Source organism: Microplitis demolitor, chromosome 4 (assembly GCF_026212275.2).
Source record: "Microplitis demolitor isolate Queensland-Clemson2020A chromosome 4, iyMicDemo2.1a, whole genome shotgun sequence".
NCBI classification, from domain to species: domain Eukaryota; kingdom Metazoa; phylum Arthropoda; class Insecta; order Hymenoptera; family Braconidae; genus Microplitis; species Microplitis demolitor.
Genome location: NC_068548.1, coordinates 16,695,842 through 16,767,258, shown reverse-complemented (window position 1 = coordinate 16,767,258; position 71,417 = coordinate 16,695,842). Strand labels below are relative to the sequence as shown.

Below are 71,417 nucleotides of genomic sequence, written 5' to 3'. Positions count from 1 at the left end.
GAAATCTTTAACTCTACACTGAGAAAAAAAAGTACTATTTTCGAAACAATAATTTCTTGGTTCAAGAAATCCGTTCAAAATATTTATTTTATTATTATTAATTATCAATTTCTTGAGAAAAGAGCATCAAATTTATTTTTGTTATTATATGAATTTGATATTATATTATGAGTAAACAAAAGAATAGCTTTACTTAAATTAAATAAAAATTATTTCCTTCAATTCTACGAATTCTTAAGACAAAATTATATATTCTTGAAAATTATCAAGAATATATGTTCTTGTATCAAGTAAATGTTATTAACAAAAGTATTTTTTTTTCTCAGTGTATTAATACAAAACTTTTAGATAATTTATTGAATTAGCTGCATTTGTTGAAATAGAGTTTATTACTTATAGTTCTTCATGAATATTAAATATCACTTTACATTTTTAATACGAGCAATATCACGTCAAGTGGACCCCTCCATTTTCCACTTGATCATGGAATTCAAGTTTATATATTTTTTCAAGGAGAATTCACCATCAACAATTAAACTCCAAAACAGTTTTTTTAAATTTTTATTTTAACAATTGTTTTTACAATAAAAATTTTGCGGACTTTTAATTAAAAAATTAATTACATATAGCAATAATGATATTAAGGTTTGCCTCAATCCATTTTTCTATTTTCCATATTTTAAATACCACAGAAAAGAAAATTTTTTTTTTTTAGAATTTTGTTTTAACTTTGCAAATAAAAGACAATGTTCACGATGATAATAATCATAATGATAAGTATAAATTTTGGTTTCGAATCAACAACCAAACACCGTTTGTAACGTCAGGTTTAAACTACAAATCTTATCATCTAAGGTTCTTGTTGTTAAATAAAAAATTATTTATAAAAGTTTCTGTTGATTAAACTTTTTATTCTAGGAGATTCATTCAGGACCGCTTGCAAAAATTTTTAAGCGCACAAATTCATTCGCAGGTAATAAAAAAAATTTACTTTTATATAATTACTTATTTTTATTTAAATTTTAAAACAATCTTTAATTCTAAAATCTTAATTTTATCTGATTTGTTCAAAAACAAAGCTGGTGGTACGAAAACTGATGAAATCACAAATGTTCTTCTATATGATAGCAGCTGATCAAATGGCATTATCTACTGTAAAGCACGATGGTTTTAAAGGACTCATGAAAATTGTCGCTCCTCTTTATTTTTTACCGAGTCGAAAAACAATCACAAGATTGATGCACGCTAAATATAAAATGCTAAAAGAGAAAATTGTCGATGACTTGAACCGTGATTAAAGTTATTGTATCACTTGTGATGTATAGACAGATATAAACAATCAAAGTTATCATGGTATTACCATACATTATTTATCAGAAGATGGATGTTCAATGAAAGTAGATGCTTAAGTGTTCAACCATTGTATGAAAGATACAGGTGATAATCTTAGGATTTCTTTAGTTTCAAGATTACAAGTTTTTTGTTTAGACTTTGAGAAGATAACAGCGGTAATCAGTGACAGCGCAGCAAATGTTACAAAATGTATCGTAGATGAATTTGGGAAAGATCGACGTTCACTTTGTTTCGCTGAGTTATTGTGTCATTTAGTGCCAGCAGTCTTCGGAAAAATGAATTCAGTGTAACTAATTATTGAAAAAGTTAAAAAAAAAGTGACACAAGTGAGAAAAAGTGTAAAAGCTACCGATCAATTTAAAAAATTACAAATTCGAGACGGCAGAACTGAAGGAACAGTCCTGAAATTTATACAAAGTGTAGAAACTAGGTGGAATTCATCTTTACATATGTTTGAAAGATTCCTTTTATTAGAAGACTATGTTTACTCAACTATTTCCAAGTGTGCAAATCCAACAGATATGCTGACTTCTGAAGAAATGACAGTTTTAAAAGAACCAGTCCTAATTATGAAATCTATTGAATTCGCAATTACCGAAATAAGTGGTGATTCCTATCCAACATGCAGTGTGCTAATTCCTATTATACATTGCATGACTCAAGCTATTAATAATGTAACGGTTCAGACTGATATTTGTCAACAATTCCAGCAACATTTACTTGATGAAAATGATTCCAAATTTATGAAATTAGAAGATTATTCATTATTAACCACCTCGACAATATTTGATCGTAGATTTAAAAGAATTCATTTTAATAGTGCATTAGCAGCTTCAAAAGCTATTTCTGAAATGAATAAGATGATTAAAAAAATTTCAAAAAAAAAAGATCGTTTTCAAACTAAAGTAGAAAAAACATCAACTCCTAGTGATAGCTTCTGGAGCTTTCATGATTAATTAGCTGTCACAAAAATTGACTCAATTATAGTCACAACTGATGGCACTTGTTTTGAATTGAAAAAACACGGAGAAAAAAATATTGTTTTGAGAAGTATACTGTATAGTTATAGTAACAATACGCAATAGTTATCTACTAGATTGTTACTGCAACGATCTACTGTATCGTTCTGACAACAATACAGTAGATAGCTCTGAGACCTATACCGTATCGTTCTGAGCCCTATCTGACACACGTTTGGAAATCTTTATCATTAATAAATAAATGATTAATAGAAAATTTTGATTAAATAAAATAATTTATAAAAATGATTTATCATTTGCAGTCTAAATAAATTTAAAATATAAATATATCTTTTAATTTTTGAGGTTATATATATAAATATTTAAATATAATATAAATTTAATTAATTAAATTAATATAAATTGATTTTTACATAATTTTCACAATTGAAATATATAGCAGTGTTATTAGATTGATCATTAAATTAATAATCTGTAAGGTTATAGATAGTTAACAAATTAAAAAAAAAAATGAACTCGAACTGTTATATTTGAAAATAGGCACCAAAATGGATGTTTAATTAGGTTAGACGGTGGCGTGTGAGATGACGATTACAAAAAGTCGTATAGGGCTCACAGCTATCTATTGTAGTCCCAGTAAGAGAATAAACCTCGGAAATTGCCCCCACTACCAAACATTTATGAACTGCGCATGCGCACAGAAAAGTAGGAGAACATTTAGCATATAAAACATCTAGGGTGGGAGTAAAAACCGACGACACCCGAGGTGCATTCTCTCGGTGGGATGACAATAATAGATAGTTACAGGAACGATACATATTTTCACCATAAGTATACTTATCGTTGTGGTGACAATCAACGAGTTGCTATACTTTAGATCATTCGAGGAACAAAATTTTTTTTTTCCGTGACTATTTAAATCATGCGCTTTTGTCTCGAAAAGAAAACCCTCTCACACATTGGAAAACATTAAAAAATTCGTTTCCCAATTTGTATCCTATCGCCATCAAATATTTGAGTGTAATTGGAACTCTGGTTCCATCGGAAAGGTTATTTTCAGAAACTGGAGCCATAAAGACACGAGATAGAAATAGGTTAAGAGTACTATGGCCTTTTATATACTTTTATTTGCAAAAAATAATTAATATGCAACATTAAATCTTTAGTATCTTTTATTAATTTTATTTAATGAGCCGCTATTTTTATTAAATATTTTTTTTCTTGATTGGCTATGAATTTATAAAATATAATTGACTATTCTCTTTTCTGGACTATGAATATATCATATATTTTTTACAGAGTAATAAGATTATGACAATAAACTTATTATTCTGTTAAAAACTAAAAAACTTTCACATTTCCGCAACAAAAAAAAAATTTTTTTCACAAAATGGCGCCTGCTTAAAAAAAAAATTTTTTTTTTCCCGTTTTTTTGACGTTGTCGAATTTTTTAAAAATACTTGAAATTAAAATTTTTCAAAATCCAAGGTTGGTGCGATAGAGAGATATATAAAAAAGATTTTCACCAAATTTCAAAGGAATCGGTAAGGTAGAACTTGAGATATCATGTCAACCACTTCAAAAAAAGTAGTTTTGAGAAAAACGCGTTTGAAGTTTGAGAAACAGTTTTAGTAAAATAATTCAGATAATATTTAATACTCATTCGGGATTAATCGGCGATCCCAGATACATATATTGGGCCTTCTTCTTGAAAAGAACGAGTCTTCAAGTCATCCAACAACATCTGCCGTTCATTGTGTGATTTACTGCACTCGGCCGGCTTAGGTACTGCGTCACAAAATCCTATGTATCTCCGAAAATAATTCGAATTTTGAAAAATCCGTTTAAGGGCAAATTTTTGAGAGTCTAAACTTTAAAAATATACAAAAAAAAGAAAATCCATTTTTTCAAATTTCTAGACCAGAATACCCTCTTAAAAAAATCGGTCCATCGGTTGCGGGCCAGCCCCAAAACTTCCCGCTCATTTCAAGCTCCTTGAGGTCGAAAATATTCTCAGGAATACATTTTCGAGCTCAAAAATACTTTTACGTGCCGTTGTTTTCGAAAAAAAACGTTTTTTCCCTCACGATATTCCATTGATTTGATTTTTATGTTTGAAGTGGCCATCGACCCGTTTTGATAAAGTCTAAAGCTGATCAGATTTTGGAATTGTTTCACTTGTTTCAAATATATTCGCGAAAAACCGTTTTTTACCATTTCTATTTCCCGCGTTAACTCTCGAACGAATAAACCGATTGATGGTTAAGGCGGCAATCGACGCGTTTTATTGAATTCTTGTGCTGAATAGATTTTGAAATTGATCGATCGAGCCATTTCTGAAAAATTTGAAAAAAAACTAAAAAAAAAAACTTTTTTTTGTTTTTCTTCCATATCTTAGAGTCTATTTGATCGATCGATTTGAAATTTTCAGAAAAGTTGACGGCCAACAAACTCTTTTGATTGCCACCTGAAACATTTTAATCGATCAGTTCATTAAAAAGATATTAAGAGTTTACATCCATACACACTAGGGTGCTTCGTTTCCGGTGAAAGTATTTTTTTCGTTGCTCATCAAGCAAGATATTGTTTTTTATGCTAGAATAAAAATTCCTGCCAAGTTTGAGCTCTTAATTCTAATCCTAAGTACTTTCCATTTGATTTACAGGATTTCCCATTTAAAATACACGTAAATTAAATTACTTTTTTTTTTTTAACTTTCTAATACTTAGCTGCGTTTTATGATATTAACGCGGTTTTGGTCGCAAATTGTAGGACATTTGGTGTTCTTCAAAAGTGCCCATAGTAACTTAGCTGTAATTTCAGCTGTTTCGCTTGTGTCCACTGCGGATCATTTTTCCTATGAAATTGACCTTTATTGGCTTGCAGAACGTAAACCAATGAAAGTATACTGAAAATGTTAATAGAAATTTTGTAGGAAATTTTATGCCCTTCAAAAAAAGTCCTACGAGTCAAGTCGCTAAAGCTCATAGTTTCAAAGTTATAGGAATTTTAATAATTTGAAAAATATTAATATTAAAAAAAAAACAATAACAATTGATGTTTTATTTTTTAAATTATTAAAATCACTATAACTCGGGAACTATGGACTTTACCGACTTGACTTATAGGACTTTTTTTTAAGAGCATAAAATTTCCTACAAAATTTCTATTAACATTTTCAGTGTACTTTCATTAGTTTACGTTCTTCAAGCCAATAAAGGTCAATTTCATAGGAAAAATGACTTCTGCAGCGGACGCAAGTGAAACAGCAGAAATTACAACTAAGTTACTATGGGCACTTTTGAAGAACACCAAATGCCCTACAATTTGCGACCAAAACCGTGTCGATATCATAAAACGCAGCTAAGTATTAGAAAGTTAAAAAAAAAGTAATTTAATTTACGTGTATTTTAAATGGGAAATCCTGTAAATCAAATGGAAAGTACTTAGGATTGGAATTAATAGCTCAAACTTGGCAGGAATTTTTGTTTTAGCATAAAAAACAATATTTTGCTTGATGAGTAACAAAAAAAAATACTTTCACCGGAAACGAAGCACCCTAATACACACACACACAAATACACACTCGGACATCCTTCTGGAAATAGTCAGAATAGCTTTCTAGGACCTTAAAACGTTCACATCTGATGAAAACTCGATTTCTGAAAATCGGGGTGAAACCACCCTGGTGGAAATATTTCTCGTCAGAAAGTCAAAATAATTCTTGTAAAACTCTGAATAAAACTTTTAAAAGTCTTACTTTCTCTGAAAATTACTGAAAAATAATGAAAAACTCTGTTGAAGTTTTCATACGTAATTTAAAGAGAGAAAACTCCAAATTATTTGGACTCTTCCAGAAGAGTTTCTCAGATTTATTCAAAAATTTTTCAGAGATGTAATAAAATGACAAAAGAAATATTTTTCAGAATTATTCACAGATAATCAGTAATTCTGAAATTTCATTTAGTTTAATGAAAATTAATTATGCAGAGTTTTTCAGAAATAATAATCATAATTGAAAAGTTTGTTTGAGTCACTGAAAAATACTTATTCTTAGTTTTTCAGAGATTTTAGGAGTACTTTACGGGTACGTTGCTTTTCTTCTTGAAATCTTTTTCCGTCTTTTTCAGGAATAGTAAAATATCTAGGGAAAGTCCTACAATAGAAATAACAAAACATACTTGTATAGGGATTTATTTATTTTTTTTTTAATTATGAATGTAGATTAAATTTTATTACCTATTAATGCTGAAATATAAAATACAGCTTCATTCTTTAATGTCATGCAGATTCTTTGACACTGAAAAGTGATTTTTCCTTAAAATAAAGTGGAGCAGAAAATTAAATCACTTATCTTTTCAACATTATTATGTACTTAACTTAACAATTGTTTTTCGTTTTATTACTTAATATTAAATAAATATTATTAGTATAGGCAACACATACAAATACAATAATTAAAATCATTTGTTAAAAAATTAATATCGATGTGGCTTTTAAATAATTATCTTTATCTAAGTTTAACAAAAGAACATTTTCTTACAGAAAGCTAAATTTCGCAATAGATATATGTATATATCAGGGTGGTGTGTCAAAAAACATTTTTTTTTTTCTCGAAATTTACTGTAACTCGACTGCGATCTCCAATCACTTTTGAACAGACGGAATTATCAAAAAATGATAAGAGACTTCTTTTATAGCAGGTTAAATTTCCTACAAAAATATATCCTCGGCTTATTTGTACAATGACCCACGGTTGAGTTAAGAAATTCCAATTTAAAAAATTTTTATTCACATGATATTTAAATGGGAAATCAAAAACCGCGATGAGCTACCTCTAAAACTTAAATATAAATCTAATCTTTTTACAGAATTTTTATTTTGTGATATACTATTGATTTCTGGTAGTGCCCGAAAAAAAAAAAAAACAATGTTGTTTTCCGATGCACCCTAATATATATTTTAAACTTATCGTTCTTGGATTATTTCAATCACTCATTACATAATGTTTTCACGAGTAATTTACAAATTTATCTTTATATACTATCTATGCTATTTTCAGAACCTATTTCCAGTTATTGATACAATCGCAAGTATTTTTTTCTAGCATTGTTTTATATGTCTCTTAAAAATTATTATATGCATAAGTATACTATTACAAAATTGTGGTACTAATCGGAGCTCTTAATAATAATATTAAAGTTTGCATCAATCCTTTTTTTCTATTTTCCATTTAAATAACTCGGGAAAAATTTTTTTTTTTTACAATTTTCTAGCTTAAAAACCTATTAACGGATTTTTACGCACCCGGCTTAAACTCGGGTAATCATTGGGTCGGTCAAGACTAGGTTACCCAGTCCTGGGTCAAGCCTGGATCACCACTGAATGGCCAAAATAGGGGAACCCAGTCCTGGCCCAGACTCCGGTAATGATTGGAATGGCTAGGATTGAGTAACCTTTCTTGGCTTGGCCAAGGTTAGATTATCCAGTCTTGGCCCATGTTAGGGTAATCATTGGAATGCCCAAGACTAATTACCCAGTTATGACCCGGGCATGGGACAGTATAGGTTTGCCAAGATGGGCTTCCCAATAATGTCCCAGGCATGGTCCCGTCGTTCAACTCTGGGGCTTCCTGTATGGGCATGGCTCCATTATCATCTCTGGCTTGCACACTTGTAGATTAACGGTAGGTGTACATTCTTCAATATTATGAACTGTAATCTGCTTTGTTGAGTGATTGCAATGACTTCCCAAATTTTTGAAAATTAATAATTTTCGTAGCGGGAAGTTAAAAATGTTATTAACACTAAAAATGATACTAACACAAACATTGTGTTTATCAAATTTCATAACATACTGAAGGAGTAAAGTCAACAAATTTTGTTTTGTTTGTCAGAGGACGCTCACTTTTCTCGCGTGCTTTGTCTAGAAGTGCATCAAAACTTTGTTTGTTAATCGAATACTTTGAAATTATTTAATACGTAACTTCCGAAGAATTGAAGAAGATTCAAATGAATTGATAGTTTTCAATCTTTCTCAATACAAAAATAGTTCCATATTTCAGAGTAAGAGTGGGATTGAAAAAGATTCAAATGAATTGAAATTTTCAATCTTTCTAAATACTTCTCAATAACAAAATAATTTCACATTTCGGGTCACGTGTGGGATTAAAAAAGATTCAAATGAATTGACATTTTTGAATCCTTCTCAATACCAAAACAGTTCGATATTTCGGATCGAGTGCAGGATTGAAAAGAATTAAAATGAATTGACATTTTTGAATCCTTCTCAATACCAAAATAGTTCCATATTGGAAGGTATTGCAATGATGAAAGATTTAATTCCTTTCAATACTTTTGAATTCTATTTTAAGAATTATAAAGTATTCAAATGATCAAAATTTCAATTCCATTCAATACTTTCCAAAACCTCCGTATGGATTGAAAAGAATTGAAATAATTTCAATCCTTTTCAATGAGTATTTTTAATCAGGGTTAGTTTTTAAGATGTATAAATGTAAATACTTAGATTTAAGGCATAACCTATATTTATTTAGGTTTTTTAATAAAAAATTTTTTACCTAAGAAAATAAAACAAAATAACACAACATGTAAAAATTATATAATTTTGACAACAAACAATATCTGATACAATTAAGCAAAAATCGCGAGGGATTGTTAATAATTTTTTACTTCAGTAAAGTAAGAAATTTCGGGATGGTTCAAGAAAAAAATTTCGAAGAGATTTTATTTCTTGGTTCAAGATTTCCTTCTTTTCTGTGCAGTTGCTCGTTTGAGAGGGAGAGGTCCAAGCACTTAGCTCGTTTTTCCGTCATATCTCGTGAAATATTTAAGATACAACAAAACACTATGATACATTTTTTGTGTATTTTTTCATTTTGAACATTTTGTTTCCAATAAACTGCCCCAGCAATCCAGCGGTTCGGGAGTTATTTTGATTTAAATAATTAAATTGTTATTAACAATTGTTTGCACCACTTTTGAACACAATGGACTCGATTTTCGTGATCCTTGGCCTAAAGTTCGTAAAAAAAAGTTTGGTCCAGCTTTGGCCAACCAAATGTATACGGACTATCCTCTTCAGCCGAAGGACTAATTCAATACTCTTGAATTCTACATCAAAATTGAAAAGAATTCAAATGATAAAAACTTTAATAAAGATATTGAAATAATGAGAGATTGAATTCTTTTCAATACTTATCAATTCCACTTTGAATTGGAAGATATTAAAATGATGAAAGATTGAATTCTTTTCAATACTTTTGAATGCCATTATAAGAATAAAAAAATATTTAAATGATCGCAATTTTAATTCCATTTAATATTTTTCAAAATTTCCATATGGATTGAAAAGAATTGAAATAATTTTCAATACTTTTCAATGAGTATTTTTAATCAGGGCTTATGACATTTAGCGATAAAGCTGATAGTTTTGTCAGGAAAGTCAAACAATATTGAAATTTACGATTAATTTAACTTTAGTCTTGATTAACTTCTGAAAAAGTGGGTATTTCGAAAAATAACAAGACACCTATTTATATAAAGAGTTCAATTTTCAACAAAAATATCTATCGATCTTTTCATTTTATTAATCCATTATAACGGCTAAGACAATCCTAAAGCTGAAAAGTAAAATCATTCAAAACACGCCCGGGAAAAAATGTGTGTATCGAATTTTTTTATAATTATATAAAATTTAACAGCAAACTTTTATAGAATTTCATACAATTTTATAAAGTATGATAAAAGAAAACTTTTTTGTAATGTTAATTGTTAAAAAATTTTTTTATTGAAAAAACTTAAGTACATAATTTATATAAATAACTGCATATATATACATATATATATATATATATATATATATATATATATATATATATATATATATATATATAAATAAGATAATTCTACTTAGGCAAGATGCGAAAGGCACAGATACTGTTTACATACAAAGTTTTTAATAAAAAATCTAAATTTATATACAACTTTAATTGTATTTAAAAACTTTAATGCAATTTTATATAAAACATTAGGAAATATAAATTTATTACCGCACGTACATTTTTTTGTGCTATTCTTTAATTTGTCTGCAACAATTCGATAATTAATAAATATTTCCCATTATAACGATCGTTTTCAAATAAATATTTCTACCAAATCGTCTATAAATCTTCAAAATAAGTTAAAAAATAAATTCATCAAGTCCATACAGATATTTACATATTTTTCATCGATTTTTTCCATATTAAATACAGTACAAGCCAATATAATTATAAATAATAATTAATAATAATAGTTATAATAATAAAATGGCAATTATAAATCGATTGTCGTCTTGGCACAACCAAATTATCACTTAAAATTTTTTTACTTGTTTATATAAGAATCAAAGAGGTACTTTTTCTAACAAGGCACTTAATTACCTATTTCACTAGTGTCGTATTTTTACACTATTTTAATTTCTTATATAAATGTAATTTTTTTTCTCCAATCAATACAAAACTAATCTCAATACTGTTAACTAAAGCGACAGTAAATTACTTTCCTTACTATTATATACTTGTAGACGGCATTGTTATTATATTATTTTTTATAATATTTAAGCAGTTATATAAAGTTGCCATTATCATAAAAAATAAAAATAATACAAATTCTCTATATACAATTTGATCAACTTTTCACATTTATAATAAATTTAAATACATTAAAATTTATTTTAAGAAGCTACCGTTCTAAATTAACACATTATTTGTGATTAATTATTGATGACTTAATAAAACTTTTATGGAAAGTTTATAAAATACCACGTAATATTATGGACGATATAATATATATATATATATATATATATATATATATATATATATATATATATATACATATATATATTATACAAATATAAATATATGAAATCTAGTTGAATTCGAAAAAATATTTAATCCATCAATTATAGAATCTCTTGTGTGGTATCGGCTTTGGATCCGTTGAATCTGGCAGTACTGGCAAGGGAACCATCATTTCCATTGTTCGTGTTGTTGTTGTTGACCTGGCCATTTGTAAATGATGTCATTTCCATTGACGGTTGTTGTCCGTTCTATTCAGAAATATGTCTGTTGTTCGTTCGCTTCGTTTTTCAGATCTAGCAGAGGAGGCGTGTAGGCATAGTAATGTATCGTGTGTTGTGTTTATTTCATATGATTTTTATTTTTGAAAATGAAGTTAAATGAAGAGAGCAAGAATATCAAAAGAAAGAAAAGTTAACAAGAAAAAAACGTTTCAAAGAATGCTTAGATAAGCTTGTGCTACAAGCATTTAAATGTTTGGACGTCGAGTAAAGGATCTTGATTTGTACGTGCAACTTTGAAAAAAAAAATTTTTTTTTGTTTAGTTGAGTTTAAAATTAACATCGCAATTGTTGGTAATATAATCAGTGTAATTGTCGTGATCCTTGACTCCCGTCTTCGCAAGATCTCAGTATCACTGAGATTGAATTACGAACCTTAGGTTGAATTGTATTATCCGAGTTGTCAAGAACAGCAAGAGGATTCGATGTGATGTTAATCTTAGAATCTGTTACACTGCCATTCATAACTATACCATTCGCTATAGATTTACCTATGGAAAAAAAAAATCCATTTCATTAGATTAACAATTACAAATTATAAAATTAAAAATATTATTTTACCTTCATTTTGTGAAGACTCACGATTTTGTTTTATTCTGCTTTTCTTGTAAATAACTACAATTGCACTTAATGCGCCCAAAAGAGTAATACCTCCTAATGTGCCACCAATTATTGCATATAAAGTACCATTATGACTGTTTCTAGTACTTTGTGATCCTACACCCGGCAAAATTTGTTGAATCGGAGGTGGTTCTGTAATAGCTTTTAATGTTTTTTGACGAATAATTTTTGAAAATTCCGAAGCAGCATCCACAGAAAAACTTTGAATTTTAAATTCATACATTGTGTCTGATTGTAAATGAGAAATCGTAATATTAGTAGAATTTTTTCCTTCAACTGTTGTTTTAATGTAGTCTCCAGCTGATGTTGAAGCACGATGATAAACATAAAATCCATCGATATCAACCGTTTTGTCAGGATTTTGCCAAATAAGAAGTACACGATCTGGACCAAGTGCTTCAGTATTTGTTAATAATGGAATGGGCATTTTGTTTGTTTCAAAACCTGCCATACGAGTAAGATGAAATCGCTCGGAATTTTTACTAGGTTTATTATCATTATTAGAATAGACTGCAGCAATTCTAAATAGATATATATGATCTGGTTGTAAATCTGTAACCTCGAATGATCTAATATGATTTGGAATTTCCATATTTGCAGTATTCCATTTAGACTGTTTACCATTTTTTTTTGGTCCAAGTTCTCGATACTGAACTTTGAAAAACTGAATAGGAAGACCAGTTTTTTCGGGTACAGACCACCGAACCATTACAGAAACATCAGAAAGACGAGTAACTTCTGGTGGATTTGGCGGAACAAGTTCAATTCCTTTACGATTACTTTCTTTGTTTTTTCTTCTTCCGCCACCTTTAGTATGTTTATGAACATTTCCAGATATACCGTGTGATCCCTGATGGGAATTCATATTACCACCACGCATACGCTGTTTAGGATTTACTTTTGAAAGATTATATCCTGAATGAGATCCGTACTCATTGCTAGCAACGCATTGAACGATTCCCGCATGTTTTTTCTCCACTGGATCTATAGTTAGTTTTGAACCTCTAATTTCCACACTAGAACTTGGTTCAAGTGTTTCACCGTTTATTAACCACTCAATTGTTGGCTCAGGTACACCAGTCACATTGCAAAATAGTTCAAGATAACCATCTTCAGAAAATGTCGATGCTCTTGGTCCTTTAATAACTCTAGGTGGTTCAACAACTTTTAAAATTATAGAAGTTTTTATCTTATCATTGTCATTTGACCAAACACATTGATATTCTCCTCTGTCTGACGGTTGTACATTATTAATACTTAATCCTGAACTCTTATATTGTGAATATAGAGGTAAAGATCCTGCGAACCTTGACCATGATAGTTTAGGAATTGGATAACCCGCACCAAAACATTCTAAACTTATATTACTGTTTTTTAATGCTTTATATTCTGTTTGTGGTTGTTTAGTCCAAAAAGGAGAAATATTATTTTTCTCGATATAAACTTGTAATTTTGTTTGAAAATTGCTTCTATAAGTTTGAGTTACAATATAATTATCAGCAGTACAATGATAATTTCCAGAATCTGAAACTTGAGCATTTTCAATAATAATCGTTTTATCACCGGTAAGATTTACATTTTTTAGTAATATATCATTTTTATAAAATTGAACAATTGCTTCTGGTGATGAGTAAGGTACTGGACATGTTATTGGAACAGTATTTCCAACTGGGACACGTATTTCTACATCACTTTTGTCAGTAAATTTATCAATTTTCGCAAGACTTAGTCTGCCTGGTTCAGATGCAAGACCACTTGTACCTAAAATAAAATTATCAATAATCAATCTTTTATAAAAATTTTAAGTATTAGTTTTAAAATAATATTTAAAATATTTACCGTAAAATGCGATACATCTGTAATCACCTGCTTTAGATTCATCGTCAAAGGTAACAACGAATTTTGAAGTTTTGCCTCCGCTATTAGGAAGATTTATAAGAGGACCCCAGTGTTCGGAATTTAGCGGACGATGACGCCAAGCAAATTTATCAGCTTCTAAGTTTAAACTGCATTCAAAGTCTACCTCGTCACCGAGAGGAGCAGCTAAAGGCTGAGGATGCCGAGTAAATGACATTCCAAATTCTTGTCGATAAGCTGTATAATAAAATCATTAAATTTATTTCATTATTAATATTTTTTACAAAATAATAAAATATTACTATTTATTTACCTGATACATTGTAAATCAAGGACAGCCGAAATATTGTAATAATTCCGATAACTTTGAATGTTATCTGTCTCATCTTGATACATTCTAAAATAAAATAAAAATCAATTAAGTAATATATATATTTAAATATAAACAAATCGTTTCGTATTACGTGAATTTATGTCAATGTGCCATCAAGGGAATTTAACTTTAGAAACTACCCATTTTGTCTTTCCTCTCTTACTCTAAAGTCTTCTTTATTTACTTTTACTTTGAGTTCACGTGGATATAGAAATAGACACTTACGCTCCGAACATAGTCATGAGTAATCGAATGAGTCGTAATTTGGCAAATAAGATTTACAAAAAGAGAGAAGAAAATTTTTTTTATTTGATAACAGTTTAATATATATATATATATATATATATATATATATATATATATATATATTTTTTTTTTAATACTCCCAATTAGACTGATTTAAAAAAATAGTAATATACAATTAGAATCTTGTAACCTTATTTGGTAAAGAATAGAGTATAACATTTTCCACATGAACGGTTCTACACCCACATAGCTGCTTATGTTGACCACCACAATGGTACATAATCTCAATATCAAGAGAAAGCCAAACAAAAAAGAACGAGAATGATGATGAAAGAAAGAGACTGACTGCAAGAAAAATTTTTAATAATTGGACATTATCATTAAGTGTAGGTAGCTTCATTCTTAGACATTTATCATATATATTTTAGTTTCGTTCACTTATACTAAAATTTGTTTCTTTATTTTGTTATTGAATCTAACGGATTCATATTGAATAATTTGGTGAATTAAATAAAACAAAAAATAATATTAAATCTAAGGGCTTTGGAATATTAAAATTTTAGAAGTTATGCAACATGGTATAACTGAAGAAGTGGAAACTAAATCTTTTTTCTCTTTTTATGAACATAAAAAAAAAAAAAAATAAGCGTAATAAGTTTTGTAGCCATCGAAAAATCTGATTACGACTCATATCTCATCAAATTTTGAAATCGGATAAGTAGCTTACTAATGATTTTTTATTTTTTTTTTTAAACTGGGAAACTATTTTACCGATTGATCTCAAAACCAACCAGATTGAAATCTTGTTGAATGCTTCCAATTGTCGTAAAAGCCGTCGTAAGTGGTCAATTCGTTTAAGAGATAGTACGAAACAATTTAGTTTACACACACACTTTGACATTCGGAAATTATAAAAAACTATTTCTTAAACTTTGGAAGGTCGATATCTTTATTAATTAATTAATTAATTATTTTTCAATAAAATCAAACTTTTTATGATTCCAGTGTTTGATTTATCTCTTCCCCTCTCGCACAATAATTTTACAAACGACCCTGATTTATATAAATTTAACATCTCCGGTTCTGGAAGTCCAAGCCCATCTCCCAGTGGCACTCTTCTTTATTCAAGTAATAAAAAGGGGTGACCAGACTTGACAAGAGAAATCCTCTGTTATAAATTGAAGTGAAGTTAATAACTTTCTTTGTTGAAAAAAAAAAAAAAAGAAACGAAAGAAAAGTTAAAAATATTAAAAAGTAATTATGTCTTTTTGAGCAAATTTACAATATTTTAAATTGGATAATTATTGAAATATTTAAAAAAAATCACTTAAGTACAAAAAATGAAAAGTCTTTGGTGCGTAAATTTTCTTATTTCATTCATATAACTTATTTTTCAATCAATCGTTATTGAAGTTTTTTAAATCGTAACTCCCAAAGAAACAAAAAAAAATCAGCAGTAGAATAAATTTTTTTCAAATTTTGTTCAGGTGATTTCTTCAATAAACTTGCCAATTGTGATGATTTTTGTGGCACTCTAAAAATATTAAGATGAAAGAGTGATTTTGAGACTTATCGGCCCGGTCATGGGTTGTGGGTAATCAAAAAAAAATTTATTCTTTTTACTTTTTTCAAAATTTAATCTCTTGAATAATTAAAAATCTTCTTGATCGATTGATCTCAAAATATTTTATTTTATAATTCAATTACTTTAAAATTATATTTTTCATCAGATCATAAAAGTAAAAGATTGAAGTTTTAAAGACAATAATTTTTACTCTAGTTTAAAAAAACAAAAATACTGCGATGCGCTCCAGTATTTATATATTTATTATTAAAATATTTTTTTACCTTATTACTTTTTTTGATACTGAATTTTTGAGCAAAAAGATGTAAATAACAAACAATATTATATAATTTGAGAACAACCAATAATACACTTTGAACTTATTTCGTATTTATAGATGTGTCAAATGAGGGTAAAAAAAAAATTAATATTATAGTGTTAGCTATTAAATCAAAGGAAGTGCACTTGAGTTATGCCATGTGTGTTACTGGATACCCAGCGTAAAAAAGATGTTTTTTCTTTCTCTTTTTCCCATCATCGACTGTAACAATCGATGAGTTCCTGTTGTTCTTTTATCTACTTCTTGATTCCCACGAGGTTCAAGGAAGTTTTTTCATTAATATACTTTTCCGCAACTTAAAATCACACAGGTGTGACACTCAATAGAACTAGCAAGATTATTTTCATAAAAAATTTTTAATACCAATTAAATTTGAAATATGTAAATATTCCGCGGAATGTCCAAATAATAACTACGAACTATAATAATACACGCTTGTCAATAAATTAAATCTTTTTTTTAGTTCTTTTAGCAGCTGAGGACTAACGCCGTAAAACGATAAATTTGAAAAACGCGTTTTAAAATTTATTCTTTTAATATCAAATTTTTTTAAATACATTCATATTATGATGAAAAAAAAAATAAGAATAATAATAATAATAACAAACAAATAATGAATGAATTATTTACCCTTTTATGATAATCTTGTCAATGTTACCCTTGTTTATTTATCTATAAAGTTTTAATTTCCCACAAAAAGTCACAAATAATTTCCCAAATGTATTATAAACTTACTCCATTTTCTTGGTTCTACCTCTTTCTTAAACTTTTTTGATTCAACTTTTTTTTTATACTCGAATTCCGTGGCTTACGGTCAACGCGGCGTTGCCGAGCGACACACTACTCACTTGTATTTCGCGACGATGGTTCTTGGCGTCTTGGCGTCCAACACATCGTTGGAATGCAGACCGACAGGTTTTGAAGGCACGCCGCTTAAGACTGAGCTAAAAATTTAAGAGTTTCTGACTCTGAGTCTATCTGAGTGGTGTGCTGCCTCTATTTTCTCGCGGGTGTTTTACTGCTATAGTGTTCCCTTCATATTTTAAACGCAACGCCACCTGGGTTTTCGCTTACACCCACGTATAAGTATATAGTATAACAACATGGTGTGTTCTGGCGGGTCTGGCACATGGCCCAATTGGGACAATAGCCAATAAGCAGGGAAAAAAAAAATATGCTGTATTCTTTTTCTTTCAATTCTTTGTTGTACATGAACAATATGTGAGGGAATTTTTATTACAAATAAATCAAAATTTAAGATTTTAATTATGGTAAAAATATAAATTATATATCTTTTAAAATATGTCGGGTTAAATTGTAAAATAATCGAGCTTTGAAGTTATGACATGAGTAAAAAATTATTAAATCACAAAAACTTTAATTTACGAAAAATATTATAACAAAATTATTTATTTTTAAAATTATTCGTAGAAATAATCATATTTGAAAAATAGAATGATTTTATTATAATAACAATAAGAATAAATAATAAACTTGAATATTTCGTAAAGAATATTTAAATTGATTGAAATGAAACGAAAAGTAAAAAAAAACCTTAAAAAAAAAAAAAATTAACGAGCAACTTGAAGAAAATATATATTATTTATTTCGTAAAAACTGAATATTAGTTAACGTTCCTCGAAGATCCTCGACGTTCTTTTGAATACCAATCAATCGATAGTATGATAAATGGTATATTATTTTTAATAAATTGAGAACATTATAAATATTTATTACATTAAATATAATCAACTGTGTTTAGGTTATTATACATCGTAAAAATTCATTGGATTAAAATCGCAATTCTTTTATGTTTTAAAATAATATCTCAATGTATCAATATATATTTTGTATACGGGAATGTTATATGTGTAAATAAAAAAATGAATGAGTAACATTGATTATAGTTTATAGTTTAACGTTTTTTTAAAATTACAAGCTAAATTAATAAGCAACAAATATTTTACACTTGGTTTTCTTCAAATTAATAAGACAATAAAATATATACATATATACATGTATATATATATTAGGGTGTTTCAAAATAAACATTTTTTTTTTTTTTTTTTTTTCAAGTCTTATGGTCTTAAAAGTTAGTCTTAGGTATTCAAAAAATCCTCCTAAAAAAGCAACTCTAAAGCTCAATCCTGTTAGGAACAAATATTAATTTTCTCATTTGAATTACATGTAAGAAATTTTTTTTTGTTTTTTATATATAAAAGTATTTAAAAATCTTTTTTTTGAAAATCGAAGTGCATGGTCTAGTAGGAAATTAAATTCTCTACAAAAAAACCCCTAAGTGTTTTCTTCGTACGACTAACAGAAAAAAGTTATGAAGCTTGAAACAATAGTGAATTGACAAACTTATCGTAAAAATTATTTCCGGATTTTATTACGTGTACATGTGTATACGGTGAATCTATATACTATGTATAATCAACAAGGTCTTTTGAAAAGATCTCTGAAATCTTACTTATTTTCCGTATAAATTTCTAAAGAAAAATATTTTTTTTAAGAATTAAAATTTTTTTTATTTCTGTATTTTTAAATTAAAAAAAAATTCTGTTTTTAAAGTAAGGAAAATTTTTCCCATGTGTTAAAAAAAAAAATTAACAAATAACATTAGCTCAGATGAAAAAAACCTAAATTTCTATCAAAAAACTGTTTAATGCAATGAAAACATGAAGTTGTACTATTTATTATAGTTTAAAGCTTCATAACTTTTTTTCTGTTAGTTCTCCGGAGAAAACACTTAGGAGCTTTTTTGTAGAGAATTTAATTTCCGACATGACTATGTACTTCGATTTTCGAAAAAAAAATTTTTTTAATACTTTTATTTTTAAAAAATAAAAAAAAATTTTTTGCATGCAATTTGAATGGGAAAATGAATATTCGTTGAGCTCTAGTAGAATTGAGATTTCGAGTTGCTCTTTTGGGAGGATTTTTTTATACCTACGATTAACTTTTGAGACCATAAGAAAAACAATTTTTTTTTTTTTTGAAACACCCTAATATATATATATATATGTATACGTATATGAACCCTTTTTGGGTTTTCGAAATTTTTTTAATTCCGCACTCATCTCTTTACATTTATGAAAAAAATTATGTCAAAATTTAACCTTTTAACCTTATAGAAATATAAATTTGTACAAGTAAATTAAGTAAATACTTAATTAATAGTTAGTTAATAAAATTATTTTTGTAACAATCAAAAAAATCATTAGGATTTATAGCTTATTGGATTTAATGGTCAGGTAATTCACAAGTAATTATAAAACATTTCTTTTCTTTACAATAACGTTCAAACTGAAATTGTAAATGCAAATAAAGATTGATTTCATTTTGTGACACGAATTATTAGTTAGATTGTGATAAAATTTTGACAGTAATTTTTTTCAAAATTTAAATATATATATATATATATATATGGGAAGGTGTTTCGAAAAATAAATTTTTCTTCTTATGGTCTCAAAAGTTGGTTTTAAGTATAAAAAAAAATCCTCCCAAAAAATCAGATCAAAATCTCAATCCTACTAAGAGCTCAAAGAATATTCATTTTTCCTATTTATAATGCATATAAAAAAAATTATTTTTTTTGTTTTTTAAAAATAAAAATAAGTTGAGATAGTTTTTTTTCGAAAATCAAAGTACATAGTCTTGTGAGAAATTAAATTCTCTACAAAAAAGGAGCCGAGTATTTTCTTCTTATAACTAACAGAAAAAAAGTTATAAAGCTTTAAGCTATAATAAATCGTATAACTTCATATTTTTATTATATTAAACAGTTTTCTGACGAAGCCAAAGATTTGAGCTAATGCTGTTAGATCTCAGAAAACTTTTTAAAACGCCTGATTGATTATATATAATACATAGATTCACCGTTGAAACATGTACATCCAATAAAACCCGAAAATTAGATTGAAAGAGGAAATTCAAATGGAAAAATAAATATTCGTTGAGCTCTTAGTAGGAATGAGATTTCGTGTTTGATCTTTGGGGAAGATTTTTTTTTTAATAGCTGAGACAAACTTTCAGACCAATAAGACTTGTAAAAAAAAAATGTTTTTTTTTTAACCCTAATATATATACATGTATGATAACACGATATTATAAAGTACGAATTAATTATACAACAGATTGATTTAATTCTTTTTGCAAACATTAAAATTATTAAAAGATAAAGTAGATTAGTAGTTATTATTATGTACATTAATTTTTTTGTTTAATATTATAAATTTATAGCATGAAATTGACAATGTGAAGATTTTTTTTTTAATTTTGTATTTTTTTTTATAAAATAAAATTTCAAATTTTCAAAAGTCCAAATATATTATTAAAACTTTGTCGTTTGAGTTATTAATATAATTAAACAACTTTAACAGTTTTAAGAATAAACAATTTACTAAAAGTGGTAGATGATTTTTTTTTGTTTTTTGCATATCGCTTACTCATCTGTTTGGCACAATATAACGCAACTGAAACAAATGAAACACGATGTGGCATTTTGATTGTCCGTTGCTAGATGTATCACTTTTTTAAAAATATATATACTTTATGCTCTCATTTATAATCGACTTTTTAAAATATTTTTCATTATTAAGTGTTAATGTTCTTTGATAACAATCGTCATAGTTTGATTAATATAATAACTCAGCCGACTAGAGTATTTCATTCGATATCAGGTGTTACTGGTGTATTGCTTACTACTTTGTGATTTATTTAATTATTAAATATTCTTTTATGCCACAAATAATTATATTTTTTTTGTATATAAAACATTTGTCTTCAATTTAACTATTCGTTTTTAACTACTGTCTAGTTTAACTATAAATAGCTTATCATAAGTAATAACAATCATATGAATAAGCTTTCCTATTAAATTAGTTTAGAATAAACTACATGGAAGAACCGACTTTCACTCGTAGAAAATAAAAATTAGTGCATTTATAATGGTTGTCGTCATGATTTACCACATTAACTGATAATTAGATTTGATACAATTAATTTATTTAATTTTTTTAAATTTTTTTATTGATGATAGTCGCATAAAAAAAATAATATATAATTATAAACAACAACAACATTAACAACAATAAGATAAATATAAAAAATTTTAAGTTGAATTTAAATGATTTTAAGATTTATGGTCATTAATTTAATTTAGTTTGTTGAAAATCAATAATTTTGTTAATTGTTAAATATTTACATTCGTAAAATAAAATCATAAATCAAACATAAAAAAATGGATAATTTTGTAAAAATTATATTTAATTTTCGTTGTTAATAGCATATAACCGCGAAATTAATATCTTACTTATGTTACAAAGTTAATTAACTTTGAAATAGAAAAAAAAATAACAAAAAATATAATTTTTTTTTTTTTTTTTTTTTTTTTCAAGATATACCCGGGAAAAAACGTTCAGACATGAACATGCCTGACCATTTCTGATCCAGCCTGATACATGGGATTAAATTTAAAAAACTTAGTTATAATTCTTTATAATTATATATAGCTAATGTAGTTATAATTATATATAACTTATGTATAATTTTATATAACTATATATCAATAATTAATAAATTAGATATAAAATTTTGAGTGAAAATCTATCATGCATACGATTTTTAATACTTGAAGTTCATACAGAACTTTCTTTTCATGTCAATCTCTTAGGTCAACAGGTAGCGGATTAAACTTTCAGGTGTGAGATCTATGGTTTAAATCTTGCACACGCCCGAATTTTTATTATTGTTTTTATCTTTATAGAAATAATTATACATAAGTAATTATATATATCTATACATAATTATATATAATTATATAGGGCCATTTTTTATCTATAATTTTTTTATTCGGATGGGCATGAACAGGAATGAACATAGTTTGATCAGGCCTGAAGACGCTTGTCTGATCATTTTTTCCCGGGTATGGAAAAATAAAAACTTAACTGTTCGTTAGGCATATAATAAATCATAAAATAAACGTAGAAGCCAAATGATATACTCGAAAAATTTGTCTACAAATATTGTTATTGTAGCTATACACTATAACGAATAACTATTTTTTATAAACTTCTTTTTTTTGTAAACATCAAAATATTAAAATTGTAAAAAATAAAATTATCATTATATCTGTCAAATTGTTCAGATCTTATTAATAGTTAACTATAAAAAGATAAATTTTAAAAGTGCAATCGAATAGAGCTTTAAATATTTTTTAAATTAAAAATTTTGCATTAAAAATTAATAAAAATATTTTAATAAACGCTTCGAATCTGACACATGATTTATATATATATATATATATATATATATATATATATATATATATATATATATGATTATATAAATATATACATTTACATATGTATGTATTTAACACAATTTTTAATATTTATAAAATCTATGACACTTAAATAATAATTTTAATTCTATATTTTTTCTAATTTTCTCTTTATATTAATTAACTGTACATCAGTGAAGTAGTTAGGAAGAGCTTTTATCATATCACGCGAGTAAAGCCCTGTAAATATATATATGTATATATATATATATATATATATATATATATATATATATATATATATATATATATATATATATATATATATATATATTATTTTTTTAACTTTTCATTTCTTACTTTGTTCTTTTGTACAGTATATATAGTAGCTACAAGGAACGAATCGCGTCATAAGAATCGTTACTCTTCTTTTGTGCTAGTTTCTAATTTGTTTTATCGAGGCATGAAAAATTAATGACAAAAAAAAGGAAATTAATATGGTCATTCGGTTACCGTCAGATTTCTTAATAATATTTTTACGACAAAATTTAAGATATTAACATCTTTAAAATTATTAAACTTGATTTTGATTAGTTACGAAGTAAACAACAAAAGAAAAAAAAAACTAACAGTTTTCTTTGCTAAAATTATTAAAAAATCAAGTATGATTTCGAGATATATAGATGCGCTAAAAAATAATTAAAGCTGTAAAATTAAAATTTCTTCAAAAAACCATTTTTTCTCGAATTTTTTGTTTTTTTACTATGCCGTATGTTAACGGAAAATTTGAAAAAAAGATTTCTTAATAAAAGATACATAGTACATTCGGACTTTGAGATTATCAATTTAGTTAATCACAAGATAACATACTGAATATTACTCAACTTTTTTTCGTTTATTCTGATATTAATTGATACAAACTATTTTAATGTGTATATTGTTAGAGTACTTTTATTTATTAAAAATATGATTAAGAATCCTCTATTGCTGTTTCTACAAATGTGCCAAAATAATTAAGATACTAATAACAAAACAAGAGAAAGCGTTATGAAAATTAAAAACGATTTATTATGATGTATAGCGTAGTTTGAATTTTTTTTTTTGTGAAACCATATATATAGGGCAAATTGTAATTTTTTTTCTATTTTATTATTTTGGTTTTATTCGTGATGATAATTTTCACGTTTCTATTATTTCTTTTTTTTTTTCTGAATTTTAGATGATTCATTATTTTTTAACTAGAACGTTATCCGAGCATATATAAGTGGTATTTACAATAAAATACTATTTTATCTCACAATTTTTCCTTATATTATGTTACCACTAGTTTTTTATCATTATCCTCATGATTCAAATATATTAATTTCTCTAAACGGATACATATATATATATATATATATATATATATATATATATATATATATAAATATATATATATATATATGTAATAATCATTAATTAGATTCTTCTTTTATTTAATATATCCTCATCTCACAATATGTGTACTAGCAACTAGCTATTTTTGTCTTAAAACATTTTTAAAATTGGCAAAACATTTCTTTACAATATTTATAAAAAGTTTTTTGTCTAATTTTCATGTCATTACTTTTATTCGGTTGGATGTATTACTTAAAATTATAATTATCTTTGATTCGTGACTGATCCTACGTTTTTTCATATGAATATATTTATATATATATTTATATATTTATCTCTTACTAATAATTATCATTTAATCATTTCTATTATTGCTCGTATTTCAGTGCTTTTTTTTCAACATACCTTTATGTGTAATAGAGATTTATTTGCACCAATAATAATAAATATAATAAATCTCTATTAAATTATAATCGAAAAAAACACTTAAAATTTTAGTATTATTTTTTAAATTCCTTCACCATTTATTAACTACTTTTCTTAAAATCTTTATATTTTTTTTCTTGAAAATATAACTTTGGCCACTGTATAGAGTTGACGTACAGCTAATTATTTATTTCATCTCGTTTTAAAAAAAATCTTTCTTTTGTCCGAAAGAAAAAACTATGAACAAACACTTATCACTAACCCCGGATTTGTTTAGGGTACCTGTTACTTTCACCCCACTCTCGCCAGCGCTTACGCCGTTTGTCTGGTAGACTAGAGTAATCGCTCGAGATGATGCGTCGCTTTGATTTAGATGGGGATACCTGTACTGACGGCAATTTGATGGTATGATTTACTGCAATTGTACTGACGGTATTTGTAGTTAGTTCTTGAGAATTATGCGTACAGCAATTGTTGTTATTAACAAAAGCCACTCCAGCAAGATTGAGTAGAGCATCCGCGCCTTCGGCTATTTTACGTTGTTCATCAACGTCTGTTCCCGTATCGTTTAAGATTGAGCTATTCGACGCTTTACTGTAAACAAATTTTTATTTTTATTATCAGTACACTATATTTTTTTCTTTTAGGTAAAATTATCAATGAAAATTAAAATCTACACTACTGGAAAAAATTAAAGGATTAAAAAAAAAATTCAAAATTTTTGGGTGATTTTCAAAAAATAAAAAAATTTGACCACTGTTTGGAATGAAAATGTGGACGAAGCTCGGAAAAGTTTTTTTTTCATTTTATTAAAGATTGTGAGCTTTTCAGAGCAAAAAACGTGATACTTTCATTGTTTCAAAAATTCGATCGAGTGAAACAAAAAAACGGCTGATTGGATTAATCTGGCTCTGCGTAGGGTTTTTGTGCGCATATTGAACTGTAAAATGCACACTCAACATTATCGATTTCCACAATATTTTCGTTTCAGCGCTTGATTTTCCAAAAAACTCCCAAAAGCCCTTTTTTTGTTGCATTTTTAAATTCATGTGACGATAAGAAAAAATTTTTTTTTCAAATAAGCAATGACTCATCGTTGAAGGAAATTTATTCAAGTTTTTGAAACCCACCATTAACTTTCTGTGCGATCATTGGTTTCGGAGATATCGATAATCAAAGACAAAAGGGTTCTTTTCCATTTGAAGACCGATATCTCGGCGAGAAGTGGAGGTATCAAGGTCCTTAAAAAACGAAATTAAAGCTGAATAATGAAGGTATCCGATCCTTATAGTGGTTAAGCAAAAAATAATTTTCCCACGCCCGTAGACCAAAAAAAAAAAAGTAACAAAAATTTGAAAATTTTTTTGTCGCTGGTTTTTCTAAGATTACTCAACAACCGCTGACGCAAATTTTTTAAGTTCTAATCCAAAAAGAAGACACTCGGAGCTACAATTTCCTTTTTTTTCTTCCTCGTACGACCATTTCTCTCGAAGTTACGGCCTGTTGAAAATCACCCAAAAATTTTGAATTTTTTTTTTAATCCTTTAATTTTTTCCAGTAGTGTATGTTAAATTATAAAATATGTTTTTCTTCATTTGCTTCACCAAAAACAACTTTAGTTTATTTATTCCTGATTATCAATTTTAATAGATTACTTTTTAATTTTTAATGATTTTTAAGCAATAAGATAAAAAATTTAACTAGGTAAAAAAAAATAAATTCTGTCAAAATTTGATGAATGATTCTGATATTTATTTTAAAAGAAGAATTTACTTTTTCTTTCTTGTTTCATTCAATATATATCTTCATCTCACAATATGTATACTAGAAACCAACTATTTTTGTCTTATAGCATTTCCAAAATTGGCAAAAGAATAAAAACTAACTAAACGGTCTCTTGCAAATCAACAATTTATTTTGTCAATAATAACTAATAGTAATCAGATTTATGATAAAACCTTAAAATTTTTTATTTCTGATAATCCATTTACATATAATAACTTATTCCACCGTTTTTTAGTAGATATATTTTCGAGCTCTTCGAGCTCGAAAATGTTATCACATGCAATTGTTTTTTTATGATCTTTTCAGGCTGTAACAAGTTACGTTTTATGCTGAAGTTTGAAAATTTAAGAATCGAAAATCATTAGTGACAAAGCGGTTTTTAAAATTTAATTCCTGATTATGTTCAATAAAATAAGTGTATTGAGGCAGAAATCAATGTCAGAGATCAAAATCAAGATTCAAATAAGTTTTGACTCATGTAAGATACAATAAAATATAAAATATCCGATAAAAGTTACCTGTTATGCTGAAGTTTGAAAATTTAAGAATCGAAAATCATCAATGAAGCGGTTTTTAAAATTTAGTTCCTGATTTTGTTCAGTAAAATAAGTGTATTGAGGCAGAAATCAATGTCGGGGATCAAAATCAAGATTTAAATAAATTTTGACTCATGTAAGAAACAATAAAATATGAAATATCCGATAAAAATATTAAAAACTACGTTTTATCGATTTTTTTGTTGATAATATAATTTAAACTAAAAACCAAGTTCAATGACATTATATGATCGAAAGAAACCATAAAAAAGATGAGTTGGTATGATATCAGGCACATTTTAGTACGTTATATTCTGATTTATCCGGAAAAAATAACATAAAATGTTATTTTTTTAACTTTTCAACGCCGATATCTTTTGAACTAATCAATCGATTTTGATAGTTGACGTAGCAATCGGCGCGTTTTATTGAATTCTAGAGCTGATTAAAATTTGAAATCGATCGCGTCAGTCGTTTCGAAAATATTTAGAAAAAACCGTTTTTCGCCATTTCTTTCTCCCGCGATAACTCTCGAACGAATTATCCGATTTTGATGTTTGAGGTGTCAATCGACGCGTTTTATTGAGTACTAGAGCTGATTAGATTTTGAAGTCGATCGTATAAGTCGTTTTTGAGAAATCAATAAAAAACTAAAAAAAAAATTTTTTTTTTTTTCGTAATTTGCCAATATTTTCGAGTCTATTCGATCAAATAATCTGAAATTTTCAGGAAAGTTGAAGGACAACAAGCTCTTTCGATTGCCACCTCAACCATCCGAATCGATTCATTAGTTCAAAAGTTACAAAGAGTTTACATACACACACACACACACACACACACACACACACACACACTCGGACATACACACACTCGGACATCATTCTGAAAATAGTCAGAATAGCTTCCTAGGACCTCAAAACGTCGACATCTGATGAAAACTCGATTTTCGAAAATCGGGGTGAAAACAATAACTTCCCGAAATTTTTGAAAATCGTCGATTTCCTTAGCGGGAAGTTAAAAATTAAACAATTATTTACTACATTCAACTGAAAAAAAATTTTTTAAATTATAGAAGGCTTCGAAGTTTCGAAGAAGGCTTTTAGCTACATATTATTATGATTTTAGGGATAAAAACTATATTTTTTAAAATTTCGTTTTAATAAATTTTATAAAACAATAGAACATAATATATATGAATCTGTCTTCTTTTCTGGCATGATATAATTTTATTTTATTTTATAATTAATAATTTAAAAATTACTGAAAATACTAATAATAATGAGAATAATAATAATAATCTTTATCAAATTAAATTCCTGTTTAAAAGTACAAAAAATTTTATTTTAAATTTCTGATAATAATTTTAATGTTGAGGAATTGTATTGTTATGCAGACAATATTTGTGTTTAAAAAAATTTTTTTTATATGTATATATATATATAATTTATATTAGTAATACATTTTTATTGCCCGCAAAGCAAGCGGGATCTGCTAGTAATATATATATATATATTTCAAACTTGAACGAAAAAAAATTTGGCTGATATATCAACCATTAATCACTTTTACTACTTAAATCACATGGAATTTTTTTTTTCCTTTAATTTTTATTTCGTACGATTTGAAAAAATTTCTTTCGGTCAAGTTCGAAATCAGGCTATGTTATTTTATTTGTAAGACACAATTAATAATTATAATTTAAAACTTTAATTTTTGTAATTTTCATTCAAAATTGAGTTAACAATATTACGGAGAATTTAAATTCACAAAATACCTTTTCATAGAAAAAATTTCACAAGATTCTAAGTTTTTGACATTATAGGTAATCAAACACTATTTTATTAAAACAGAAATCTTTTGCAATTAGAAAACCAGTAGAGATTGTACTTCTTGTAACATAAAAATTGATTGATTATAAGTTTCAAGAAAAGAAACTATGTTTCGGTTTTCATCATTTTTTACTTTTTCAATGTATAGAATTAATTTAATTACTTTTTCATTTTAGACAAGTTAGATTTATAAAACCAGAAAAAATGATTTAGACCAAGCAAATCAAAGATTAATAAGCATATTATTATTTATTTATATTATCAAATATCTAAATGAATTAATTTATTTATTATAAAATTGTTGAATGTATGAAAATTTCTCAGTAAAAAAAGAAATTTTATATACAATAAAGCAAAAAATTAAAGGAACAGAAAAATTTCAGAAATTTTTTAGTGATTTTTGAACGGCTGTTTCTTCGTGAAAAATAATCGTATCGGGATTTAAAAAAAAAGCATATTCAAGCTTGAAATTTACAGTTCTAATATCTTTTGATCGACATCTTTTTAGAGTTACGGCTGTTGCGCAATCATGAAAAATATCGTGAGGAAAAAATTAAAAAATTTTTTTTTTATGTCACAGGGTCCACGGGCCGAGGGAAATTTTTTTTAGCTAAGCCAATACATAACTCACTTAGAAAATTTATTCAGCTTTAATTTATTATTTTTTTTTTGCCTCTTTCGACAATTTGTCCCAAAGATACCAGCCTTCGAATGAAAAAGGATTCTTTTGGTTTTGAAAAGAATAAAATTTCCGAAAAATGTTAAAAAAAAAAAATTTTTTTTATTAGAATTCAAAAATTCATATTTTTGCAAAAACAAAAAACACAGTTCTAAAAATTTCAGGATCTTTTAAAATACGGACAAGGTGTTATACAAAAAAAATTGAGCCAAAAATTTGATGTCGATGGTCATTTTTAACGAATTTCAAGAATTCAAAGCCTTTTTTCATAGCCTTATGTATCCCTTTCAAAACAAGCCTTGGATCATTATTGTAACTATCATATTTTTCGAGATATTTAACCCTTCGTCGATCACGTAATGAGCGTGACACCGCCTTTTTTATATTTTATTTTTAACTTCCCGCTAAGAAAATTGCAAACTTTCAAAAATTCGGGAAGTTATTGGTTTCAGTTCGATTTTCAAAAATCGAATTTCTAAGAGATCTTGACGTTTTGAGGTTCTAGGAAGCTATCCTGACTAATTTCACGATGATGTCCGAGTGTATGTATGTACGTACGTACGTACGTATGTAAATATCTGTAACTTTTGAACGGATGAACCGATTTTGATCATCAAAGTGTCATTCGACGCGGCTTGCGAATATCTTGAAGCTGAAAAAAAACTAAACTTGATCGGTACGGCTCGTTCAGAGATATTCCAAAAATGTTTTTTTTTTGGATAACTTTTTATGTTCTCGATGGATTGATTCCAAAATGGACTGGGCTCTGAAGTTTCATAAGTCGCGTCGAATGCCACCTCAAACATCAAAATCGGTTAATTCTTTCAAGAGAAACCGACAGACTGATTTTTTTTCTCAAAATTGCTTGAGTTAAGTAGTTTTGAAAAAAATTAAATTCCTTCTTCAAACTATTTTGAAAATTTTAACGCTATCTACAAGCATAAAAATATTTCTAAATTTTATTATTCGAGACCGAGTATGAGAAAGCGGCGCTTCGCCGCCCGGTGGAATAAATGTCAGAGTCCTTTTGAAACTGCGCTGTTGCCAAGTTTCTTTACCGCCACTATTTTAGCCTGTTTTACTACATGTGGAATAAGTATAACTATTGCAGTGAAGTGAATTTTCAAGTTAGTTTTTGGCTTCATTATTTAATTTACAATTTAATTGTTATTTAATATTAATAATTATATTCAATTAAAGTAAATGTTAACAATTTTCTAAGTAAGTAAAGAAAAATGTAATTCCAAGTAAGCGTATAAAATTCGCAATTTGAGATTTGGCAACAGCGCGTTCAATTTAATACGGCGGCGCAACGCTCATTATGCGACCGACGAAGGGTTAAAAAACAAAGTTGAAAAACTGGTAACATTGCGAAACTTTGTATTTTGCATAACTTTTGAAGAAAAGTTTTCAAATTTTTTTCCTTTGGCAGAATTGCGTTATATGGTAATAGAAAACTTCTGACCAAAATTCGTCTAAATCCAAAGGGATCGATTTGACGTGGAATGACCCATATGTATTTTTTTTTTTATAATGTTAATTTATTTGAATTTAGATAATTATTTAAAAAATTTTGAATTACAGGTGGCATTGCCAAGCTTATGAGCGGTGACAAAAAATGGAAAAATATTTTCAACTTACTATCAGTTTGTCTTTTAACGTTTTCTATAATCAAAAATTGTATTGAAAAAAAAAAATCAAGTAAGGATTTACTATTTCAAATTATTATAGTGACAATAAGATCTATTCCTCAATTTTCGTTAAATTAAATAATAACGTCTGCAATTTTTAAAATATATGATAAAAAAATTTTGTGCTACGTTATTTTCTTTTTAATTAACGCTTTAATTTTTTATTTGTAAATAAAATTTAAGTATGGTTGATATGTCAGTCATTAGATTTTTGAAAACACTGTTTGACATTGTCTATAAAAAAATGTATTAATTTAAGTAATATAAAAAATTTTACCTGTCAGATTTTAAGGAAGTTATACAGCTATATGTATGATCTTCACTAGAACTTCGCGTAATTACAGGTATCAATTTTTCGGGTTGAATATTAGATTTTCGTTTTCGCTCTGTAAATAAATGGTACGGTGATGTTGGAATTATTACAATCATTAAAAAAATTAATAACTAAATTATATTAATACTATAATACCTTTATTATGATTAAGAATAATAGGCCCATGTTTAAAAGAAAGCATAGCAACGGCAGCAGCATCAACGTCACTGTCAAATTCAAGTTCTGGACTATCAGTAATATTACTGGATGCAAGCCTCTTCGATAAATAAGGGAACAACACAGGATCAGGAAGTCGGGTACTAGTATTTTTTTTCATAGTTTTGTCTGGTGAAGAAATATTTTGTCCAGTTGGTGGAGGGAAGGGGGCTCGCGATAACGCTTGAATTAAATTTGGACGATACTGATCATCTACCATCCATAATGAACCCTTTCCTAAATTCTAAAAATATTAATATTTAAATAAATATTTTAATTTAAATTAAATTATTAATTATGATAAGATTAAAAAAATTTATATTGTTTACATACTGGTGCTTTTTCTACTTTACGAAAACACTTGTTTAAACTTAGATTATGCCTAACAGAATTCTTCCATCCAGTTGGTGCATTTCTAAAGTAAGGAAAATGATCAAGTATCCAAGCATACACTTCTTTAACTGGTAATGCCTTCATTGGACTATCTTCAATTGCCATGAAGATAAGGCAAGAAAATGAATACGGCGGTTTACTATTTTTATGCAAATGAGGATCGTAAGGTATGTGAGTTGGATGTTTATTGCGATTTGAAACTGGCAAATTATTGTTGTTCAATGATATCTTGACTTGATTACTTTGTTGAGTTCCAATGTAAGAATTTTTCCCAGTGTCCTGAAAGAATGGCTCGGATTTTTCATTATTCTGATCAGAGTTTTGATTACTTTGGCATAATTTTCCTGCGACAGATGAACTTATTTTACTGTTATTTTCTAAAACTTTAAATTAATTAAATAGAAATATGAAATAATTTTTTACCTGAAAAATAATTATCATCAATACTTGAAGTAGAGTTTGTATTCTCTGAAAGTTCTGTACTATCCTCACATACATTATTGTTATTGTTGTTATTATTATTATTATTATTATTGTTATTATTAATGTTATTGTTGTTATTATTAATATTTTCATCTTTGATACTTTTGGTAGGACTTGAAATTTCTAGCCCTTTAAGAAGATTTTGCTGATGAAGCCACGTTAACGACGTAAGATCGTCGTCGGATTGATTTTGTTTAACTATTAATGCATTACCAAATTCATTTAGATTTTTAACAATCGGAGGATTATTGATAATATCTGATGAAGCTACGTCAACTATATTAACATTATTCTTGTCAGCCAATGCGCTAGCACTATCTGCTTCTTTCAGTGTTACTACTGCATCGCCAATATTAAAAACTCGTGAAACGGTTAAATTACATGTTGTCTCCAGTCCCGATTGATCAGGTCTGTCTGGTGCCATTTTTTTTTTTTTTTTATTTTTCAAATTAATTATTTTTCTTTAGTCCTGACAGACACTAAATAAATTTGCCGATTACTGGAATAAAGATTAATAATTTATAATTAATGAATAATAACAACATCAATTGATAAATGATAATTTATTATTCAAATAAACAGTATGATATGATTATATTATATCCATGCAAAAAGCAATAAATTTATTAAGATATTTGGACAGGATTGAAAAGAAGGAAGTTGCCACCTCGAATTTCATCGGCTGGCGTTTATCTCTTCGTTCTTGATACAAGCATCTAATTTCAGTTACGTTCCTATCTAAATATAAAACACGATGTACCCATGATAAAAAAACCGTTGACGACGTCGTAGACGTGTCGTCAGAAATAGCCACAATAAGACGCGTTGTGGCGCTGCAAGGACTACTAATATTTTCTTCTATCTGATTCATCTCTTTTTTTTTCTCTTGGTTTCTCTCTAGGAAGAGTATGTCTAAGTTAGTATCTTTATATACGTGGTACTATATATACGTTGCTATAGAAACGTTTATCGATATGATTTACTATTATTGAGTCGCGTGTCATCAAAGATCTCACCTAAAATTTAATCCGTTCGTTATAAAAATTTAGTTTACCACAATTAACGATGTAATTTTTTAAAACATTTTTTAATAAATTTTCCTTTATTATAAATAATAAAATATTACTTTTTATCGTTCAACTTTTTTCAATACCCGTTGTAACAGTTATTTACTTTTTTTAAATTACACTCGCATAAATAAATAAAATATGTATATGATGAAGTCAACAATTAAAAAAAGGCGACATAGACATCAATAGCGTTTGGTTTGGCGGCCATAAGTTAATAAGATTTTGTTGCCAAGCAACGACTAGTTGGTTCGACAGTGCTTAAACACATCCCCAACTATACTAACTTTCTTAACATTACAAAACTGATTGTTTTATCAATTTTGTGGTAACTGATAGTAACAAATTTGTTTTTTTTTTTTTAGTATCTATCCTCCATTACGAACTACAATAACGTAAAATGAAGATTTATGAAAAATTGGTAAATTAGTATATGATTATTTTTTTTTTTTTGTTGACGTTGCAAGTTCATTCGAATAATAATCTCAACCCCGGCGGACCAATTGCGCCATTTGTTTATCCTTTTAATGAGGCGACAAAATGGTGGACAACGATTTGGAGTATTCACAACTGCAAGGGAATACTAATTAATTTAGAAACAACAAATTATAATTAATGAAAAAACATAATTATGAGTTGGATTTCATAATAATAATAATAATAATAATTAAGTAATTTGAACTATTATTTCATTTGCAACAGCAATGAACTGAAAATGGCGCTGAAATTTTATTGTATTATTATAAAGTATAAATGCATTTATACTTTAATTTATTTATTGTCAAAAATATTTATTTTATTTAATATCATATTTCATAGAGTTTATTATTTACATTATTATTATTTTGTTATGCTTAGAAAACTATGAAATAGAAAGAAAGTATAAAAAATATTAAATAGATTTTAAAAATTAAATTTTGTTGATTTATAAAAATCATATAGATTATTGAAAAAATAAAATAAATAATTTAATTACTCAATTAATTAAATACTCTATTGTAACATTATTTACTATAATTAACAAAATATTGTAAAATGCACGAGACTGTTACTTGTTGAATTCAAATATGGAGTTGATAATGATTACGAAACTCGAGTAAGCATGAAAATGGCTACACTTGCACACAATTCCGAAAACTTTAAATAAATTTAAAAACTCGAAATCATTATGTTTTGATAAAATAATATATTAATATTAAATAACATATCATAAACTTTTAAATAAAATTAAAAATTATAGTCTCTTTTTATTTTTTACTTGACCGTATTTTTTCGTATGGTTATCGTTCTATTTAACGCGTCATAATTATTTTTTAATTTACAAATAATTATTCACTAAATAAACTTGAGTATAAATAAATAATATATTTTTTATGGTATAAAAAAAATATATTCTAAAAAATTAATTAAAATTTAAGTGGGCCATTTAGTATATTAAATATTGTTTTATGATCGTACGTTATAGTTTATTTTATATTAATTGTTAAAAACAACAATAACAATATTAAATAATAACACAAACACACATCACATCACATATTATTATTTTATATTTATTCCCTGTAACAAAGCACTTACGTGTACACGGCGATAGACGATGGCCTTAGAAAATTTAACGAAGACGAGCATTGCAAGCATACACTCATGCATCTACACAACACTGCACAACACCCAGCTGATCAGAGAAACCATGTTGAAACGTCACAAATCACAAAAATATTCAGTACAATAGTTACGTTTACAAATCTACAGTAGAATACTTTACGCATGCGTAATCTTAGGTACAAGAATAAAAAAAAATGTTTTTTAAATAATACCGCTCAATTTAAAATTTAAAAAATTTTTATCGATCATTAATGATTAATCAATTACAAGGAATAATTAACTAAAGTTTAATTATCACATTAATAAAAATTTTGTTTAAATATATTGATGGACTTAATTTTTTGTTGCGGATGTCCTTCTAAATTTAACTCGTATGAACAATTTGAGGTTTATTTTTTAATGACTATTGAACAGTACAGTAAAAAAATAGTGTTCAAAATGATAAAAAAGATGAAGAAAAAGACAGTGGAGACAATCAATACATTATTTTTATTTAAATTTAGAAATAAAACTACAAAGATGTAAATACATAAACAATGGAATGTACTTAACGTGCTTCGTATTTCTGACAGTTGATAAAAATGCGCTTTCGATAGTCAATTCACAGCCGAGTATAGATTGCATTGCAATAAAAAATACTATTATAAAATATTTTTATTACATCAGTAATAGTATCAGATAAATATAAATTATTTATAATTTATAATATATTTATCAATCACGCATTTTATAATAAATTAATTTTTTATTAAAAACACATGAACAAATTGATAGTTAAATTGGTTATGTTTAATTTAAAAATAAATTCCACTTATGGCACTTCTCTCTTTGTATTTGTTTTTTTTTTTTTTTTTTTAATCTCAAGAACATGAAAAGAAAGAAAAATAGAATCAAAAATTATTTTCTTATTTTTAAATATTATTCATAAATATTTCTTCAATTCAATAACGAAAATAAATAATACTCTTAACAATTTCGTACTTAAACATTATGAATATTTTTTAATATTTACCATTACTGATTAATTTTTTTTATGGTCAATCTTTTTTAACACAAGAATCGCATACACGAACTGGTTTATCCCAACCACGACGTGGCACAGGTTTACGATGTTGTGAACAATCTTGACATACACCACGACCACAATCTCTACAGTGATGAAATGGTAAAATATCCGAAAATGGTTTATCACATATACAACAATTAATTAATTCAGAATCAGGTACCCAATATGTTGGTCGAACGGTGTCTTTAATTAGCGCTAAATAAAATATGGATTATTACTATTTATTGTATGATAATATATAAGAAATGAAATTAAAGTACAAATATTTACACTTTGAATAAGTCAATACAGTTCCAAATGCGTTTAAAGTTGAAACAACATGCTCACTGACTTTTCTAACACTAACATCTTCTCTTTCAATAATTTCAGCACTAGTTTCATTAGAATTATTATCTTTTGAGAAGCAATCATCACAAACACGTACAGATGTAAACCAATTTCTTGCTGGCACAGGTTTTGTTTTAGATGAACAATTATCACAAAAACCTTCACCGCATGAGCGACAATGATGTTTTGTATCAAAAGGACTAAATAATGCTTTACATTGATGACAATTTTGTATTTCATTATTAGGTCGCCAATAAGTAGGCGCAACTTGATCAGCTACCCAAGATGTTAATGCTCTTGTTGGTTGAATAGATGCATTTGTAACAGCTTCAGTAAGATAAGCTACACTGTCAATTATTTTTTGAGCCGCATTTTGATTTGATAGTCCTGTATTAGGCTAATAAAAAAATGACTTTGTTGATATTTAAATAACTAACAATAATTAATGTTGAATACTTACTATATTCCAAACATGAGTAATTTCAGTTCGGACTGCAGCATCTTCAGGATTTTTATTTCCATACCAATATTGACGGCTACGATATATTTCACCACAACGTGGGCATTCAATAACATAACCAGACCATGCGTACTTCGCTAATCCATACCAACTATTGTCATTTTGAGGCAATGTACGACTTGTTACTATAACTTCATTACCATTTGCATGACATTTTTTGCAAATATATACCAAATTTTCATACTGATGTTGATAACGGCATCTATGAAAAAGTTTAGAACAAAATTGAAAGATTTTTAAAATTTTAATAATCATAATTATATTAACCTAGTTTCACTACAATGAGGAATACCCTCACGAAGGTGTCCCATACTATTTCGACATCTGCAATCACAACTGCGACATCTAATTTGACAAGTAAAATACTGATCAGAGAATAGATGATTTAAATTATTTTCAAGTTCTCCAGAAAATTTATCATTTAATATTCTTAGAGTATTGTACACATGTTGGGGTTTTCTTGCGGATCTTACAGTCGTATTGTATAATTCATTTTTAATGGCAATACGAAGAGGATTGTAATTTGTTGGTGGATTCAACGTTTGTACACCAATGTATTTTATTGAACTGAAAGCATCGATTTCTAATCTCATTTGAGTAAAACGATTTCGTAAAATATCTTCGGGACTTTCTGATGCATCTGAAATAAAAATATATTACTATTATTATTATTGTTATATTTAAAATATATAATTTTTTTTTAAATTTAAAAAATATAATTGAAAAATTGTAATACTGTTTGTTAAGATACGAGTGTGACGGGTCTCATGAAATAAAATAACACTTGGACCAAGTGTACGAGAAGCATTCAGTGTTCCTTCTCTTCTACTTAAAGCTTGTAGGGCGCTTTGAAAATGTAAACTATAAGCTCTTGATGCAGCACCAAGAAATGTGAATAAATCCATGTGTAATCTTTCAGATCTTGTACGATAAATAACAATATCAGAAACAGCAAGTACTTTAAGTAATAATCGTGTTCGTTCATTTTCATGAACAGTTACACCCAAAAGTCCCTCTGTATCTAAACAAATAACTCCAAGTCGTGGATCAAATGCTGCCCAAACTCCCATAGTACAAGAATTTTGTTCACTTGAAGTTTTAAATACTTCTTTGCCATTAAAAAATGTTTGATTTAATGTGTGTGATTTACCGTCTCCAGTATTTCCGAAAATAGATACAACTTTTATTTTTAAATTTTTTTCAGTAAAACCAAGTTTTTCAATAAATTCTTCAAGATTCGTCACTTTTAGATATTCTTTTTCGTCAATTAATAAAAAACTATTTGAAATTTCGGAAAAATTTGAATAATTTTTATCAATAGTTTCATTTAAAGGTGACATTCCATTAATTGATAAATCTCCATAATTTGATGGACAACTATAAGGTAAGTTATACATGTCTTTATTACTAGTTGACAAACTATCCAAGCTTTGCATGATAGCAGGACTATTTGAATCTGTTTTACATTCTTTCCATGGAGGTTGATCTCTATTGTAGTGTTCCAAAGCGCTCATTATTTCGTCAAAATATTTTTACTCTCTAAAATTAAGATTGTATATATATATATATATATATATATATATATATATATACTGTTGTTTATTAGATAACTGAAAAATTAAAAATTTATAAAACAAAAATATTCATCAATCCATTGTTATACAATAATTGTTACAGTTAATTGCTTGAAAATTATGTTTACAATATGACGTTTATCGTGAATTATAAATTAAATATATATATATATATATATATATATATATATATATATATATATATATATATGTTTGTATGTATACACACATACATACTACATAAATATATACGAATTTAGATACAAAAATGGATATTTAATAAAAAATCTAATTGTTATACAAATAAACTTTTAATTGCGTCTATTTTATTATTACCAGGTACAACGACACTTGATTTGATGTTATAAAAAAAACTTGGAAAATATATAATTATTATAATTACACACAACAGTACTTGACTGCTGCGCAAAACTTGGAAGTTTAATTCACTTTCAGGCAATGATAAATCAGGTGGCGCTAGAGTTACAAAATTGATTTAAAAATTTATATGTCAACATAAAATATTTTTAAATGGTATGTTTAAAACAATTTTACATGCTTTAAGTGTAAGTTATACACTGAGAAAAAAAAGTACTATTTTCGAAACAATAATTTCTTGGTTCAAGAAATCCGTTCAAAATATTTATTTTATTATTATTAATTATCAATTTCTTCAGAAAAGAGCATCAAATTTATTTTTGTTATTATATGAATTTGATATTATATTATGAGTAAACAAAAGAATAGCTTTACTTAAATTAAATAAAAATTATTTCCTTCAATTCTACGAATTCTTAAGACAAAATTATATATTCTTGAAAATTATCAAGAATATATGTTCTTGTATCAAGTAAATGTTCTTAACAAAAGTATTTTTTTTTCTCAGTGTATGAAAAAAAAGAGTTTATTGAAAAAAAAAAAGTTTAGAAAAATTTTTTATCTGCTACTTATTTTGACATTAAAAAATCCAAAGTGACCATTATACCCAACCTTGGAGATACAATAATTGTTTTAGTATCCATATATCTAGATCGAGATTGAATGCAAGGTAATATGATTTATCAATAATGTGGCTATCAGTTATTGAAAAATAAAATTTTAGAAAAAAACAAACTAAATTTATTTCAACAATTTGACCAGTTATTTCTAAAATACAAGACGAAAACAAAATTTTAATTAAAAAATTTGTGATTGATACCGCGAATGAATAATGAAAAAAAAAAAAAGTTTTTTTTAAAGTAATTCTGATTTTTAAACATCATTTTATAACTCAAAAAACTCATAGACAGCAATAGTGAAACTCGTAAAATTTTCGTTGATGAATGATATTAAAAAATTTCCTTATGCATTATTTGTATTTTTATTCTTATAAGCAAACGCATTAAATAAATAAATACATCCGATGCTTAAATTTTTTATTATTTGTTTATTCCTCAAAGTCTTTTTCGCTCAAAATACAATGACATTTATTTATGTTGCATTATTTTTGTGAAACAGAGTTTATTAATGAGCCTAACGAAAAATAATTATTCATATGAGATAAAGTTAGATATAATTACAATGTTATCGTACACTTAAATAAATGACAATAATGCGATTGTGCGAGCGTATGCGTAGTATGGGTGATTTTTCGATACATATTTAAAAAAAAACAATTCCAGATTTCATGTATGGTATAATCTTTTCGTAAATTCAGCGTTGTCCTATTTTCCTATAAATTAAATAAAAGCGAACAAGATAATACGTAATAAAATTAAAAATAATATATATATAATTATTATATATCATTAAAGATTTTTTAAATAATAAGAAGAAAGCGTGAAGCCTAAAGAAGCCAAACAAAATATAAATAATTTATTACTCTCATTTGTATCAATTGTAATATATGATACACATAATGGATGATTAATATCATGATAAATTCGTTGGTTTTATTTTTAAAATATTTAATTGAAAACTTTTTTTTTATTTTTTCACTTGTTTAAAAATCATTTATTGTACAAAGATAATAATTTTTTAAAATTTGATTTTGATATTGATATATACGTTGAGACGTCGCATCTAAGATATTTATAAAAATAAATAGTTTGAGAAAAAATTATTTTTTCTCCATTACGTTTCGTTATCATTATATTGATACGACAAATAAATAAATAAATAAATTTGTTTCTCTCTCTCTCTCTCTCTCTCTTTTTTTTTTCTTTACTTCTTTTGTAACCGCATCAAGTGCGTCTAATTATCTTAATATATAAGGTTAATAAAATACATTTTATTAGTGGCTAGTTATTACTTTTATCTTTGAATCAAATTCATTCGCTTACTTCGTTGGGCTGTGCATTTTTTTTTTTGTCAAATAGTTATCGTATTTTGATCGCGAGCAAAAGCTCTGTATTCTTGATAATCGATATGTGAAATTGATTATATTTTATAATAGTTTGATATTAGTCTTTATATATATATTTAGTATGCATGATTATCTTAATGTTTATTATCGATTATCCATTTTATCAAGTCTATAAGCACTTTTCTTATTAGACTTCAAAAAATTAAAAAAAAAAAAAAAAAAGAATAAAATAAATAAAATAAAGAGAAATTTTAAAAATAAAAACTATAAAAAAAAAAAAATAAAATAATAATAATAATAACAATCAGGTTTTTTTTTACGAAAAAATTCATCAATGTAAAGTTTTAAAAGCCAATCGATTATTAATTGGCTAAAAATATATGGCAAACAAATTTAATGCCTTAAAAAGTAGCGCTCGTTATTTATTGACTAAAAATATATATTAATTATAGTTTTTTTTATCACACCATTATTTCGGGGCGTACGTTGGAAGCTTTGTATTCATTGAATGTACATGTAAGCGGTAAAAACTGTAATGATTTTACATTTATAATAAATTTTTTGTTGTCAGTCACGGATGATTAGTTGTAAAATGTTTTGTTGTTTTTCTGACATTCAAAGATCATAAAACGATCTTATAATTATATTATTATTAAAATTTTAAAGATCTGATTCCCCATATAGAGCCGTTGAGAAGGAGCGATAATCAAGGGCACCAGGCTGAGCATTAGGTCCTTTGAAAGGTGGCATTCGCTGAATACAGTATTCAGCTTGATCAGGTGGTAATTCTCTCCTTAATTCATCAGCCAAAATGTATGGCTAAAAAAAAAAAAATCATGTGAATGTAAAATATATTAAAAATATAAATAATACAATTGACCACAATAATAATTACCTTGTCACCAGCAAGTATACGGAAGCTGTCTATAACTTGTTCCGCAGTGTCAGTATCTGTTGATTCGCGCGTCATAAAATCAAGAAAGGCATCAAATTGAACATATCCTGAACTGTTAGGATCAACGATTGCAAGAATACGTTGGAAATCAATGTCACCTTGACGATCTTTACCAATTGAGTAACCAAGGGATACAAGGCACGATTTAAATTCTTCAGGAGCCAATCGACCAGTTCGATTCTTATCGAAATGATTGAAACTACTGCGAAATTCATTCAATTGTTCTTGTGTAATACCCTTGGAATCACGGGTAAGAATTTGGTTTTCAACTTCATTGATATTACGGTTAATAGACGTCAATAACTGTTCCCACCCAACACGTAATGTTTCCATTGTGTATTGCGTGTACCGATTCTCGAAAATCATTCCTTCTTGAACTGCTTGATGAATCTTTTCAAGTTCTTCAAGATGTGCTTTGTATTGATAAACTGCTTGTTCATATTCTTTGAGACGATGTAATTGATCTTCAAGTGTACCTTGAAGTCCGAGACCTATAGCAGTGACTGCATCAAGCTGTCGTTCAATCCATGGACCAACGGCATTAGCTTTTTCAGCAAATTGCCTTCGGAGAAGTTCATTATTTTGCTGTTTACGTAATTCTGCTTGAAGTGTACCATCACGTTGTGGCACCAGCTGCCTTACATCACTCCATTTTTTCGTAAGATCTAAAGCTGTAAGTGTCGTGTATGGATTTTCAAGTCCACCAGGAATCTGGAATTGTTTGACAATAGATTCAACTTCACGAACTAGACCCACAATCGAGTTGTACTCTTTATCGGCTTCACCAAGAGTAGCCTTGAATGCCGCATGAGCGTCCATTAAACCTTGAATTTCTTCCATTGTATGAACAATAAACATATCAACTAAATCTTCTCTTGTTCCATCCAACCAATTATTAAATGGCTATAAAATAATAATTATTAATACAATAATTTATCACAAATATATACGTATAAATATTGAACATACCGCAGCACGTTTTGCGAATTCTAAATGGAGTACGTCAATTTTTTCAAGAATTCGTTCAGCTTCATCAAGAGCTTGTCGTCTACGTTGCGTTAAAGTTCCTAAACGATCCCATTGATCACAGATACGTTGGCACCTACTGTTTACGGAAGCGCTGTCATGGTACTCTAATGTACTACAAGAAAAAAAAACATATTTAATTTATATAAATTGAAAAAGTTGATCAATATTTACTTGAGTTCCTGAGCAATAGCCGCAATTTGTTCAACACGATCTTGATGGGCAGCTAGATCAGATTCAAAAGCTTCATGCTTCTTCTTTAACGCTTTAAGTTCGTTAAGCTTGCACTGACGGAAGTGCTGAGATGTCAACATCTCTTCTTTACCTGTTGTCCAATCTTCATGTGCATCAGCTTTATGTTTAAACTTTTGTGCTAAATGCTCCAAACGTTCTAAACGCATCATTTCAGACAGAAGCCATTCTTCAAAAGCTTTTTCGGCTAACTCAAGACCTTTCCAAGCTTTATTAATATCCGAAACCATTTTGCCTTCGGTAGGCATGTATGCTGGTCGATTGCTTAGCCGAAGTTTTGTTTGAAGTGTATTGAAATTTGTTTCAAGTTTAGCTTTTTGTTCAACACGTGGAGGCTTGTGTTTACGACGATAAGTTCTATATTCTTCGAGTTTTTTTTGACAACCTGCTAGAGAATTGTCAGTTTGTCGACTAGCCAACCAAGGCATAGTTCTTCGAATCCATTCTAAAAGATCAGAAGCTAATCTTTCGTATTCTTCCATCAAACGTTCATTTTCTTGATTAACTTTCAACACTTTGCAAATTCTATTTGCTGCAGTTTCGGCCTAAAAATTATTTTATGTTTTATTTTTTCATAATTTATCTAATTATATTCATTATTAATTAATTTTTCATGCTTCATGCAGTTTTGCTAGTTATTAATTAATTAATTGATTAATTTAATAAGCATTTCAAGTTATGTAAATATCACTCACACAACACACACCTTTTGTGCTCCACTGAAACAATGGTAGTATGAGGAAACGTAGGTCATCACAGCTCTTTCGTCCGGCATTGCCGTACTTCGCATGTCTATAAAAAAAAATCACAGTCGAAAAAAAAATCAAACACCATGCTTTGTTAAAATATATATGTATCGATTAATTATATAATGTTAATGACAAATGTTAATAAATGATGTTAAAAAAAAAACTTTTTTTAAACAATCGTATGATTAAATTAGTAATCAGAAAAATAAATCATAGGGTAAGTGGGCATGACACACGACTCTCCGCTGACCTGCTGAGCACCTTGAAAAGCGTGGTAGTAGCAGGATACGTAAGTCATGATGGCTCTTTCATCCGGTTTAGGAGTGTTGATTAAATCTATTGACCGTAATACATTAAAATCGATACTCGAATATTTATAATATGAATAATAATGTAAATAATTATGATTAAATATATTTAAAAAAATATATATATATGTCTATGTATTACCATCTGGATCTAACATGCGTGGGATATCAAGATACTTTTCAGCAACATCAAATGCTGTATTAAGATTCTCCAATGGATTATCTTTACTTAATCGATTATAATCGATAAGATCTGGGCGATGACGATGAATAAGAGCACAAAAAGCAAGACCATCTTTGAATGATAAATGGAAGTTTTGAACATTGACATTCTTGTAAGGAGCTGTTTTTCGTTGACACCATAATAATAAACCTTCCTTTGCAGTCATTTCTTCTACAGAAATATCCTGAATTGCAAAACGAAGAATTATCGTCCAAATCATACCCAAAGTCATCTTTAAATTGCCATCAACGATTTCTGTAATATAACGAATACCAATTAAAATATTTATCGATAATGACTATTTTATTTTTTAAATTTACCTTCTGCTCCAATGGATACTAATTTTACACCTTTACTAGCAATATAATCTAAAGCTTTGTTGACATTGGCAATTTTATGGAAACGCATTTTTCCACGATCGGGTCTTGGTAATGTCTCACCCGAAATTACTTCTAATAACAACATAAGTTTTAAGCCATTTCTGAAATCGTCTTCGATTGAATCTATCGATGTACCAGCTTTTCGAAGATGCGAATTGCACCATGCTGTGAATGTCTGTCAATTAAAAAAATTATATATAGTTAAACAATTCGTCATTTGATGATTCAAAATATTAAATTACTTCAATTAAAAAAAAATTTTCTTATCTGTCTAATAGTAATAAATTTTTTATCTTAATTTTATACAGTAGAGTATAATTTTCTATGAAAATAAAAAATAACATTAATTCTCAAACACTTAATAAAATTACAAAATAATTTTCGCTGAATTACAAATATCTATTATAATAATTACTTTTATTTAATATCAATAAAATTTTATTGGTAATTTAGATTATTCAAACTGGTTACTGGTTTATATATTTATTAATAATAGTTGTTCATCTTCTTTACAGTGACTTTTCATTTCGTTCTAATTTAAAAAAAAAGTTCTAAATTAATTGATATGTTTTAGCATTTTCTAAATACTTCCACCAAGAAGGTCATAGAAGTTTTTAAAAAATTAAAAATCTCGAAAATTTCATTGAATGAAATTTTTGGTAACACATTTTAAATATTATCTATACAGTAGGATTACTACAATAAAAATAACAGCCTTAAGACAAAATACATTTAAGATAAGCATGATAATGTAAGTCTTTTGATTCTAAATGCCACTCTTGAACGTATATTTTAGTAACGACCCCGATATCTCTCTTACTTTACATATATATAGCGTTCTGATTTAAAAACAAAAAAAGACACAAGTAAAACAATTTTGAAATTAATTTATTTTTTTAATTAAAAAATTACAATACACATTACAATTTTTAATTGAATCGATCAAATATAATAATATATTATATGGCATTTAAAAATTATTTTTTATTCGAAAAAATATAAATAACATTCTGTATTTTTTATCTTGGTTAAAGCGATCTATAATAACTAAATTATGTTTATTTAGTCATTCAATTTTAATAATGCCATACAAAAAAAAATATATATATATATATATATATATATATATATATATATATATATATATATTATTTGAAAAGTTCTATAAAAAAATTTAAATCACTCATCATTTAACATTGATGATTATAATTAACGCGACAAGTGAATTTTGCTTGAAATTTAATACTGAGTAATTTAAACTTGCCCCGCGCGGACCAAATTTGGACATGAGCCCACCCTTACCTCAGCCCGCAGGCTCTAAGTTCTATTTGTAAAACATCAGAATCTAAGTCCCATCCTCCCGCGCGCATCGCTCTACTCACAATATATGCTGTATTCTGTAACTTTCTGTTTTAATATTTCAATATTTATTTGCTTAGTGTTCTATATTTATAATCGGACATATATTAGTATAAACAGTATATTAAATCATATTTAAAATCCATCAGATTAGTTATCAATTAAAATACTAACAGTTTGATAAGTTTATACTTAAATGTTATTTTTTCTTATAAGGTTTTCATCTCATTTGTATTTTCTCTTACTTATTTAATTTGATGTTTTCAGACTTTTTTTTCATATAAATTACAAATTATATTGTTCAAAATAAATTTTTAAAAATTTAAATATTTTTCAAAATTAAAAAAAAAACACACACACACACATATTAAAACATACATTGAGTTAACACAATTAAAAAAATCTAAATTACTTTCATACAAAGTTAGAAAAATTTTTTTATTTTCAAATTAATGTAATTTCTACAGCAAAGTTTTAATCTGAGCCGGTTTATCGTTAATACCAACTTTCTCAATATGTATTTTTTTTTTCTCAATATTGTGCAATTTTTTCTATCGTCATTTCCTGCTTTTTCAGTATCCTCTTTTTATCATCGTACTTTCCATAACTTTATGAAGAGTACTGAGCTATAAAAGTTTGAGTCAATAAACAGTAAAAGACAACGGATGTGAATAACGTTTGCTTTCTAAATATAATCTATTACTCATTTTATAGCTTTTTTTTTTGTTCGTATGAATATTTTATTAAAATAATTTTTTAATGCCAAATAATTAATGACATAATTATTACGAATAAAAATATCTAATAAGCAAAACATGTAATTCTTGGACGTTTAATGCACTTGTTTACGCAAGTCTTGATCCCCAGATTGAGTGAGTAAGTGAGAGAGATCGGGGGATATATTTTTGTAAGACATCAGGCATTACTTTTAGACGAGCCGTTGATGACGCAATTGCTACTTTATAACTACCGCAATGGCTGGTTAGTAGTGATATCTAATAAATTTAAAGTTTTGAATTATGAAAATAATCTATAGTATAAATTAAAAAATTTTCAATTTAAAATAAAAAATGATTTAATAAATTTAAATGGTCATCGATTGGATGAGTCAATTGAAATAATAATTAATTGATTAATTAGAATGGCATTTATAAGAGATAAACATTTCTCTTCGTCATCTTTATCTCTACTCAATCGTCACTACATCATTGTAGATCACTAGAGAGTGGGTCACCCGATTCCAATCCGAGTTGGCGCGTGGCCTAAACACGTTCCCACCAGAGGTTAACGATCCTCACGTCATGGTAAGTCACTGGATAAGACTCTTCGAATAATTAAAGTCCTTCATCAAGTTAAAATAATATTAAATATTTTTTATTGCTTAAACTGGCCTTGAAATAAAATTCTTAAGAGTTTTTAGTTTATATTATAATCTTATAACTTAAGCAGCCAATTCTCGGTAAACAAGCTAATGGGTCCTCGACCTCGCGAGTATTTATAGGCTGATACGTTCGACTCATATACTAAATTTATTTATAACTATTTTTCTTCATTTTTATTACTCGTGTCTAAAGAAAATACCGTAAATTTTATAAATCTAAAAAAAAAATGTTTTTAATAGAATCATTCGTTATAATTTTAATTAGTTGATAAATTCTTTATATTATTGTGAAATATTAATTTTAATATTCATAAAAATAATTTAATTTTTAATTAAGTCATTTAAATAACTTTTTATAATTTATTATAAAACTGTAAGAAGACCGATTAGATTTAGAAATAAAATCTCAATGTTAAAGTCCGCAACCTCGACAATTCTGACTCAGCGTACAATTATTTTTGTCGTAAAGTCTAAAAATACGTTTTATGAAGGGCTAACTCGGTTTTTTTTTTAAATTATTAAATGTCGAAATTATTTTATTTAATTTTCGTAGCCAAAAAAAGAATAACATTCTTTTGTTACTTTAATTTATAAATATATTAAACTCAAAGTTTTATATTTAAATACTCTCTATTATTTGAGATTCTCTTATTAAATTTTCGTCTAGTCGGTTGTTCTTGACCTGGAATGCAGTCTCAACAATTTTACATATGCTTGAAAATAATATACTTGAGACTGCGAAATGTCTACGTGGCAATTATCGTTGTGCCAAACTCACTATCTTATCTTTAATTACCAAATAACTTAGCCAATAAATTATAATCTTATGATAGAAAAGCGACACCTTGTTTTTTATAACTATAATAATAAGTAAAACAATAAGTACACCCAAATTCACGGTCACTAAAAATATAAAATTGTTTACATTCTTGAAATAATTTAATCTCATAATTAATATTATTTTTAACTGTAAAATTATTATCTAATTTAAATAATAATAACGTAAAATTTTCACTCACTTTTTTTTGTTGTTTTTCCCAAGCTGGATCAAGTAATCCTTCTCGTTCCCACTCTTCCTCGGGCTCCATGTATCCATCACCATAGGCTTCCATGTCGTTCATTCTTTCGCGTGTACTTCAGTCTTCTTCCTTTGACAAAACCAAAACTTTATAACACTTTTATATTTTAATTGATTTGTATATGAAAAAAAGAAAAAAACAACTTTTAGTCAAAAACTTAAAAAAATTCAAGTATACATGTATCTATAAGCTTTTTAAAATATTAAAATTTAGTAATTATAATTAAAGTAATTCGCTTTTTTTTTCCTGAAAGTTTTAATGCTAACTCAGTGATGTCGGCTTCTGATATCGCACTTATAAATTAGACAATAGAGTACTAGAGCGCGAGGGTGACTGGTGTAAGGGGGAGAAAAAGAAAAAAGTTTGACGTAAGGAGCCTTATTAAAGGGGACAAACATACACCCACGCACGTATATAAATAATATTTATTTTTGTATTAAATGATAGAGTGAAAAGTGACAAGAGTAAAAAGTGTACCAAAAGCCTAAGACGTATCGGCTAACTCTAGATAAACGGTTTTAGTCCGTGTCGTTCTTTCTCTTGCACTAGCCCCTCTGTACGAGAACTCTTTACACGGTTTGCTCGTCGACGTATAAATCCCCACTCTATTTTATTCTTGCAGTTGAGCCACTATCGCTCAATCCCCTTCTCTTTACTTTTATAAATTACTGTTTATTTTTATTTTAAAACTTAAAAATTATATATCATTAAAGTTTATTTATATTACAGATATTTTAAATAATTTACAAATTGAAATAATTATTGTTTATTATTTTTAATGAGTAGGTTTCTTAAAGCATATTATACAAAAAAGCTGTAAACTAACCTCCACTTGGTTTTCTTATAAAATCCACGAGGATTATGGACGATGGAAAACAAAAAAGACGTTTGAAAATAGTAAGTGTAACGTATAAGTCACGAAACCCTATTCACCCACGCGCGACAAAAATAATGTACATGAACTTATGCAGATCGTATCGTATAATTTTTCGGAGGGACGGAAGAGTTGGTGACAGATCCATTCCCAAACGACCAACCCGGGTGCGTCAACACTGTAAACATTTGATATGCAAAATTCGTCATCGGGAAAACGATTATTATACCACCATACGGAACCATTTTGAAAGTTAAAGTTTTCTTCGCCGCAATGAAGTTTAAATAGATGGCACCGTTGAATAATGTTGAAGTAAAGTTATGTTTACTTGTTTCATTTCATTTCTTTTTGTTTTTTAACCCTTCGTGGGTTACCCCTGATTAAGAAAAATGATATGCTCCATGTTAAGTGTATATTTATATATTAGTCTTAGTCGATTCAAATTGTTGTAAATCATTTCAAATTGTTTTGAATTATTCCAAATCATTTTTTTAAATCAGGGACGTTTATTCACCTAAAAAATATCACCAATTGAAATCCAAAATATATATTATCTTTCGATTTAATCCGATCGAAAAATTTCAATAATAATGATTTTGTACTATACTACTTACATCTGTGCAATTGTTTTTTTTATGGTTAAAGTCGGTCTTTTTTTTTAACTTCCTGCTATAAAAATTGAAAATTAAAAAAAAAAAAAGAAGTTTCGGTTTCGGTCCGATTTTTGAATGTCGAGTTTTCTTCAGATTTCGACATTTTGAGATCCTAGGATGTTATTCTGGCTATTTTCAAAATGATGTCTGAGTGCTTGTATTCGCTCCGTGCGAAGTCTTGGTAGGGGAAACCAAATCGATGCCAGCGTGAGCTACGGGTAATTCCGGTACTATGGGAGGATACTTCGATGTTATCATGAAATAGAAATAAGGTTGCGACAACAAATATTAACCCTTTTGTTGGTCGCGTTATGAGCGAATCGCCGACTAAAAACTACTCAAACTATAGAGACTCGCTACAGTGCGAACGAGAAACTAAAAAAGACGCGACCAACGAAGGGTTAAACTAAAATAATAAAAAATTCTTCTATTTACGTACATTCATGCATGTCAATAAAATAGGGTTAAGTTTATTTTATTTTAATTGTGGTATTGTGCCTACAGCAATACCGAGTTTTGCTACAGTCAGAATACGTATTGCTCTGTGAAATAAACTTTGGTATTCTTACCACAATATTACCAGTATTGCTATCAGAACAAAACATTTACCGGGAAGGAAAAAACTTTTTTTTCAGTACATGCAGGAGCTGCCAGAGTTGAATAAAGGGGCCATCCTTGGCTCAGCACTGGGGAACCTAGCTTTGGCACGTCTATGTTGGCCTATGCTTGGGTCAAGAATGGTTACTCAATCCTGGCCATTCCAATCATTACCCGAGTCTGGGCCAGGACTGGGTTCCCCTACCTTGGCCATTCAATGGCAACCCAAACTTGGTCTAGATCTGGCTAATCTAGCCTTGGCCGAACCAATGATTACCTGAGTTTAAGCCAAGAATAGGTTCCCCTGCCTTGATCATTCGATGGCAACCCAGATTTGGGCCAAGGTAGGATTATCCGAGTTCGGCTATACCTATAGTTACCCATCCTTGGGTCCGAATTGGCTAACCCAGGGTTTTTTTATTAACTATTCAATAAACATTATTATGGTTTTTTAAATACATAATTATTTATTTTTGAATTAAAATAAATTTTAATTAATAAAAATTTCAACATTCCGATCAGAATTATTTACAACTGAAAAATTTTTTAGTTCGTTATTATTTGCAATCAACAACCGTAATTTCATAATTTTACTTATAAAAATTAATTTAAGTAAGAAATAACTCATATATTTTTATAATAAATGCTATTTTTAATAATAGTGGTAGAGCAAGATAATTCAACTGGGTTTTTGATAAATAATCAATTAAATTTAAAAAATTTTATTTTTTACAATTATGTAATTATAATATAAATAATACGAAATTATTTTTTTTTTCTTAATCGAAAATATTAATTAAATTGCTCTTTATATTTCATGAAATCGAGTGGTTGTAGTAAAATAAATAAGTAGAATAAATAAAAATTTCAGTTCAACATTAGTAGGTTCGTCCAGTAGCTACCGTCCAAACCTAGCGGTCAGAAGGATGACAGTTTGCGCTCAAAGCCCAGTCGAATTTTCACCGAGTTTATTTCATGTCATTTACCTCACTTAAATAGTTTAAACGTTAATGATCACAAACTCTATTCGAATAATAATAATAAAATTTTTTTTTAATTAAATTTATTTGTTTTGTCGATACATGGGCCAAGTCTGGCAACCAAGCATGGATCAGGGCTGGCAACCAAGCCTGGCCCGATGTTATCATTCCAGACTTCTACCAAAGCTGAAACAAGTTTGGTCCAGAGATCTACATAGTTGAATGGAGACATCAAATTTCATAACAAATTTCCTTGATAAATCAATCATGAGGACAAATACAATAGCTAGATTTTAGAAAAATCCACTTAAAAACGAGATTTTTAATTTTCATAGTGGGAAATTAAAAAATACTGCAGTATGAAAAAATCTAATTCTTTTCATTTTCGTTAATGAATAAAGAATTTTATTAATAGACAACAAATTAATAAAATAATGTACAATATATAAAATAAAAAGATATTAGTACCGAAATGATAGGAAACTTAGATAAAATTCAAGTACGAGTTTTAGTGCATTTCAGGAGTATTGAATTTCACGGGGCGTTAAGCATAAATTCTATAAAGGCAGTATAACACAAGTAAATCAGTCACTAGTTCATGTTATTAAAATCATGTTAAAAATAATTATTTCTCTAATTTTAATTATCATTGAAAAATCAAATGAAAGCGATTATGAACCCACTTGTAATGATATTGAAAGTAAATCAGCTGACTTACAATTAAGAAGGCATTTATTTTGTGATTATGACCCAACTTTACGTCCCAGTTTAAGTGCTCACAGTACTTTAAATGTTGATGTTCGTTTTATTCCTAAATTCATTGATTTTGTAAGTTGAAAATGTTACTTTTACTAAAATCGAGTTTTCAAATAGGTTTATACTATTTATGCATACATATAATAAAACATAAAAATTACAGAGTGATATTTCTAATAGCATTGATTTTCATACATGGCTTATACTAGTAAGTATTTTGAATTAATTTTAACTGATTTACTAATTAGAATCATATTTTTATAATATATTTTGTTTATTCGTAGACTTGGGACGACGTACATCTTCATTGGAATCCAGATGAATTCGCAGGTATTACTCTTCATCATGTAAAAAGTAATGAAATTTGGGTTCCTGACTTCACTGTTTTTAATTCGTTAGTTTTTTTCTGTTTTTAATTTAGACTATATGTATATTATACTTAACATAATATATAAAAAATGATTATTAATAATATGTCGTTATATTAATAGAGGAGATTTAAGTTTAGATCAAAGTAATATGCCGTTGACTGATTGTATTTTATCAAAAAATGGCACGGTTCAATGTGCCATCTCAAGAGTCTTTACAGCTCATTGTCCTGCTGATTTTTCTGATTGGCCATACGATAATCACAATTGCACTTTACATTTTGGATCTTGGCTGTATTTTGGCGATGAAATTAATTATCGTTTCGAGGAAGATGCGGTAATAATTATTGATCAATATGTAATGTATACATTTATTAATGTTATTTATATTTATACGATAAATCTAATCTATTGTATAGATTTTGATGGAGGAATTTGTTCAGAGTAATGAGTGGAATGTAAAAATAGGTAACCTGGCAAAATCGTCTGAAATATATGAGACTTCATTAGATTCAATGTTATTTATGAATGTTGAAATTCAAAGACGTTCAACTAGAGGAATTTTAATTTACATAACACCAGCAATTGTTCTTAGTATTCTTACTGTATTAGCCCTATGCCTTGATTTTAGTTCTCCAGAACGAACAACATTAATAAGTACTAATTTTATATGTCATATTTATTGTATTTTCGATTTACATTGGTATCTACCATCAAATAATGCGGTTGGATCACCAAAAATACGTAAGTGTTAATTAAAGTTTTAAATTTTCTTATTAAATTAAATAGTTAGATATTTTGTCTAATCGTAAATTTTTTTTTATTTATACAGTTATTTTCTACGAAACATCTCTGATAATTACTGCATTTACATTGATTTTTACGGCTTTCATGCGCAAAATTTACGCGCTTACAGTTCCAACACCTCAATGGATTGTTTTTACAGTTGATTTTATTTATAATTGTCCGATTGGTCAATATTTAAAAATTAAAAGTCTCTGTAAAAAAGAGGCAAATATTTCAAACGACACTGATAATCAAACTGAGCAATTACAAAATAATGACACTCTGTGGATGGAATGTGTAAATCTATTGGAATTGCTGGCTTTTGTTTCTATAATAATTACATATATCATTTTACTTGGACTTCTTACGCCAGCTACTCCACGTAACATAATGGAACTATATGTTTTTTAGAAACTTTGTCCCCCTGATTAGAAAAAAGTTTGGAAAATCGAAAAGTTCACGGTTCATAACGCTTATTAAAAAATACAAAATAATTTATTATTTAAATATTCTACCGAAGGAATTAGAATTGGATAAATAAATAAATAAAAAAGATAAATTTTATTGGTCCTTTTTTTTTTTTTTATTATTATTACTTTAAGTCACTTGAATTTTAGGGTTCAATCTTTCACGGTATAGGCGTCCGATGAGAAACATATAGCGCATGCCTATACATATTTATTGGACTGTCTAACAGCGCTGTAACCTCGGCTTCGCCTCGGCCAACAATTACATGTGATCTGAGACATTTCTTACTTTACTTCCCTTGGTGTGTAATATACTATTTTTTCAGTGTAACTAAATTATATATTTTTTATGTACTTGAAATATATTTTTCAAATATTTTCATACATGCCCTGACGGTTTTAAATCAGCCTGGAAACACCCTGGGAGTGGAAACACGGTGGAATCACGGTGGATCCAGGGTGGTTACAGGGTGGGTTTGTGCCATTTTATCACCGAGTATACACGGTGGTTACATGGTGTTTCCACGATGGTAACACGGTGTACCAACCCTGATTCCACGGTGTATTCACCGAGATTCCACAGTGTATCCACGGTGATTACGCGGTGTACATGGAATCACGGTGTGTACACCGTGGAATCACCGTGATTCCATCGTGTTTCCGGGGTGTTTCCAGGGTGAATCAAAACCGCGAGGGTGTATTTTATATATATTTTAAAATATAGGGAAGGGGCCGCAAAACGAGGTACCCCCAAAATTTTATAAAGAAAAATTTAATTTTTTAAATGTTTTTTGAATATTCCAAAATATAATTTTTGTAAATATAATTGAGCATTATTTGAAATTTTTTTTGTTAAACTTTTTCGGGATTCACTCTGAATTTATACTCTTAAATTACTCTAAATATACTCTGGGAATACCCCATACAAAGTCCATAATGGAAAAATTGCCGTAGGTTGGCCGATGTCTGACTGCCGTCGATCGGCCAAGCATTGGCAATTAGTAATGGTCCAAACCTGGTTAATTACCAACAGCCATTTTATTTTTTATCAAAATAGCGTAGTCCGAAGTGAGTTTCCATTCAAATTTTTGAATGTATATGTTATGGCATTATGGTTTCATATCAGAATATGACTTCCCGTATAAAGGAATCGCCGGTCATACAATGCTGCCGATAGCTCGCTAATGAACGGCTACTTATGATTGGCCGATTATCGATTTGTAACTTTGGGCCACTGTAAGTGAATTCCTCCGTGCAGTGGTCAATGATTGATTTTTGTTAAATAACAAAATCGATTACTCAATTATTAAATATTCAAATAACTTATTATTATAGTTTTCTTTAATTATAATTTAATCGATAATATTAATTAAATTGCTCTTTACATTTCATAAAACCGAGTGGTTGTAATAAAATGAATAAGTAGATCATTTAAAAGTATCCGTTTAACACTAGTAGGTTCGTCCAGTAGCCAGCGTTCAGACCCAGCATTTAGGAGGACGGCAGTTCGCACCCAGAGTCCAGCAGAATTTACACCGAGTTTTTTTCACATCATTTACCCCACTTAAATAGTTTAAACGTTATAATAATTATGAATTCTATTAGGATAATGAAAATGAATTTTTTTTTTTAATTTCATTTATTTGCTTGCTTGGCTGATTGCTGGCCATACCATGAATCAGCCGATAGTCGAGTGCCGTTAATGGGCCGAGGTTATCATCCCGGCTATAAGCCGTTTATCGGTCAATAAAAATTGCCATTGCTGAGCGATTAATCGACATTCTTGGCCCAGTAACGGCCTGATATAGGGCTGATTTCCAAACTTTGTATGGGACTTTGGATATGCTCTGGTTTCAGTCTGATTTCAGTCTAGTATCACTCTCAAAAAAGGGCACAAAACCGCTCTGGAATCACGCTGGACTTAGTACGGTTCGATTCTAACTCTGGTTCCAGAGTAGTTCCAGAATATATTTGAGACCGCAAGGGTAAATATATTTAAATTAAAAATTTCGAATTTTTCAACTGACTATAAATTTCCATGACATGAAATGTAACATAAAATGTTTATTTTGTTTTGTTAAATAAAGAAAATAATTGATAGAATCTTTAAGTATGTATTCAAATTTGGTGATGAATTTGATGAGACTATTAATAGTTTTCAAAAATTAGATAAATAAATGAGTGTTTTGCGGATGTATAGAAATATCTTTAAACTATTCTGTATCTTGTTTTTTAGTTCATATAATGATGTATTTTCGTATTTTACAAATATTATTGTCACTTGGCTAGTGCCTTGACATAAATAAAATTATCAATTAAATACTCTCTTTTTCTCTTTCTCTTTAACATACACATAAATATCAAAAGTTTCAAATTTCATGGGGCGTTTGATAAAATTTTACTGATTTTACATGAATATTTACAAATTCTATACTTAACTTAGCAGTCACATCATGTCATTAGTTAAGTATATTTTCATTTATACACTTTTAAACTATTATGTTATAAATATAATTTATGGTAAAGAAGATGTTTGTAATTTAATTGAAGAAAAATCACCTCATATGCGTCTTAAGAGACATCTTTTTTGTAATTATGATTCAAACGTTCGTCCCACGAATGATTTATCAAAAAATAAAACGTCTATCAAAATAATAGTGATTCCAAAACTAATTGATTTCGTGAGTATCTGTAGTTATTAATTTTATTTTTGATAAAATACATTATTTTTAACTTTAATTTATAATTTAAATATTAGGATGACTCTTCAAATGTTATGAAATTACATTGCTGGATATATATGGTGAGTATATAACATAACATAATAATAATCAATTGCACGACTCATTATAGAGTGTGCTTTACAATCAAAAAATTCTGTTTGCCTCTTTTTCACTATTGTGTTTATACTGTTCCACTCTTATTAGACCACAGAGCTTAACCAAATTATACGTCATCGAATAAAGATCTAATAAGGATTGCTTCTATTACTTATAAAGTTCAATTTATGTATTAAATGAAATTAAACTAAAAAAAACATCAAAATGTGTCAAAAATTTTCCCGTCAAGCAGTAGAAAATGTGTCCGTAACCCGTGAACACAAAAACTCGAGAAAAAAGCCATTGTCGAACACTTTTTTTTTAAAGATTATTATAGGGCCAAAGAAGAACTGTGTCATAAATGGTCATCAAATTCGGCTCCGTTTAATTATAATTAATAAAAAGAACTTAATTAATTTTGTATACCCTGACAGCATACAAGTCGAAATGACTGCTTTACGGCGTCTTTTTGAAAGAGTCCTCAAGAAGTCTTATGTTGACTTCTTAAAGGTGTCATTTTCAAGAACTCTTAATTAAGAGTTTTTGAAGACTCCATAAATAAGACGTCAGTTTTTTCATATCTTGAGAACTCCTTAAAGACTTCTTTAAGATGTTGATGAGACGTCCAAATCATAAATAGGAACTCATTCAGAACTCATCAAGACGTCATTTTGCTATCTGGGTATCTATATATGTTTTTTACACAACTTTCGTTACACCAGTCGCGCTTGCGCGAAAAAATACACCTGACTATTTCTCGGAACGAAATTTAAATATCTAGTGTAATAAAAATGAAAAAAAAAAAGTTGTCCTTAAAACTTTTATCGTACATTTTGTTTTTTTTTTGCACGACTCTTTAATGCGAAACATTAGAGTGTGCTTTACGATCGAAAATTTTTTTTTTTTATAAACTTTCCACGATCAAATGAGTATCCAGAGTCGTGCACTTTTGGATTTACCAAACTTTTTAAAATTTTTATTCTGAAAATTACTCTCTAAATCCGAAACAGTTTATATATACTACTTTTCGGTGGTTTTCACTGTTTCAGATTTAGAGAGTAAGAAAATTGTAAAACAAAATAATAATTTTTTCAATCAGATTACTATTATATATTTATAAAACTATAATTAAATTTAAGCAAATGGTTATTTTAGCATAATTTATATGCCAATTTAAATTCTAATAGGCGTGGAAAGATATTAATTTACAATGGAAACCAGAAGAATTTGATGGAATTGATGACTTGTATCTTCCAAGTTATGAACTGTGGACACCCGATATCACTATTGTTAATTCGTGAGAATTTTTTATTTTAACTTATTCATTTAAAAAAATTATTATTTGAAATTACATAAATCATTTTGTTATTATAAACTATTTACTTTTTTAATTTTATATTGTAACGTTTTCGCAATTATTGATAATACACAGAAAAAAATAATTTGCAATTACAATAAAATATATTATAGATATGTAATAGTGGCAGTTAAATATATATTTTATTTAATCAAGCAATCTTATCTGATTTATAAGATTCAGTCGAATTAAATATACATATATAAATATATATATTAGGGTAGGCCAAAAAAAGTGACAATTTTTTTATTCTTTAGTTACCGTGAAAATATTGTTTGAAATGACGACAAAAAAATTCTGTTAAAATTTGAGCTCTTAATATTAATATTAAGAAGTGCCTACTTGCAATTTTTTATTTCCTATTCAAATAACATAGCAAAAAACTTTTTTTGTTTAAAATTTTATTACTCAGCATCTAGTCAATGGATCGCAAAGATTGATACTTAATCTTGTAAGGAATTGGACGATCTACAAAAAAAGTCTTTTATGATTTTTCGCTTATTCCACTCGGTTCCAAGTTATTTAATGTTAAAGTTTAACCTTAAATAGTTTATTGGCAATTTCACAACAATTTGAATTTTCACTTTATAAATATGGTTCGAAAATAAAAAAATTGGTCTGTCAGTTGACCCTGCGGGCCAGTCCCAAAACTTCCCCCTGTTCTCGAGCTCCTTGAGCTCAAAAAAATCGTTGTCAATACATTTTTGAGCTCGAAAATACTTTTAGTCGACTTTTTTTTTCGAAAAAAACGTTTTTTACCATTTTTTTTCCGACGATATCTTTCAAACGAATTAATCGATTGAGATCTCCCAAATCAAACGCAACATACTTCAAATTAAAATTATATAAGAGCTGAAACTTTCAGGGAATTTTTCTTTCAATGTCTACAGCAATATTTTGAAGTGGGGGTGAAAAAAAAAAATAGTCGTTCCAAACGGACCACCCTAATGTATATGGATGGGTCATTTCACCAAATGAAATTTGTTTTGAAGTGTGACTCTCGCGGATTTTTATCAAATTTTGTGGAGTGATTCTCCACATCAAAATCAAAATTTCCTCGAAAGTTGAGCTCTTAATATTAAGTACTTCCGTAGTAATGACTTTTTGAATTTTTACGATTTTTTTTTTTCTCAACTTTGTTGTTAATTTTTTTTTACAGTAAAAAAATTTTCTATCAAAATACAAGCGATATATTTTTTTTTTTGTAAAAAATTCTCAGCTTTTGAATAAAAATATTCATTTTTCTTTACAAGTAATGAAAGCCCCCCCCCCCCCCAAATTGTATTAAAATGAAAAAAGCAATTTTTCTGGCCTTGCGACAATTATTCCTTTAAACTCGATATTTTTTTCTGAAAGCTGAGAATTTTCTACACAAAATATGTCATTTTCGCGATGGGGTTATTTTCTCTTTGATAGTAAAAGTTTAATTAAATAAAGTAATCGTATAAACGTACCGTTGAACACCCGGTCTTTAAAAAGTATAACTTACAGTAAAACAGCAGCACTATCTAGATGTACAGTAGAATATATAGAGCAAATTTTTTGGCAATGAATTTGAATGTCAAAGCTTGAAAAACTTCCATGAAAATATTTTACCGTTCAAAAAAAAAATTAATACAAATTATTTTATGATTTGTTTATGTTCAAACAAAAAATATCCCCATTACGAAAATGACATATTTTGTGTAAAAAATTCTCAGTTTTCAGAAAAAAATATCAAATTTGAAGTAAAAATTGTCGCAAGGTCTGACATTTCGCTTTTTTTACTTATATCCAATTTTTGAGGGTTTTCCATTACTTATAATGAAAAATATATATTTTTATGTAAAAGCTGAGAATTTTTTACCCAACAAGTGCTTTGTTTGCATTTTTATAGGAAACGTTATTATCATAGAAAAAGTTTAAAGAAAAGAAATCATCAAAATTCAAAAAATCATTATTGCGAAAGTACTTAATACTAAGAGCTCAACTCTTAAGGAAATCTTTATTTTTATGCGGAGAATCACAATTTGACTAAAATTCGCTGGAGTCACACTCTAAAAAAAATTTTATTTGGTGGAATGGACCTATATAAATAAATTTGAATCAACAAATGTTTATTTAATTCAATCAATTTATGTCTCTCGAGTAAATACATTTAGTTGCGTATATGAATCATTTTTCTCAGTGTAATTAATGTTGTTAAATTAGAGGCATCGGAGATCAAGAAGTTGGAATTGCCTATACAAATTGTGTTCTTTCTTCTTCTGGAAAAGTAGTGTGTGTTCCAGCAGTTTGCTACTCAACTAGGTGCAAAATATATCCAAAACATTGGCCATTTGATAAAAAATATTGTAGTTTCCAGTATTCATCTTGGTCACATAATAAAGATGAAGTAGAAATAAGTGCAGAGAGTTTTGAACTTGAAATGATGCATTTTATACCAAATGCAGAATGGAAACTTGATCATTATGACATTGTACAAGTCCAAAAAAAGTCTAAATACATATCACAATTAGAGTTTTCAGCTGTTAGCATTGATTTTTTCGTAGGACGTAAAAACAGTATCCTTTGGCGAATTTTCGTCTCACCATTAATAGGTAAATTTCCTTTTTTTTTTAATAATTAAACCAATTACTAATTTTTTCAACTTTTCCATATGACAATTTGAAATTATCTAAGGAAGGAAAGTTATTGATTTGTTAAAATAGAGTTCTTAATTGATGTCGACTTTTTGAAGTTCTAAAAAATTATTTTGGTTATTTTCAGGATAATGGCTGATAGTATGGGTGTGTGCGAATATTTATTTTATATCTCTAGAACAAATTGACCGGTTGAGATTGGACTTGTTACATTTGGAAGGGCTCATCAAAATCGATGTTGCGTGAAAATTTAAGATTTACTAAATTTTGTAGATTTATAGTTCTTATAAAAATATAAAGTAAAAAAAAAGTTTCTTTAAAACTACTTGACTCATTAATTATAAACTTTCATCAGCTTCAAAGCTTAAAAAACTCCGTTGAATATTTCAAGATCTACCTAAATCGGTTAACTTGTCTAAATGGTTTTTGACCTAATAACTACTTTTGATTTCTGCAAGAATCATTTTTATCAACTTATAAGTTTGAGACATTATCAATAAAAAATTTTAACAATAACTATTCTTTTACGTTTTTTTTTAAATTAATAACTAAGTTCGGTTAAACAAACTAAACCGGTTCATTTGTTTGAAGATAATCTAGAACAAAAATTTGAAAAATTGATTACTTGATTTTTTTAGATCTTTTCAAAAAACAGTTTTCGAGATTGAAGTTTATAAATGTATATTGTATAATAGAATTGAGCTTATTGAGCTCCAAAATAATAAGAAATTTTAGGGTTGGCCCACAGAGACAACCGTTTTTCAGATTTTTTTTTACTTTCAGTTGTAGTAACGATGACATTGACAACTACATGGCTTGATCCAGCATCAAATGAACGTCTTATAATTGCTTTTGTTAATTTTATAGTACATTTTATATGTTTGAGTCATCTCCATTGGCAACTACCATCTGCAATAGTTCCTAACATATGTAAATATGTTTTCAATAATTTTATATTTTCAAAAATATCTTTACTTAATAATACATATATTTCTCTTTATTACAGTAATGTTTTATCATAACTCAATGATTTTAGCGACGGTTGCTCTAATTTTAACATGTTTTTTACGAAAGCTCATTGTATTGAAAACTTCTCCACCTTTATGGATTTCTTCTACAATATCAAAAATTTTTGTAAATAAATATGGTCAGATCTTGTTGCCACTTATTTTTGATCTGAAGGCATCAGCTAGAATTGTAGAAGATGGTGATGATAGTAGTGATCTTATTCATTCTGATATCTCAAAAAAATCTAATTGGAATGATGTTATTATTCTTTTAGGCTGGATAACACTATTTTGTTTTATTTTTATTTATATTATTATGTTTGCAGTATTTATTCATGATTCCTAATTATTAAATTAATAATTATTACAAAATAACATAATATAAGTAATGTTGTCAATTTATGTTCATTTATTAAATTTTATTCTTTATTAGAAATAAATGAAATAAGAAACTGGAGTAATTCTGAATAATGGGTTTTAATGGTAATTAAATTATAAATCTATTGAATTCAACAATAAATTGAAGTCATTTTATTTTGAGATTAAAATTACTTCTTAAATATTTTCATTCATAACTAAAGTATTCTATAAAGTATGTTAAAATAAAAAAAATTCATAAAATTTAAATTATGAGATTCAAGTACATTCAGATGTACACGTAAATATTGCTATGAAGAGGTGTTCTTATAGTCTATTCAACAAGTGCCTTTTTGACGAAAACCTGTTCAAGACCACCGAAAATTATGATTAAGGTCTTATTCGATTCGAAATGGCATCTATAAAAAGTCCCAGAAAGATTTATTTCGAAGGATTTATATAAATAATAGTAAAAAAATTATTAAACAATCGAGCTAGAGCTTCAGTTAAAAGTTCAATTTGTTCAATGATTAACGGAGAATAAGAAAGCTTTGAATTGTTCAAGTCGTATCTTCAGTAGTTTATAAGTTATTTTAATAACAATGAATAAAAATAGGAAGGTAGCGACAAGTCCAAGTGTTCAATAATTTTAAAAATTATATAAAAAATAGAACAAAAATTTTTTCCGATAAAAAAACACACATGGTCGTTTCTAGTATTTTTTTTTGTATTTAAAAAAATATAGCATAAAAATTCATTTGTTTACGACAAATTGTTTGTTTAATAAACAAATAAAAAATTAATAAAAAAATTTTTTTTTTTATAATATAAGAGAACATGATAAATAATGATTTAAAAATAAATGGTTCCTTAATATTAATATTAAGCAACAAAAAAAAATTTTTAATTAGCAAATGTGTTTTTTAGCAATAAAAAAATGTTTCCAAGAAACGATTTTCTTCTTAAAAATCATTATTTCCATTAAGGATCAGATTCCCAAAAGAAAATTTTTAAAAATCTTTTGAACAATGCATTTGTTTATAACAAATATTTAAACAATGCCAGTAAAAATTAAAAAAAAAATTATTATCATGCAGCTTCTAACAATAAAAAAACAAATTATCAAAAAAAATTAAAAAAAAAAATTCTTGATTGCTTTATTTACGTTTTTAATTTTCCAATGCCTTCGATTGTTAATAAAAAAGTGAAAAATCAAAATTTTTTAATTTTTCCAACGGCGACCTTTTCTAAACCCTTTCAAGAATAGCTCCAAGAAGTGAAAAAAATTTCATATTTTCAGTTTTAAAATAATCAGGGTTTTTATGTAAACTTTCAATAGGTAAAAATTAACTAATTAACAAAAGCATAGTTAACTAAAAAATCGCGGTAAAAATTATTTTTAGGCGGATTACTGTTCATTCTTATGTTTAGAAAGTACCAAATTTTTTTTATTCCTTAATATTCATATTTTATCGGTCAAAATTATTTTTTTTAATCACGCTATTGATTCGATCGACATGCGTGCATGCACCACTACCCGTTTTTAGTCCCATTTTTACCGTTAAATTAAAATTATAAATATTGTCGGTACAGTTCCGGGAGGCAGGACTTTCTTTTAGGACATTTCTTGCTCTTTAAGAATCTTTTTTCAGATTTTGGATATCTCAAATAGTTTTTGAAATATTTCCAAAAAACCGAACCACTTTTTTTGTTTTAATAAAATGTTTATAACTTTTACAATTTTTGCCGGCCCCAAATTCCCACTTTAACATTTTTTATAGATGCCATTTCGAATCGAAGAAGATCTTAATCATAATTTTCGGTGGTCTTGAACAGGTTTTCGTCAAAAAGGCACTTGTTGACTAGACTATTACGTTATTCTCTCTCACACCCAACTCGGCGTGCAGTATTATCTTTGTTGCACTAATACAGTAATCGGGAACTTTGGCCAAGTTTTCCTCTTAAACAAATGAATATTATCCAAAAATTAAAGCACACTTCGCTAGAAAAAACTCGACCGAAAATATCTGATAACCCCTGTTAATATTAATAATTTTGTTTTTTTATATTTTAGATTCTTTTCATTTTCGGTTAGTATAGAAATTATTTTTCTTTATCGACATTCCACAACCAAATTCAATATTTTTTAATTTTTATTCAATTTTGAACTTTCCCGCTAAAAAAATCGACGTCTTTCGAAAAATTCGGGAAGTTATTGTATTTACCCCGATTTGCAAAAATCGAAATTTCATCAAATGTCATCGTTTTGAGGTCCTAGGAAGCTATTCTGACTATTTTCAGAATGATGTCCGCGCGCGCGCGCGCGCGCGTGTGTGTGTGTGTGTGTGTGTGTGTGTGTGTGTGTGTGTGTGTAAACTCTTTATGTCTTTTTAACTAATTATCCAATTTAGATGGTTAAGGCGGCAATCGAAAGAGCTTTTTGGCCATCAACTTTTCTGAAAATTTCAGATCATTTGATCAAGTAGACTCGAAGATATTGGCCAATTACGAAAAAAAAAAATTTTTTTTTTTTTAGTTTTTTATTGATTTCTCAGAAACGACTTATACGATCGATATCAAAATCAAATCAGCTCTAGAACTCAATAAAACGCGTCGATTGCCACCTCAAACATCAAAATCGGATAATTCGTTCGAGAGTTATTGCGGGAGAAAGAAATGGTATAAAACGGTTTTTTTCGATTATCTTTGAAGTGACTCATCTGATCAATTTCAGAATCTAATAAACTCTAGAACTTAATAAAATGCGTCGATTGTCACCTTAACCATCTCAATCGGGTGATGCATTCGAGAAATATCGTGGGAGAAAGAAATGCTAAAAACGGTTTTTTTCGAAACTAAAGATACACAAAAGTATATTCGAGCTCGAATATATATTTACAACGATGTTTTCGAGCTCAAGGAGTTCGAAAACAGCGGGAAGTTTTGGGGCTGGCCCGCAGGGTCAACCGATAGACCAATTTTTTAGATAGATTTTATGGAAATAACTATTGCACTTAGAGAAACTTTGAGTTTCAGTAACTAAAACTCTTCAATTAAAGCATTTAGCTGAGGAAGTTAGATGAGCAAACATCTCAATTCAATAGAACTCAACTATTAGTTACAGCAACTATTTAAATTTTTCATGACCCTGAAGTTAGCCGACATCCTCCATTTTAAAAATAAAAAATCTTATAACTTTAGAAAAAAAAAAATTTTTTCAAATTAAAAAAAAAAAGTGTAGATTTTTAAATTTTTTAGACGAATATTTTTTTAAAAAGATAAATAAATATTCGAGGTATAAATTGAAATTAAATTTTAAAATTACTTATTTTTTATTTAAAAATGTTTACAAACTTCATTACTTTTTGATTTTTATATACAATTTTTCAAAATCTAGACGAGTATTTTTTTTATTTTTCACTTTTCCAATTTTCAATCCGGAAATTAACCGTTACGCGCCATTTTTAAATAAAATATCTTGTAATTTAAAAAAATACAAAAATTTTTTAATTTTGAAAAAATACTCGTGCAGATTTTTTAATTTTCTAAATGAATATTTTTTTTAGGGATCAAAAATGTTCAAATTGTTATTTTAAATAAAAATTCATAAATTTATAATTATTTAAAATCTTATTTGTTTTTAAAATTTCTAGTCGGAGGCTCCCGTATTTATGAGTGAGGGTCAGAGCCCATTTTGTGATAAGTCAGATAGTTTTGCTGAAAAAGTAAAAAGATCTCGAAATTTACGATAAATTTGAGTTCAAGCTCCAATAACTTTTCAAGATATGAATTTATCAAAGAATGTTAAGAGACTTTTTTGTAGAGCGTTTAATTCCCTACAAAAATATATCTTGAGCTTATGTGTAAAATGAAGCATTGCCGAGGTATAAAATTCAAAACAAAATTTTTTTTTTCCGTGTTTATACCTCAAGATTTTATTTTTTGATCTTTTTAAAAAAAACATTCGTCTAGAAAATTAAAAAATCTACGTGAGCATTTTTTTTTAAATTTGAATTTTTTTTTTTCTAAAGTTATAAGATTTTTTATTTTTAAAATGGCGGGTGTCGGCTGACTTCTGGGTCATAATTTTTTCCTGTACCTATTTGTCCTCATGGTGCAACTTTTATATAAATATTTTTTAATTAGTCAAGTATGTTAGAAAAGTACCATTAATTGAAAAACATACCAAATATATATAATGCGACCACAATTCTAAAAGGATCGCAATAAAAATTGGTCTAGTTATCTTTCGGCGATTACCTTAATCAAGTTCAAAGATAAGTTGAATCGGCCAATTAGTAAAAATATGGTGATCATTTAAAATTTTTAACATAAACGAAAAATTCTATCTCTAAGGGTTATTTTTCTTATAATTTTTTAATGAAATAACTTAAATTCTGAACATGGTACGTCAAAACTGAGGGAATAAGTTTCAGTTTAATTTTTTTTATTTTTATTTTATATTTTTTACTGATTTTATGAAGGTTTAAAATTGTTTTTGAAAAATCTACTTTCGATTCTGACTGCCAAGTGGCATATTTTTTTATTTGTATTAATAATACACTGATAAAAAAAATTAAAAAATGTTATAGTTGCTCGTGGAATATCGATGAATAATAAAATCTATTATTTTCATTCAATTATATAGTAATGATATATAAATTTTTTCTCTGTAAAAGTTCAAATGTAGAATTTAATAATTTACAATAAATGATTGAAATTAAAAAAAGATTAACAATGATAAAAGGACCTGCCTGATTTTATCATTAAATCGAAATATCTTAACTTATTATAAAAAAGAAAAAAAAATATTACAATGAAACATTCGTTTCAAAATTATTATCATTGATAAAGTAAAAAGTCTTTAAGCATTTGTGGTAGTGGTAACAAATTGACCGCGTTTTCTTTTGTATATTGTAAAATAGCGTCCCGACAAGCACTTTGTAACGTAGAAACTGAAATTAAAATATAGTAAATTTATAAATATAAAAATAATTATAATCACAATTAATATTAAAAAAAATTTTAGTACCAGCATAGAGTTGGATAATTCTGACTTGTTTTGTTGTACCATAAACATCAACAACTGCATGTATTGGTTTTTCTTTATAAGGAATGTCTTTTCCACATACACCTTGATCCACTCCATTAATAATAAAATGCATTTCTGCTAAATCAGTACCACGTTGTGGTACATACATAACACCAATACGACTACCAGTTTCTGTCGGCAAAAGATTTTGGCATGAACCAATTGTGTTTGGTTTTAACGCCGTGTAAGGAATGATACCCCGTGAAGTCTGTACAGTAATGCCATCAGTAATTAATTTATTTTCAGTATGAGGATTTGTATCACCTTAAAAAAAAAAAAAGTTGAATAATATTTATAACTATTTTTTTTACAATTATATTAATATTAAAATAACATTGATATTTTTGAAATTATTATACATATATATATATATATATATATATATATATATATATATATATATATATATATATATATATATATATATATATATATATATATATATATATATATATATATATATAGAATTAATGTTTTTTATATTATCTATCATTATAGTCTCTACCTTCACTGACACTAAAGTAAATATTATGACTTTGAGTTATTGCAAATACCCAACTAGAGCCCATATTTACTAAATTGGGTAATGCATATTGAGGTAAGCCTTTTTTATCAGCTGTTACAGGATCAATTTGGGTTAGGCCTAGCCTCATATGACCACTCCATCCTCGTTCATATTTTTCTATTTCCAAAAGAAAAATTTCACCGGGTAGTAAAGGTTTTTCACTAAATGTTATTGCATTAGCAAAACTTTGTTTACGATAAGCTACTGTATTATCATCACAAAGTATTATATTTTCACCATGACTTGAATGAAATCGAGTCACAGTTTTTCGTGATTTTTCCGACATGATATAAACTAATTTTATTAGGTGTAATCAATGGAATTCTTATTTTCTTGCACTAAAAATAAAAAAGAAAGTTTACATCACTGAAAGAAAAACAATCAGTAGTTAATTGTACATTATAGTTATAAGAAACTACAGCATACAAATGATACAATGTTTACTGCTTGGTAGCAGACACACAAATACTTTTTTTTAATAAGCAACTGTATAATTACAAAGTTAATAAAAACATTTTAATTTTACAAATTATTGTACCTATCACAAATAAACAGCAATCACATATTGGAGCAAGGAGTGGCAGAGAGGTGAAAAATTATTTAACTATCACATGAAAAGTAAAAAAGTAAAGATTGAAGACTAAACTTTTTCGATTCATAAGCATGTAGGGTTTTAATTTTTAACTACTTGATTGAGTATAATATCATCAGTAATATAGTTGATGATGATGAACTCACTCTCGAAATTACTCAATAGATTTCACATTTTTTTTTACATATATTATTTTTTATTCAATACTTTTATTTGCTTATTATTTATTAAACCTACAGAAAAATATTCCTGATGTCCACCAGGTTTCGCTATTTCACAAAAAAAAATGGCCGACTTGAAATGATTTAATTTGAAATTCATTTAAAATTACATTATATTATTATTATTACTAAATTGATGAAATACTTGTGCAATCATTAATATTTATTTTTAAGTACTTTTACTATTGTTTAAAATAAGGTAACCTATAAATTGCGATATTAAATGAAGGTTTAATTAAAGAATTACATTAATATTGATGTCCACTCAAAAACGCTTCTGTAGTTGAACTCAATTAAATAATTTTTTTTTGTACTTGTCATTTCAGCTGCGAGAATTCCTAAGTGGCCTAACGTTAACTTTTTTTATCAAAAAAGCTAACAAAAAAAATGTTACTATTTACTTTGCGATGTAAAAAAGCAAATTTTATCCAAAAAATATCACTACTAATGTTCCCCAATTAAAAGAAACGATTCAAAATGATTAGAAACGATTCAAAACAATTCAAAACGATTCAATTTTACTACTATATAAATATACATTCACCATTGAGTGAATTGTTTTCTTTAATCAGGGTTGAGTGCCATGTTGTCGCCCTAAAACCTCTTTTAATAATAGTAGGAAAATAACTAAAATCAGAATTAGCACCTGTATGAATACAACGATATTCTGATTTGTACATTAGACTGTTTTTATGAACATAAAATGTACAACCATGTCGTTGTTTTATATTGAGAGCTTTTAACTATTGCACACTTCAATCGCTCATTTTATTTTTAATCATTACTTTTATTTTATTATGAATTTTTATTCAACTTTTAAATTATTAATTTAATTTTTCCATTTCTTAATTCTATTTCTTTTTTTTTTTTTTTTTTTTTAATTAAAATTTTTTCTAAATATCCCGCATTTTTGTTGTAAATGCCGTTATTTGTAGGTAGATTTCTTTAGAAATCGGCCTATTGCAATGGGTCTCATGATCGAATTATCAAAGAATTTTGCCACCATATATCTTATTTTACCTAGTAGAGTCAAAAAATACTGGCCACTCAAAAGTTTATATATGTATGTATATACATATATACACACACAAAATAACGCGCCTTGTCATCACGATAGCGCCCGCAATTCTTAATGGATCTTAATGAAATTTTATTCACTTATTGGACGATTACCTTGATCAAGTTCAAAGATGAGCCCAATTGGTCGATTAGTTTGGAAGTTGTGGGTGTTTGAAATTTAATCTGATTTTCATAAAAATGAATTTTCTGGCTTTATCCTAAAATAACTTTTGAACCGAAAATGATAACTCAATTATGTAAAAAGTATCCCTCGCAGATTTGAATCACGGTGAAAACACCATGGGTTTGTTCCATTTTACCACTGTGTGATTACGCGATGTATCTACCGTAATTCCACGGTGACTTTGTGCGATTTCACCACCGTGGTTTTACGGTGTATCCACTGCCTAATCACAGTGGAAACACCGTGTACACACGGTGGTAAAATGGAACAAACCCACCGTGTAACCACGGTGGATCCACTGTGTTCACACGTCCACGGTGTTTCCACCGTGATTCAAATCTGCGAGGTATCTCAAAATTTGAACGATTACCTTTACTTTTCACTGTAATACTTGATTTTTTGAAACATCTTTTCTAACAATTTGATGATATCGATAATTTCAAAAAAAATAAAAAAGCTTATTTTTGCAGCTTAGTCTTCGAATAACTTCTAAATAATAAGGCATAACCCATTTCCTTAAAATTCATGTTTAAGCTTACAAAATAAGTATTAATTACACTATCGTAGCTTTATTGTATTTACATATATAAGAAATCTACCTTTCCATTCCGGGTAAGGCCGGATGGCTCTTTTTTTTTCAATCCTACTGTTCTACGCTAGTGCTGCCAGTAATTAATGGGGAGAAAAAAAAACCGTTCATAAAGCACCCTTAGCGCTTCCGCGTTTGAGGTGTGCAATTTACTTTTGTAATAATAACAATAGTAAAAATAAAAATAGTCGCTAAACTTTTCGTGAATAATCAGTTTTACGTTTTTAATTAATTAAAATTAAACTAAAAGGATTTAGACAATAGAAGATAATATAATTCAAAATGTAGAAAAAAGAATATATATTCATTTACAAAAAGTTAATAATTAAAATAAGAGTAAATATGAAAGAGTAAAGTATAATGAAAAGATTGGTTTCAACTAAAAGGAAAATAGTAATATGCTTGTGTTTGCCGTAAGAATGCAATATCTTTGGATTTATTTTAAAAAAAGTAAATAAATTCTGTTCTAATATGAAGAAGCGGTGTTGTAAACATGTATTAGGAATGGGCGACAGCGGTGGATTTATACTAGGGGCAGTCGGGGCAAGTGCCCAGGGTGGCAAATTTTTAAGGGCGGCAAAATTTTGAAAAATAAAATACATAAACTATAAGTTTAAGTAAAATTCCAGTATTGGGGCGGATTTTTTTCCGGTGACCAGGAGCGGCATTAAGTTTAAGTCCGGCCCTGATGAGCGATATCTATCGATATTTCAACTATCGATATTTTTTTTCTAAAGTATTATTGTTTTCTATCGATATTTTTTTG

General features: G+C 27.6%; 8 protein-coding genes across 17 annotated transcripts; 3 read left to right on the top strand and 5 right to left on the bottom strand.

Annotated features, from left to right (window-relative positions):
- Positions 1–1,802: 1,802 nt before the first annotated feature.
- Positions 1,803–2,309, top strand: LOC103571500 (uncharacterized). Its single transcript, XM_053737927.1, has one exon. It carries the CDS (start codon positions 1,803–1,805, stop codon positions 2,307–2,309), a length of 507 nt encoding a protein of 168 aa, XP_053593902.1.
- Positions 2,310–11,223: 8,914 nt separating this feature from the next.
- LOC103571498 (interference hedgehog) lies at positions 11,224–17,439 on the bottom strand. Of its 5 annotated transcripts, none has more exons than XM_053738487.1 (6): positions 17,327–17,439; positions 14,269–14,352; positions 13,938–14,192; positions 12,039–13,859; positions 11,853–11,968; positions 11,224–11,447 (listed from the first exon to the last, which is right to left on the bottom strand). In XM_053738487.1, the coding sequence occupies exons 1-6, from the start codon at positions 17,370–17,372 to the stop codon at positions 11,301–11,303; spliced, it is 2,469 nt and encodes an 822-aa protein (XP_053594462.1). In that variant the 5' UTR covers positions 17,373–17,439; the 3' UTR covers positions 11,224–11,300. The 5 variants fall into 5 exon arrangements, with proteins under 5 accessions (XP_053594462.1, XP_053594465.1, XP_053594464.1 ...); XM_053738490.1 differs by lacking the exon at positions 17,327–17,439 and adding an exon at positions 14,765–14,962 and having other exon boundaries at positions 11,226–11,447; XM_053738489.1 differs by having other exon boundaries at positions 11,227–11,447; positions 17,214–17,425.
- A 5,825-nt stretch (positions 17,440–23,264) lies between these two features.
- On the bottom strand, positions 23,265–35,251 carry LOC103571497 (putative uncharacterized protein DDB_G0288537). The gene is made up of 6 exons (XM_008549679.3): positions 35,138–35,251; positions 32,433–32,991; positions 31,950–32,353; positions 31,557–31,860; positions 31,365–31,473; positions 23,265–25,161 (listed from the first exon to the last, which is right to left on the bottom strand). The coding sequence occupies exons 2-6, from the start codon at positions 32,914–32,916 to the stop codon at positions 24,825–24,827; spliced, it is 1,638 nt and encodes a 545-aa protein (XP_008547901.1). The 5' UTR covers positions 32,917–32,991; positions 35,138–35,251; the 3' UTR covers positions 23,265–24,824.
- Positions 35,252–35,634: 383 nt separating this feature from the next.
- Positions 35,635–39,088, bottom strand: LOC103571496 (zinc finger FYVE domain-containing protein 1). The gene is made up of 6 exons (XM_008549678.2): positions 38,988–39,088; positions 37,814–38,616; positions 37,345–37,717; positions 37,018–37,279; positions 36,501–36,954; positions 35,635–36,425 (listed from the first exon to the last, which is right to left on the bottom strand). Exons 2-6 carry the CDS (start codon positions 38,589–38,591, stop codon positions 36,202–36,204), a joined length of 2,091 nt encoding a protein of 696 aa, XP_008547900.1. The 5' UTR covers positions 38,592–38,616; positions 38,988–39,088; the 3' UTR covers positions 35,635–36,201.
- Positions 39,089–40,059: 971 nt separating this feature from the next.
- LOC103571495 (alpha-actinin, sarcomeric) lies at positions 40,060–49,944 on the bottom strand. Of its 5 annotated transcripts, none has more exons than XM_014444497.2 (9): positions 49,534–49,944; positions 48,648–48,772; positions 44,829–45,063; positions 44,428–44,763; positions 43,935–44,020; positions 43,151–43,773; positions 42,920–43,091; positions 41,891–42,853; positions 40,060–41,814 (listed from the first exon to the last, which is right to left on the bottom strand). In XM_014444497.2, exons 2-9 carry the CDS (start codon positions 48,747–48,749, stop codon positions 41,656–41,658), a joined length of 2,676 nt encoding a protein of 891 aa, XP_014299983.1. In that variant the 5' UTR covers positions 48,750–48,772; positions 49,534–49,944; the 3' UTR covers positions 40,060–41,655. The 5 variants fall into 5 exon arrangements, with proteins under 5 accessions (XP_014299983.1, XP_008547898.1, XP_053594751.1 ...); XM_008549676.3 differs by having other exon boundaries at positions 48,648–48,776; positions 49,534–49,943; XM_053738776.1 differs by lacking the exons at positions 43,935–44,020; positions 49,534–49,944 and adding exons at positions 44,228–44,313; positions 49,185–49,308 and having other exon boundaries at positions 48,648–48,776.
- A 1,653-nt stretch (positions 49,945–51,597) lies between these two features.
- Positions 51,598–54,280, top strand: LOC103571504 (neuronal acetylcholine receptor subunit alpha-5). Its single transcript, XM_008549690.3, has 6 exons — positions 51,598–52,639; positions 52,731–52,775; positions 52,852–52,961; positions 53,059–53,272; positions 53,355–53,679; positions 53,768–54,280. The coding sequence occupies exons 1-6, from the start codon at positions 52,424–52,426 to the stop codon at positions 54,130–54,132; spliced, it is 1,275 nt and encodes a 424-aa protein (XP_008547912.3). The 5' UTR covers positions 51,598–52,423; the 3' UTR covers positions 54,133–54,280.
- Positions 54,281–56,634: 2,354 nt separating this feature from the next.
- On the top strand, positions 56,635–63,121 carry LOC128667671 (neuronal acetylcholine receptor subunit beta-2-like). The gene is made up of 6 exons (XM_053738774.1): positions 56,635–56,869; positions 56,947–56,991; positions 58,195–58,304; positions 60,555–60,943; positions 61,769–61,915; positions 61,992–63,121. Exons 1-6 carry the CDS (start codon positions 56,642–56,644, stop codon positions 62,336–62,338), a joined length of 1,266 nt encoding a protein of 421 aa, XP_053594749.1. The 5' UTR covers positions 56,635–56,641; the 3' UTR covers positions 62,339–63,121.
- Positions 63,122–67,103: 3,982 nt separating this feature from the next.
- On the bottom strand, positions 67,104–68,862 carry LOC103571492 (neuralized-like protein 2). 2 transcript variants are annotated; one of them, XM_008549671.3, is made up of 4 exons: positions 68,545–68,862; positions 67,947–68,372; positions 67,382–67,705; positions 67,104–67,304 (listed from the first exon to the last, which is right to left on the bottom strand). In XM_008549671.3, exons 2-4 carry the CDS (start codon positions 68,290–68,292, stop codon positions 67,192–67,194), a joined length of 783 nt encoding a protein of 260 aa, XP_008547893.1. In that variant the 5' UTR covers positions 68,293–68,372; positions 68,545–68,862; the 3' UTR covers positions 67,104–67,191. The 2 variants fall into 2 exon arrangements, with proteins under 2 accessions (XP_008547893.1, XP_008547892.1); XM_008549670.3 differs by having other exon boundaries at positions 67,947–68,344.
- Between the last annotated feature and the right edge of the window lie 2,555 nt (positions 68,863–71,417).

Bases quoted from the DNA above. Each gene is read 5' to 3' on its own strand.
- LOC103571500 (XM_053737927.1), top strand. From the start codon at position 1,803: ATGTTTGAAAGATTCCTTTTATTAGAAGACTATGTTTACTCAACTATT.
- LOC103571498 (XM_053738487.1), bottom strand. From the start codon at position 17,372: ATGTGTTGGACGCCAAGACGCCAAGAACCATCGTCGCGAAATACAA. The intron at 13,860-13,937 runs GTAAATATTTTA...ATTTTATTTTAG, and splicing joins CAGATGTATCGCATTTTACG to GTACAAGTGGTCTTGCATCT. The intron at 11,969-12,038 runs GTAAAATAATAT...TTTTTTCCATAG, and splicing joins TGAGTCTTCACAAAATGAAG to GTAAATCTATAGCGAATGGT.
- LOC103571497 (XM_008549679.3), bottom strand. From the start codon at position 32,916: ATGGCACCAGACAGACCTGATCAATCGGGACTGGAGACAACATGTAAT. The intron at 31,474-31,556 runs GTATTATAGTAT...ATTTATTTACAG, and splicing joins TATTCTTAATCATAATAAAG to AGCGAAAACGAAAATCTAAT. The intron at 25,162-31,364 runs GTAAAATTTTTT...ATTTGTTTACAG, and splicing joins ACTTCCTTAAAATCTGACAG to TAAAGCGTCGAATAGCTCAA.
- LOC103571496 (XM_008549678.2), bottom strand. From the start codon at position 38,591: ATGAGCGCTTTGGAACACTACAATAGAGATCAACCTCCATGGAAAGAA. The intron at 37,718-37,813 runs GTATTACAATTT...TTTTTATTTCAG, and splicing joins CACTCGTATCTTAACAAACA to ATGCATCAGAAAGTCCCGAA. The intron at 37,280-37,344 runs GTTAATATAATT...ACTTTTTCATAG, and splicing joins CCTCATTGTAGTGAAACTAG to ATGCCGTTATCAACATCAGT.
- LOC103571495 (XM_014444497.2), bottom strand. From the start codon at position 48,749: ATGAACGACATGGAAGCCTATGGTGATGGATACATGGAGCCCGAGGAA. The intron at 43,774-43,934 runs GTGTGTGTTGTG...AATAATTTTTAG, and splicing joins GTTTCAGTGGAGCACAAAAG to GCCGAAACTGCAGCAAATAG. The intron at 42,854-42,919 runs GTATGTTCAATA...ATTATTTTATAG, and splicing joins AATTCGCAAAACGTGCTGCG to CCATTTAATAATTGGTTGGA.
- LOC103571504 (XM_008549690.3), top strand. From the start codon at position 52,424: ATGTTAAAAATAATTATTTCTCTAATTTTAATTATCATTGAAAAATCA. The intron at 52,776-52,851 runs GTAAGTATTTTG...GTTTATTCGTAG, and splicing joins TTCATACATGGCTTATACTA to ACTTGGGACGACGTACATCT. The intron at 52,962-53,058 runs GTTAGTTTTTTT...TTATATTAATAG, and splicing joins GACTTCACTGTTTTTAATTC to AGGAGATTTAAGTTTAGATC.
- LOC128667671 (XM_053738774.1), top strand. From the start codon at position 56,642: ATGTCATTAGTTAAGTATATTTTCATTTATACACTTTTAAACTATTAT. The intron at 56,992-58,194 runs GTGAGTATATAA...AAATTCTAATAG, and splicing joins TACATTGCTGGATATATATG to GCGTGGAAAGATATTAATTT. The intron at 61,916-61,991 runs GTAAATATGTTT...TCTTTATTACAG, and splicing joins TGCAATAGTTCCTAACATAT to TAATGTTTTATCATAACTCA.
- LOC103571492 (XM_008549671.3), bottom strand. From the start codon at position 68,292: ATGTCGGAAAAATCACGAAAAACTGTGACTCGATTTCATTCAAGTCAT. The intron at 67,706-67,946 runs GTAGAGACTATA...TTTTTTTTTAAG, and splicing joins TTACTTTAGTGTCAGTGAAG to GTGATACAAATCCTCATACT. The intron at 67,305-67,381 runs GTACTAAAATTT...TTTTAATTTCAG, and splicing joins AATTATCCAACTCTATGCTG to TTTCTACGTTACAAAGTGCT.